Genomic DNA, 72,089 nt, shown 5'->3' with positions numbered 1-72,089 from the left:
TAAGTGATAAGGAAATGTACCAATATTGGCCTGTAAACAGCAAATAAAAGTATATTTTGTGACAGTCGTTATTTCTTTTAACTCAATCATTCAGGGGTTGTCATTGCCGTAAGTAAGAATAGATTATCATAGTATTATTGTTTTAGTTATTTGTTTCACCTGATTGTTGTTTTACAAGTCAACGCTCGTAAAACAACGATCATTAATTTGATGTAAATTAGGTTGTTTCTTAAAATTATAATTTCCCTTGTTTATTTAATGGATGTTAATGGGATCCTGATGTAAGGTTCGGGGTTAAAGGGCATAAATAATGGAAATTTAGTGGCATGTAAATTCACAACATTAAAAAACTATTTTACAGCCCCTAATGTTATTTTAATAGTCAAATTCCACATAATGTTCAAAATAAAGCTTGTTATTCCAAACAGTATCTGAGTCAATTTCACTTTAACTGATGCTTAACAGAGCAGCTGTTCCTAAAATGTAACCTGTCAAATGTAATCCCTTCATTTTAATCTGACGACAAAGTAGTGGTCAGTAACACAAACATACATTAAGCACGAGTCACATATTTTCCGTGTATTCTTACCCACACTCTTCTGGGGTAAAACACGAGCAGATGATGGTTATTGAAAGCAACAGGCTGAACATGTTTTGGTCGACCACAGTCATGAATATACAATATATATAAAGTTTTAATGCAGGAGACTCTGACCGGCTTCCATTTCCAGGCTTACTACTAGAGACACCCGACGACAAAGTAACGTCTCCGTTCACTGATAACAAAACGGGCTAAACTGATTATTCTCCATGAAGATATTAGACACTCGGGACTCATTCTGTTCAGGCTGTGAGGAAACCGGATCTCAAAACTAATCACCTCAACGGCCAATGAATAGCAGCTCTGCTCACGAATGGAGACATTTAATTTTCTCCAAAACCCTTCCGTGCATTGGATATCAACAGTGCTGAGTAAGATGGGGCTCATCCGAAGACACAAGGACACTAGAGAGAAAGTGTGTGCATGCAGTAGGTGCAGCAGGACCTGTTTTCTGAGTGCCATTGTTAGTATTTATGTGTGTGTGTGTGCGACTTCAGGAGTGTGTGCTCAGTGCCTGTTGAACAATAAATGCGTGGTGCAGTAGCCCTGCTTCTGGAGTCTTATCTCAATAAGCTGGGACAAGGGAATTCAGGGGGCGTAGAGCTGCTGCTAAAACACATTTCCATTGTCTGTCACTCCGAGCCGATGGGCAGCAGGACACAGACGCTGGTCACACAGACAGGACACGATTGGATTCTGCGAAGAAGGAGACGAACTAAGTGCCCGAACTAAGAGAAAGTCAGAGACGTGTTACACAAGATTTTTTAATGAGAATACAGGAAGTTACCAGCTCTTGGGGAAGAAGTATTCGGATCCTGTATTTAAATAGTTGAAGGCTGTGAAATACTCCTGCAAAACCTTATCTGTATACTAAGTAGGGAGATGTTATCAGAAAACAGTAAGTGATTCACAACCGTAACAACCACTAGACCTATTAGTTCTTTAACCGGTCGATAAACTCAATATAAATAGAAAGTGTTCAAGTAATTAATTCCGATCTGTTTGATAATGTCATGTAATTCAATGATTATGAGAATAATTGTCAATGGCATTTGATCAAATATCTCAATTCGGAGCCACTGACATTTGGGTTTGCCTAAACAATTTAATTCTACATCTGAATAAAAGTCACAACATATGTACACACAGACTTTTGTCTCCTGTCATTCTCACCTTGTTTCCACTCTATATAGTTTTAGGTAAAGGCGGCATGATAGATAATTTCTAAATCCCTAAAGCCCCCTGCCAAAATGCAGAGTGGAAAACAAACCACAAGAGGCTGAGTCGACACTGAGCAACACGCAGGTCAGTGTCGGGCAGCTGAAAATACTGCAGATATGATCAAAATGTAATATTTGTGTCATTGATATGAATAATTCTTCTTTGTGAATGGGGCGTAGGCTTATTTCTTTTTGGCTGTGCCTTTCCAATTCATGTTTCCCTTTGTTTTTGTATCCATGCTGAGAGAGGGGCTACGAGTTTCTCTTCTCTGGATCGTTGAGGATCTGCTGACCGCCCGCCTGCCCGCACCCCCCTGTCCAATCCGGATCCCTGAAAGCATGGGGGCTCTTTACACCTCCCTGCAAGCCCAGATGCCAGGGCCACCCTCCCTTTTGTCTCAGCTGCATTGCAGTCATCCTGAACACATCCATATTTCACTGGGGGAAAAGACCATAGATCGAAGAGGAGGAGGCAGCTGAGGACAGCGAGTAGAGGAAGGTGCTGTGCACAGTAGAGACACAACAACAGGTAGGGAAAACAGAAAAAGGAGTGCTGAAGAGTTTTAAATCCCTTGTCCAACATTGCATCATAAGTGGGACATCAAAAAATAGGGATTATGATTAGTCACAACATCAGGGTGTTGGTTATCTCCTCACAAATGAAACGATTCATGGACACAGGTTTCCGTGCCTCTCACTTATTCGATATCCCCTTTAATCAGATACCTCCCTCTCACTATACATGACTCTCGGAGCTGCACAAATTAGATTCCTGCAGTCTATCAGCGGAGCAGACAGCATGGCAGTAAGAGCTCAGAGAACCGAGCTGCAGCAGGTAAGTCATCCCCCCCCCTCCCACACCCCTTGACATCCTTTGGGAGGGAATTAAATAAGATGGACCTGCAATCGTCAGACAGTTGACCTATAAATTCACAAGTGATCCGCGGGTGGTGGTGGTGGTGGTGGAGGAAAGGGCCTAAAGAAAGAGCTGATGAAGGAAGAGGGAGACAGAGAGTGTCGGATCAAAGGAGAGGTCCGGAGAGAGGAGGGAAAGAGAAAATAGAAATGAAAGACGAGTAAAAAAGGGAGAGAGACACATTAAAAGGGAATCGTGTGCTTTCTACCTCTTCAGCTGTCGGGCAGGACTAAACACACCCAGAGAATGAGACATGGCACCAGGGTGTGTCCCTTTCGAGGACCTGCTGGTTCCTGGTTGGCCCTAATCCTCTCTCTGTGAGACTCACACCATCCCAATCCCCCCCCTTCTGCACTTCTACATGATAACAGGTTGAAGAAGATGATTTTTTCAATCTGTTGGCGATCACTGCGGAGAGAGATTTGCCGCAGCCGGGAGCCGAAGAGAGAGACACGAGGCAAAGTGAGTGAAGGAGGAACACAAAGTGGAGAGTGGCAGCGGCAAGGCGTGATGAAACAAGTGTTGCTTGTGAGGCCGAGATCCCAACAACGCTGAGCTTATCTGCGAATGTGATTAAAGCGCGAGTGTTGGGACACATTCTGTTTAACCTACATACCCTATCTCCAGTGATTTCCACCGAGAAAGTCCTTCTTATCTGTTAATAGACCTTAGTAATCCCTCAAACACGCATGTACTGCACCCTGGCAGCGTCTAATGAATACTGAATGAGAGGCGAGACCAGCGGATCGTTTCCTACCCTGGTACCTATATGTAGACGCTCCATCACTGGAGATAATGGTTTATCAAGGAGAATGGCCTAGTACTAGTACTTCTACTACTACAACTACTACTACTACAAATACAGGTCACAGGACACACTCATTGGTTTCTGTTAAACTTAAAGGGATGGTTCAACCAAAAACGAAAATTCTTGCCACTATGCCGATGGTGGGTGAAGTGTTTGAGTCCACAGTACACTTTTGGAGTTTCAGGGGTAAACAGCAGCCAAATCCAATACAATTGAAGTAAATTGCGACCGATTCTTCAGACGTGAACCTGTGATCCATGTGTGAATGCGGCTCCAGAGGAGGAAATCAGTAACATTCAGGTTAAAAACACGGTGTAAATAACCTTGGTTGAGTTGAATTTCAATGTCGGGGGTTACGGACACTTGGATGACACCACAGGAGCAGGATGGAGGCATTATAGTTTTTTTCTGTTGTTTTACACTATGTATTTCAATCGTATTGGATTTGCCTGCAAGTGTTTTGTGGACTCAAACGCTTCACCCACCCCTCCTTCGGCATAGTGGTGAGTACATAATAAGTGAATTTTCCTTTTTGGTCGAATTACCCCTATAGCGCAGAATTTTCAAAGTAAAATATACGATACAACCTCTAGTACTGCGTCCGTGTGTCACATTTTAAATTAATCAAATGAACTGGTAGCCCCCCCGACAAAGACAGCTGACTTGCGAAATGTTAATTTAATCACTAATAATCAGCAAACTGAACAACACCGGGCAAGGATGAATCATCCAGGGGGTTTATTCAGATTACGACCTGTGATTCATCGTCACTGTGACTGAAACACCGGGAGGCCTATAAAGGATAATATAAGGTAAGGATGTAATTTATCTGGGATTAAATGCCACGTTTAAAACCTGACATTAATGTGTGGTAGTTTGATTCTTTATAAACTCTCCCCGGATCAACTTATTGTCAATCAGCTACTTTTTCAAAGTGGGAAAGTGCAGCTCCGAGGAGATTTGGGCAGAAATCAAGAGTGCGGAGAGAGAGAGAGAGAGATTGTAGACGACCAGTGTGACCACATCCAGAAAATTAGATTAACTGAATTAGAGGGATTAGATTTGACTACAGCTGGATTGGTCCTCGTGCTTCTCAGAAAAAGGGGAAAGATAGTGCAAGAGAGGCAGGGAAGGAGGGAGGGAACGAAGGGAGGAGGATAGCCCGCAGAATAAGATATAAACAAGTTTCTTTTCCGAGTTGGGTGCAAAAGTCGTATTGCGGTAAAGAGAGAGAGAGAGAGGAGTAGGAGGGGAAGTGGAGTCAGCAGGTTTGGGAATCCTGGGTAACTTTTAAGGGGCTGGCACTGAGGCGAGCAGCTGACATGTTGCTCCTGGAGGTTCAGCCGGGTTCTGACGCTCCACAGGCCTTCTGCTTGAGCTGCAGTGCCTCCTAGTGGTGGAGCCCGGGCACGGACAGGGAGAGGAACCTCTGAGCAGGAGGAGATCAGTGCAGGAGATGGGAGGGCAGGGAAAGGACAAGACATGTTATACAACGGAGCTAAAAGAAAAGATTAGTGGAATCTAAATGGGGAAGCTTTGATGTGATTATTTCTCCCCGTAAAGACAAAAGCTTTTGATTCATATATTTGGATTGAATTGATAATAATGTATATGTTTGGGCAGTTTACTATTATTTCCTTCTCTATGTACATATACATCAATTTCATCAGCTCATTCATAATGCAGAGATACAGTTTACATCCTCGTGCAAACATCTTGTGCGACTGCGGTACATATACTTTGTGTTTTCTTGTCTACCTCAGTCTGACTATCTGGTGCATTTCCCCGGGGTCGATAAAATTTTGTTTTATCTTATCTTATCTTATCTTATCTTATCTTATCTTATCTTATCTTATCTTATCTTATCTGATCTTATCTTATCCAACTTGTTTTGACCTCCTCCTCCAGCGTAACAACATAATTGTACTTTAACCATTTGCTCCCGGACTGATGATTAAAAAGTCATTAACAGACCATTAATATGGACTTTATTGTCATGTATGAAAAACATGTGTGTGTGTGTGTGTGTGTGTGTGTGTGTGTGTGTGTGTGTGTGTGTCAGAGGAAGGCCGAGCTCTAACCAGGGCCATCGAATCCTAAATCAATGTGATTAATTCATGTTAATTGCTGCCCGCTGGTGTCAGTGCAGCAGTTGTCGTTACTTTGCTGATACACACGGTTTCGGGCGCCGCCTCAATGCTCACAAGATAAATCTCCCGAGTCGATAGAGAGACAGATACACACTCCTGCTGCTTCACACTGCAGATTCCTCCGGCCCAGAGACAGCAAAAAAAAAAAATGAAAACACACCACACTTACAATAACTCGTCTTGCAAGATCCGCAATCCTCTGGTTGAATTTGGAGAATATTAAGAAGACTACAGTGATGGATCACAGACGAGAAGGAAGTGACAGATTTAGTTATGGATTCTCCTTACTGCATATTCCACCGTGATTTAGAGGCTTCACACATCCTGCACTGCAAAACTGCAGGGCGTTGTCTGCATACTGATGTCCCGCTCGCTGTGAGCAGGGGACCCAGAGGCTTCAATCCTTTTTAATGAGACTATCCTTCACAGGCCCCAGAACTGGCCCTCGTGGAAACACCCTGCACGTAAACATCCTTCAGAAAACAGGAACTCTGCATTTGAAGGTGTGTCTGACAAACACAGACGAGCGAGACTGCAGGTTCACTTGAGAATAAGATGAAGGTTGACCACGTTGGAGTTGATTCTGTTGGAATCCCCGCTCAGAGATCAATGTTAACAGAGACGGAGTGCAGCTCATAAGGATGATTAATGGCCGGCAATCAGTCAAACACAGTGACTTGGCTCTAATGTGCATGTGGGTGCACATGGGGAAGGTGGTACTCTGCTCATCCTATTCTGAGGGTCCCTTAACATATAAGGTGCATGATTAGAGGGAACTGAACATCGAGGTTTGAAAGAGAGGATGTTGGTAGGTCATTATGATTCATTGTCTCGACACAGATTGGAGGTTAAAACAAACAATTTCAATTCTGTGTACTTTAAAACCAAATGCGTAAATTGTTCTAAGCGTTTACAGATTATCATTTTAAGATCCTCCGCCAAGATAAGGACTAACAAGTGCATCTGTGATCAGAAAAGCTCGAAGACCAATCAACCACATTTTTGAGAAAAAGAAAAAAACATCTTTATTTATCAACATTTTCTATTTATATATAAATGTTGATAAAAATAAATTATAAGATAATAAAACTTGGTTAAAACAGTGGTTTTTGCCTCATTTATAAGAATTCAACCCTCATGGCATATATGTACCAGGTCATTCTGAGCTCCAGTGAAGAACATCCTAGTGACCTTATCACACAAAAGGTACTAAACTGTGAAGGTCTGCACCTTTAATCCAGAAACAGCTGTATATATCTCCAGAGAAACCCCCTGTCTGATATAGTGTGTCCTGAGCGGGGGGGCTCCATCCCTGTGGCAGAGCCGGGGCTGTGAGTGCTCCCAGAAGAGGGAGAGATTGCGTGTCAGTGCTTGTTTAAAGCCAATCTGTTTCTTCAGTCAAGTCAATATTGTAAAACAGCTGGAAACACTGGAGGGGCCGGGCCTCTAGCTCAATAGCACGAGTCTTACAGGTTCTGTGTTTATATATGCACACACACACATGACAACGTATATAATGATTTCCTTCTTTCCTTCCTGTATGTTTTAAGATTTAAAGGGGGGAGAGACATGAAAAGACAACGTGTTACTGCAGAACCTGTCCTGAAATGTTTACACTGCAGTTGTTTTTTTTCTCCACAGATAACTGGGATTTCTATTGTTCTGTATCTTGTATAACAGCAATAATCCTGTGTATGTTATACTGCACTGTGGCATTAAAGCATAAGAACGTACACACGGAAGTGGGTCACTGCAGATGTCTTCCCTCCGCCCACATTTGTCTTCTAAAAGCCTTTGTCTTCCCATTTTCAGCATAAGTGCAAGGTGGTGGTTATATCCTTCAAGCAGAGAATTTATCAATCTATGCTTTTTTCCCTTTTCCCAAATAAACACTAGCAAACTCTATCAGGGGTCTTTTCCTGGTCCAATACCAGAATAACACACCACTCGACAGAAAGCTGAGCATGGATAAAGAACTCAAGAGTGCAGAAGGAGTCTGTGAAGTCAGAGCCACTTCCACATCAGAGGAAGCAACTCCAGATAAAGTGTGAGAGTGTGCTATGTGAGGCAGATCCGTATCAGGGTAACAAACGATGATTCCAGCACGGCTGACATTGCACTCCACGGGAACTCAAAGGCAGAGGGGAGAGCGGGGAGGATGGGCGTCCCGATTTAGAGCAAGCAGCTGTTGTGCACTTCGCCTCGCTACACATCTGCCAAGTCACTGTGGGCAGGGCGCCGAGGTGACTTCCCGAGCTCTACCAGTCAGCCGCTGCCTCTTCCTTACATGAACTACTGATTCACTGATATATTAGGATTTTCCTGCCCAGACCAACAACGAACATACTTTTAGAGTTTCTATAGATCGTTGTTAATACACATGTCTGGACGGCAGCAGGGAAAATCAACAGAATCTCCGTCCACATTCAACTCTGCAGGAAACTGCTGACTCTGTGGCTGCCTGGTGCCATGAGGTGACTTTACTCTGTGTAGGTGAGTGTAACATTACACAAGATCAGGCAGTTGTCAGGGTCTTCCTGTGTTTAACCTTTAGTCTGTTTTAACCCTTGTTTTGCTGATTGTGTTATTTTGATCAAGGATTAATCTATATTTTTATTGTAATATTGTTATTATTATTATTGTAGTATTATTATTAGTTATTTATTTTACTCAGAATTGTTTTTAGTAAGCAGTATATCAGAAAAGTCAAAACATTTGCCTCTTAATGAAACTTGTTAGTAAAACCAACACTCCAAAAGCAGATGATACTCATTTCAAAGTTTTAGCTGAAGTGAAGAGAAGATGCTTTAATACAAGAATTTCCAGGTCATGAAATAAATAAATAAAGTCCCTCTGTCCATCCATTCATCATGTATCAATAGAATTTACTCACCCTACTCATGTGGAATCTACGTGCGTATATTTGACTTGAACCTTTTTCCTCGTTCTTCACTCTAACCCTACACCAAAGCCAACGTAATAAAGATGGGGGACAAATGACTCATACAAAGTATTGTAAATCAAAAGCAAAGAATAAAAACATCAGGATGCAGCTGCCAAAAAGTCATTAAGGAAAAAAACACAGCCAGGATAAGAATTTCAGAATGAGTAAGGAACAAATAACATGACATCACCATGTAAACAGAAACAGAAGACCCAACAACATCAACCACAGCAATAGACACCAACTCCATGACATTCACTAATGAGATGTGTGTCTGCACAACTGAAACCAAGCAGTGAAGCGGCTCCAGCTGCACTGAGCAAAGAGAAACCTCAACATCTGGCCCCAGAAGACATGTGGAAAAACCAAAAGGTCAACACGTAGAATCATGGAACATACTGACATCAGATTCCCTCCACAGAGCCGCCCTGGAGCTTGGCTGAAGTTTCTGCAGGTGAACTAACTCGTGACATGTTTTACGAGCGGCACAGTAAAAGCGTTGGAAGCAGCGATTCAGCTGAGTTAGCAAACGAGTGGAGCCGAGCAAGCGAGTGGGCAGAGGGCTGACAGTTTAAACACCTTATTACAAAAGGTGCACTGGATTTAAGAGCGTGTCATGTGGGAGGTCTGTGGAGTTCGCCCCCCCACAGGACTGGCTCACAGGCTTCACCTCAGATTACAGCCGTTAATTAAGTTGGGCCACACACGCAGCTCCTTCTTCTTCTTGAGATCAATTAATTTCAAACGTAATTATCAGATGTCCAAGGTGTCCCATTCTGGATGGGACTCCCGTTACAGTGGAGATCTACTGTACATGTGCTTGTTGGAGGGGAAAGTGATGGGTTTGACGTTTTTATGCGACCAGTACAAGGCTACGTGGACGTGCGAGTAATTACTTGCTAAATGTTCTGTGCTTAATTTATCGCTCATTGGAATAGCCTGGCTATTAAAAAGGGGTTGGCCTCCCTTTGTCCATGCATCAGTGCAGAGAAGCAAAACATTATTCCACAGCACTCTCACATTTTGGTTAATAAATCCGTTTTTTTTTGTGGCTCACAAGGTCAGGCGGGTCGTCCACAAACCAGATAGTAAACAGTTGCTTCTATGTCTCTAAGCATTTCACGTGCCACTTTGAGTCAAAACTAGAATATCTGTCATATAAATACAGATATAGGGACATTTGCCATTTTATATTTTCCATTTCCCAAAAAGAACATACAAGCCACACTGAGGCAGAGCTGTTCGTTTACGGTGTTAAAAAGTTATGCAGTGGAATCAGTTTGTAAATGACTCCAGTCCAGACACATTACTCTGCATCCTAATTCCCAGAATACCTTGGGGGGCAAAGGAAATATCCTGCTGCAGTAATTCAACTTTGACTTTGAGGTAAAATCCGGTCCTGAATAATAGGAGTGCTCTGGAAATCCCTGCAGAGATTTGTACGCGATAATGAGAAATAGAGGTGCAGGCTCGACTCATTCGGGCTCCTCACCACTGGGTGTAACTTGTAATTACTCCTGTGGAGCTTTAGGGAGGCTGGCAGATTAAAAAAAGGAGCTGCCCCCAGGCGGGTTGTCCAGTTAGTTATTCAGGGAGCCACTGAGCCTCTGCTGATGTGACACCGACTCCCCGGCTGACAGGAATGTCAATGCACCTCTCAAGGTGAAACCTCACTGGACAGTCTGCAGTGCTAAGATCACTCAAGGTTTATGGTATCATCACATTGTGGCCAAGTTGTTGAATGAGTCTAAATTAAAAGTTGCTTGAGTTTTTCCATTTTTCTGTAAGTAGACACATTTATTTTGGACTTAACATTGGTGGTTACTTTGCAAACCAAGATTTTTACATAAAAAAATTGACATATACAGGTATAAACTATTATTTATCAAATATTTGACTACCTAAAGCATATAAAGCAAATACTATAGGCAAAACTATTGTCAGTCAATCAGTAGTAGTAATTAATTCAATATATGTCTATTATTAAAGAGGTTGGGCTCCTACATGAAGAACTTATTGCTTACATATTTTACTGAAACCACAATATTTTGAATGTGGGGCTTTTAAATGTGAAGGAGTACTTAGATACATTTCAGTTCCTCAATGTTATATTTACCTCGACTTTCATGTTGTGATATTTAGTTTTTCTCTACTGGATCATTATGTTTATCTTTGCTGTTGGTCCTTATTATTTAAAGTAATAACACAATTTACTCAATACCCAGCATATCTTACAGGATAAGCTCTGATTTACTCTTTCCTGAATTGATACATTCGCAAACGTATTGAACGTTTACCTCCAGACTCGAATTTGTTGTGCTCCGTCTGCAGGTTGGGAACGTGTTCGCTGCTCGCTCTGTGCCACTGTAACTCAGCTCCCTGTCAAAACGTTCACTGTACCAATTACTGGGATTGAGCGACTCTCAATCCGCCCTTAATTCACGCCTTCAACCTGCAATCAATGATAACATTACACCAAAAATTACTGATAACTGGTTCTGCTGATCAATGCACCACTACAGAGAGCTGATAGGTCTTTACACAAAGCTAGTGCTCCCTCCAGTGGTTTACTGAATCCAAACTGTAAGGATTCCTTGTACGCATTGAACGTGAAAAACAAATACACAAATAATCACTTGTTAAATAAATAGACAGATGTGGAGCCACCTTTCTGCCCGAGCAGGGACGGAAAGGGAGGGGGTGGCTGAGCGATTAGAGGTGGGTTTCAGAAGCGAGGGGTAATTCTCAGGAGCTGGCAGTGTGAGTAATGGCAGCAGAGTCCTGGACAGAGGCTTTTATGAGGTGCTTACCTCTCGCTCTTCAGCTCTAAATGCTATAGATCACATATATATCAGCACTGCTTTACGCTTAGTACCATTCTGCTCGCCAGATTGGTCCACATCATTAACCGGGAGAATAAAATACAATTAAGAGGTGGCAAGGGGAGGAGAGGATAACCCAGATGTTTGGATAAGGTTCATTTCTGGTCATTTGACTCTGATACATACATGCACCAGCTCAATTCCCTCCTTCCACAGGGACTGGTGCCAACGCTCGATGTCTTTTATGGAACTGAGTTCACAAAAATGTAATATCCGTTATCTCTTATTGGTTTTATGTTCCCAATTGTCTCTGTTTATGGTCTGTTGTTTATTGCGTATTGTTTATGTGCTGGTATGTTTAACAAAATGTGAATAAGCCTCTTTTAATCATAAATATAAATATGAATTCATGGTGGGTATAAATATGAAATAATACTTTCTTGTCTGCATGAAAGACAAATCTCGCTTGGTACTCCTCCAAAGCAAGTTTCCCCTTAGAAGGAAACTGGTTTTGAGCACAAAGGTCAGTTTACTCGTCACGGCGAGAACGGCTCAGTCTGTGCAAACACTTTCATACCGTCCTCCATGGCTGGAGATGAGCCGTGTGAAGTCGGAAAAGCCTCGAAACAACAACAGGGTTATCACAGCTTGGGTTTGAAAAGTATAAATATTTAATGGAAGCCTCCAGTGCGTTTGAAAGATCTGGGTCTTTACCATGTATGGAGGGTCTAAGAAAAAAAAAAGATAAAAAGATACTGCAGTGTTGATTTGGATTAAGGGAATTGGAGAATCCAGCAGTTTGGGGGGCTGCATATATATAAGGGAATAATATGACCTATATGGTAAAGTAATAGTTTAATCACTTTTGCTACACCATCAACGTTGTAAAATCAAATTATATAAATATAATTTGGGATCTTTCACAGACCAACAGCTCAAAGACATATTACAGAAAGGTGTCAAATGTAAAATGACAGTATTCTAGATCTTGTATGTATATTCTTTTGCATAATAAAACCGTTTTGACCACATAGGATTTATAATACTATGAACCTACAAGGTCATATAGACAATTAACAATCAGAGATCAGTGTTTTGTGGTAAACTCCCCCAGTGAAACCTCTTAATAGACTATTTATGCATTACTATTCAAATGAATAACAGTTTATATAATTAGTTATTCCATAAAGTCATATTTTATGAAAAATACCTTTTAATTGACATTAACCTAGAATAATTTGTTGTCTTGTGCAGGGTCGTCTGTTTTTCAGCACACCACATGAGGGCAGTATGTACCTGAACTACGAGAGAGAGTCTAAGATAGAGAGAGATAAGGAAAGAGAGGGAGAGAGATGAAGAAAGAGAGATTTGTGTTTCCATAACCTCTACATTGACTTCCTCATCTCATTCATTAACCTACTCTAACCCTCTGACACCCTTAACCTTTACCTACGCTTAACCTTATACCTTAATCTTAAAACATATCTTTACATTACCCAACAAGGCACAAGTCGTTTTAATTATGTAAAGTTAGGAAGTAAACAGCTAATCAATTGCATAAAAGTAGTCATTTGAAATGCAAATATTTGATTTTGGTTGAGGACAGAGACAAAGAAAATGTGACACATTAGTTTTTATCGGCTTATTTTTCAAAGGGAAACATATGTAGCAATATAGAAATATGATAATAATACAATACCCAACAAAGCAGACTTCTTATTTCATTGTTTGATGGAAGTGCTTAAGATGGTTTTCATTAAAAAAAAAGGACACTGCATATTAAATTCATATTTATATGTCTTTTTTATTAAAACAATAAACATCCAAATTGTTAGAGAGAGGAATAAAAGCACACAAAGAGTTAGGCAACTGGAACGTTTCATTATGAACTCAACAGTGCTCTGCAAGATAAAAGTTGTCAAGTGTGTAGTAACATCATGAATTATAAAATTCAAACTATAAAAAAAGAATCAAATACATTGTTGAGGGTGATATCTTGCCAGTGAGGAAGCCAAAGGTACAGGCAGTGTGAAGCCGGCACAGAAAAATAAACTATTAAGCACTGCTGCTGCTGCTATTTGGGATATTTAGTCCTTTATCTATCAGTACGAACATCATTATTATGAATATTATTCAATCCAAATTATACAAAAAGCACAAGAGATGACTAACAGATGTTTAAAGTGGAAATACAGCCAGGAGTAATTTCAGAACGCCCCATGTTCATGGGACGTATTAGCTCTACGGACACTGAGATAATAGTACGAGAAGAATCACATGTTTTGCTTTTTACAACGCAGAAGCTGGTTTACTGAAATCCCCTCATTCAACTTAAATGATCATAATGTAAAAAGCTTAATCAGAAAATGAGTTCTTCAAGTACACTTACAAAAATGTTGGCGATTGGTATTCCATGTTGTTTTGGTTGTTTTGGTTGTTTGGCAGACAAGTCTAACAGAGACCCACACATTTCAATCCTGTTCTATATTATGTCGTCAGAATCATCTGCAGTTTGTGAAAAGCTTGAAAACATTTTGACGAATACTGTTGTAATATAATTTGAAATCATTGACAGAAAAAAAAGACCAGAAGAGTGAAAAATCAAACTCTTTTGGATTTTTGTGACACAGACGGGCGTGTTGCTCCTCTGAATGTGTTAAATAATTATCTGGGTGCAAAGTAAACATTAGATCAGAAAATGCAGGCCATTGTCTGGTAGGTTGTGTTATATTTATTTGTGTGTTGATGGCAGCACACACTCCTGAATCCCACCTGTGGTTCCATGAGAGGCTCAGGCTCACAAAGCTACTGCTCAAACACGGCTGGGCTCATAAATAACTGTTAACATTGGATAATCTGCCAAGACAAGCTATTGTTCGTCGTGAAGCGATAATGACTTGGCAGCACGTGATCACAAATCAGTGTCTGAGCACATGAAAACAGGGGGGGGGGGGTTTGGACGACTGTAGTTATCAAATAAAGTTTGAACCTTTTTTTGGGGCAAAATAAAAGCATTAAGCGTTCTGTTGACAGTCTGAAGGAGCATTACACACGTCTTGTCCCGCCCTCCGATCGATGCATCGTCCCCAGAGGACACACCAGAGCACAATAACCCCCCAAAACATTAAAATGTTAACATTGTTAACAAATAGTAATAATATTAAAGATTTTTAAAAAGAATAAAATCTGGAATCCTTCTTCTGTACAGCGACTGGCGACATGTGAAACCCCAACCAGCCCAGTTGGATTTGGCAGTGGTCTAACACTTGTGCTTCATGGCAAGCTGTAGAAAGATTGGGGTGGGGGGGTTGGAGGATAATACCGTGAGTAATACAAGAAGACAGTGGAGTAAAAAAGGTTGAAATAATGAGCAGATACAGGCTGAACACTGTCGTCCACAGTGAAAACAAGAATATGAACGAATAAAATGAGGAAATGTGTTTTCAATTCAGAGTAGATGACTTTAGAGCTCATCCACAGAATAATTCAAAGCTGTTAGCAGAGGTTTAATACACATGTGCTGGAAAGCAGGCAGGGGTCCTGGTGTTTTTGTATTCAGGCAATGACGAGGCAGGTTCATTTATCTCATTAACAAGGGTTCTAATGGGTCCTGGCTGAAGGGTCATTAGAGAGATGACCGGGGACACCAAACTAATACAGAGCTACAGAAGACATTAAGGATGGAACACACACACATGTTCGTGTCTCCATGACTTCAGAGGACATTACATAGACTAACGTTGACCTTAAAAAGGTCCAGTGTGTAAGATGTAGGTGAAAGGGATATATTGACAGAAATTTAATATAAAATAATTATATTGATGTTTCATGAGTGTTTTTCTTCTAGATTATACAACTTGTTGTTTTATTTACCCTACAATGGTCCCTTCATATTGAAGTACTTTTTATTTACATCAGTGGGGGTCCTCTCTATGGAGGCTGCCATGTTTCTTGTAGTAGCTCAGATTGAACAAACTAAACACCCTTTGAGCTTTTATGAAAACCAAAGGTTACCACAGGTTCTCTATCATGTTTGGAAGGGGACGATGAGGTGAGGGGTATTCAGCTGCAACATGCAACTTCACCACTAGATGTCACTAAATTATACACACTGCAACTTTAACCTTAGTTACTACCTCCCTAACCTAAACCTCATCTTAAAACATTATCCCCTTAAAACGTACATTATTGGGGATTTTTTTCTCCATTAGGACGACAAGCTCCCGTAACGTGAGTGTCTTAACAGATTTAGGTCCTCACAAGCGTAGTAGCAGGGCCACACACATGGACACACACGTACACACACACACACATACACACACAGTATGGGGTATGCTGTAGTAGAATGAGGAGAATTGTATTCTACATAGTGAACAAGTGGGGGCAGCAGAGCAGCAGAAATGTTGATTAAACCTGAGCAGCTAAATCGCCTGCTGTCATGCAGTGAGGCGCAGTGAGGGAATTACAGGAGTGAACAAAGGAGAAGTAGCAAGGTGACCCCCTGTCACAGCCCTTCAGATGCACTGGGCATTGATTTAAAGTTACGGTATGTGAAGAGGTCCACTTTAAACACATGCAGATGACGCGAGTTGCAGAGAAACTCAAATCCTTCATAAAACATCCTGTCAAGCCAAAGTCATTCTCAAACAGAATCATAAGAAAGTGCAGGAGTTAGTTTGTTGATTCCCACAGGATTGACCTCTTTCCCTATTTCTACTGCCTTCAACAGAAGGTGTCAGACATGCAGCAGTATGAGTTTGATATTAATATGCAGGATACATGATAAGCTATAAAGAAAAAAAAGGAGAAGCTAATGGCAGCAAGTGAAATGAGAAACGCAGACAATGGAGTGATTCTTCGTGGGGGTCCTGCTGTCGTTTTCTCCAGAAACCTCCGCAGCCGAGACATATTTCTCTGCTTATCACAGCTTTTGTAATTCATCACAGTGGGGAAGCTCATCTGTGAACAGTAAGAGCCGCGCAAGGCTCCTCAAATGTCTTTCAATTATCCCTCCATTACTGGTGCGGTGTTATGCATCATTCAAAACAGTCATTTCAGTGGGTAGTGAATGGCTTTACTATTGAAGACACTGACACCACTTGAGTGGGCTCATGTCAGGCAGCAAAACCAGGGGTGGGTGTTATACTGTTATACTATTAGAGAGGCTGTTGTCATAATCAGGTGCTCTCATTACAAAGCAATAGATGTTTTTATTTTGTTTTGAAGTAGAATAATCATATTATCCTTATAACCTCATTAAACAGCTTGCTGGTGGTTTTCCTGACAAACAGGAGATACGGGACAGATGGAGCATAAGACGAGACGAGAAAAGAGAGTAAACGAGAGGAGAGGAAAACGGTTCTTCCCACAGCAGAGAGCTACACTGCTGAAGGTCGGAGTTTCAAAGAAGCAACTCTTTGTTTAACCCATAAAGACCGGGTGCGATGTCTTTGTGCTTCTAAGCCGCATGAGACGTCTGCGTCTTATTCACGATTTCATTATTTTCCAGACTGATGAAATATGTCGTGATTTGCTGAAATACTCAAGGGAAAGTTGAAATGTATGATGGGAGTTTGTTTCAGATGATGGCCGACGATCTTAGCGTCAGGAGCGATACTGAAGCAGAGCACACCAGTGTTTTATCGAAGAAAATAACAATGAAAACACCAAGGAAGATTTAGGAAAAACAATGTTTTAGGGGGAAGGAGGGGGGGATCTCTCTCTTTCTTTCTTTTTTTTGAAGTTCTTGAAGTTTATGGAAACATCACTGATTTACAATGCAAACCAAATGTTTAAGCTATCTTATCTTTATCTGCTTCAGAGGCTGAGATTCTTTCAGCTCTCCAGAAAACCTTCAGGTTTGAGGGGGTCGTTTTCAAACAACACTCAGGCTGTAGAGGGCAATTTAATCGCTAGCTTAGGTCTTAATGGGTTGAGTTAAATGTTCATCTTTTGGCTGAAATAGAATAAGTCTGGACTCGAAGTCAACATTTCAAAGCTTTGTGTTGAAACACCCTGAGGTGATGCATTGGAATGTATCTCTCCATACACGTGCACTCACCTTGTGTGCAGTGACAGAAAACTGTTCAGCACTGTTCATCATGTCCGCGGTCCTCTCCTCGGTCCGACCCAGTCGCTCACCGCGCTCATTCAGAGCCTGGCTGGCCTTCTGCACAGCACTGGTCACGGTGTCCGCGGCTGAGTGGAGTATACTGTTACCTGCAGATACCAGAGGGGACCAGGGAGAAGAGCAGAGGGGAAAAGAGAGTCAGGAAAGTGAAAGAGAAAGGACAAAAAGGAAGGAGATCATCAGTCTTTTGGTCACTACAGGGGAGCGCCTGTGAAAAATGAGTGTGTGACATTAGACGGGTGTCGTCCAATCAGTGACCCGGGGTATTACTGTTAATGGTGGAGGACTGAAACATGACAAAGTAAATGGCTTTCCATCAGGGCCAATGAAGGAAAGTGGCTAATGACTTTTCTTCAAAGCTGATTTACTTCAAGGAAAGAGCAAGTGAAATTAACCTTTTCAAACTCAAAGGAAGGCAACGGCGACACATGCAACGCCGGATTTAGAGTCTCTTTAAACGAGAGGATGTCCTTTCTGTTGACATTCAGCCAGCTCTGTGATTGTTCTTCTCCATTCTAACCTGAAGTGCAACACAGAGAGGACGTGTCGGCTCTGCCTCCCTGGCAGCCCCAGAGAGGAATCAGCAGAGGCTGTAAGACGGAACACATCTTCACAGAGCTGTGGCAGCCCCGTGGATGTGTCTTCTGACAAGCCATTAATCCACCGTGTGTCGGGGGTGCTGCTGTTATGCACTACTCCAACAACTCAACTAGGAACAGCAATCTTCCTGCTGCTTTGTCTTTGTTGGCGATACAGTTGCATTCTTCCAGTGGGGTATAATCTTTCGTTGACATAAATATATATAAATCAATTTACCCAATTTAAGGACGGGATGCCAGTGTGAGAAATTATCTGCATTGTTTTTAAACTTGTCACTTACTACTGATGGGATCTGCTATTTAATTTGCCGGAGAGAGACGTGTTGATTTAATTACAACAAAGTTCTCAATGATTAAAAATGAGAGCAACACACAATAATTCAACACTACTTTATTTGCCAATGGTTGTCGTTGGATGCAAGCTACAAATAAGGTACATTTACAAAAGTGAATAGAAAACTTGATTGTGAGACTAAATTACTCTAAGCATGTCTTAAAACATGTGTTCCCGAGTATGGCGATTTATCCGCTGCTGTAAAAACATCCCCCAGGTCAAGCTGGGTCAAAGGCCTTTCTACTTGATTTTCTACAGTGCACATGCCTGTAATCATGGAAAACATCAGACTAAGGTCTTATTGCTTTGGCCGGGTCTGAATTGTTAGCGAGAGTTTGCTGAAACGCCAAATTCATAACTATGTTGTCTTCTCCTACAGACAATTTCCAAAAAGGTTGAAAAGTTTTCAAAATAATAAAGAAACTCACAAACACCAGGTGATGCGATAAGCCAGAGGAAACGATATTCCCAGATAAACAGTAAATGAGTTTGAGGAGAAGAAACAGACAGAGCAACAGCTTGAAGGTACTGACTGTATTAGGACCCGACAATCTTTTCCCAGAGGAAACTACAATATAGTGAGTCTTTGTCCCGTAGCATCAGTGCAGGTAGTGAGTGACAGGTAATTGGGACAGTTCCACTGCAGTGGGTTATAACAAAGCCCCAAAAGCAGACGGCGGGGCCAGCTGCTTTCCTTTCACAAGAAAGTTAACTAGATAAAGTCAAAGCAATTTGGTGTAGACACACAAATGTGCCGCAGACACACACAGATGGACACACTGCTCTTCATACCCACGCACCAGAGGAAATGGAAACTCTTACATCAGCTAGTTTTCCAGAGATTACAATAAATGAGCCACAGGTGCAAGTACACATCTGGACCAATGGTGAACTAAGCCTCACCCGATTAATAAATTTAAAACTAAACACCATAGTTAACGGTAAAATGACACCGTACAACGTGGATGTAGTATTTAATCAATCTATCAATCCAATTGTATCTCTATAGCCCATATTTACAAATCACCATGTGTCTCATAGGGCTCAACAAGGCCTGTGCTTTCTTAGCTTTTGAACTATGACACCAAAGTTATGTAACCACAATACCTTGAAAACAAGGATTCCAGATCACACACAACACATTCCTGCTCTGCTTCTGTCTGAGGGGGGGGATGAAGAAATATTTTCTCACAGTGGCTTTAGGTCTTCACTAGAAAGGCGACCTTTCCACCTTCAGACAGTTTCCTCTTAATCCTCTCCTCCTGGAGAGTAACCCAGGGAGTAATACTCCCATCATCCCTCAATATCACCCCCCCACCCCCCTGCAGCCTCTCCACACCCTTCACCCACAGAACATGTCTGCGCACCACTTTCCTTCTCTCTTTAGATCAGTGGTGGGCGGCAGCGTGGGCTCCCCCAGTGGAGGATGTAATTATAGAAAAAAAAAGGTGTGTGGGAGTGGTTTATGTTACGCGGTGCCACCGCTGTGATCGGCTTTAGTGTGTCTCAACTTAAAATGGTAAAAGATCAGCAAGCATTGTTATTAGAGGGGAGAACAGCAGGTCTTTTGTTTCACTTTGGGGATTCGCTGGTATTAATTCAGTCTTAGTTTTAATGAGGCAGGAGTTTCACTGTTTGTCCCGTTATGACCCTTCTGCTGCACTGGTGAATCTAAAAGAGGAGTCTTTTCATCCACATACATTGTTGATCCGTGACACACCTCTCTCAGAAATGCACAAGGAATTTTGTTGCTATACCCCATGATGTCCTCATAATAAACCAGGGTTTCTTTAACAATGGAGAATCGAGAAAAGGGGGAAGTTGTTTTTCCATCAACAAAATACTGTAGAAACTACAACCATAACAAGGAAAAGGGAAAAATCATTCAACGTCAGCTTCTCTCCTTTTCCAGTTCAGCTGTAGGCACGAGATTACAGGCTGCACTGCTGATTGATATCAACGAAAATAAACACAATCCATATTCACTCCAGAGGCAAACAGGATGGTTAATTCCAAGAAGAAACACCTACACAAAACAGATTCATGCAGATGATACAAGATGATGAAGTGCCTTTCATGCTTTCACTCTGGCGGCGTACATGCTCGTATCACCCCAGTGCAGGGATACTGCTGTGGGGTGCAACGTGTGGGTGTTTGAAGAGAGAGAGTGTGTGTCTTAAAATCATTTCCTTACATACTTATCTGCACTCCGACAAGTTCCATCAAAACGTCTCCTTATTACCCAGAGATTACCAGAGGGCTTTGAGGCTGCTGTTATTCATTCACAAGAAACACGGAGCTCTCCGTCAAGGTCTTCTTTAAGTGATCGCAACTCCACTCAATCGCATCCAGGGTCCTTTGACTTTATGGTGTAAGTGTAAATGCTATTATTTTAAACCAGGACGTTCTCTTCCCCAGGTTTCTGCTCTTCTGAGATCACTTGTTTTACTGGAGGTTTGTGTAATTTCAGTTCACAGAGAGGACATACAGCATGATTACATTATCCTCATGTTAAGTTGATGATCTGACTAATACAGTTTGGTGCACACACCAAAATTATAATTCTAATCAGGTTAATGGTCACTTTTTAAACTCATATTTACATTTAGCTCAACTGTGTGTAGTCCATTAAATAACTAATTCAAGAAATCTCTGTCTGATGTTCATCTCACCGGCTTCACACTTGAAACCTGCATTGTTAAAGGCAGAAGGAAGTGCAGTGAAGGATTTGGTGCAACTGTGACACGTGATGCGTTCAATATTAACAAACTTTGATTAAACAGGCGAGCGGTGCTCTATAGCAGCAGCGGCCGGGACGCATCAACTTAATTGTGATGCTGTTGATAACGACAACAGCGCTTTCACATCAACAGCAACTGATTCCACAGGGTTCTGCAAACTGAGTCGAGCATCGCTGAACTTTGAATAAACAGGTGAAATTTGAGTGTTATTGTGATAAAAGCACATCTTTAAATATAGTTCGAGTGGATGAGTGAAGCTGAAATACAGTAAATACAGTTATCATGGATCCATCAAGGTTCTTTTAATGCTTTTGTAGACTGATATTTAACATGATTTCTTATCTGACGACATTAAAAATAGGCAAAATCTTAAGAAAACATCATTTCAATCTGATTTACCTATAGTCCTTTATTTATTATGTGAAAACTGTTTCTTATTTCATTAAGTACTACAAAGTCAAGTTCAAGTATCATATTTTCAGATGGAATATGTATAAAATAAGGAAAAAATAGAACATGCAATTGTAATGGTCACATGGGTCATGCTTCTCCCTCTACAAGAGAACCCCCTGCTCAATTGAATTCATGCAAATCCTGATATTACATTACCTGCAGCAGCATATAATAAAACTATAGCAGAGGTTCCAGGGAGGTCACCTCCCTCTGGCAATCCTGAGACACACCTAGTATTTCTCCCTAGTCTCTTATCCAATCACTTTCCTTCACATAATTCCTGTAGTTGTTCCCCATACAGTTAATTCACTCTTTCAATGGTCACCCCCTAAACACCTTTCAAAGAGGGCAGTTCTCTCTATATTTCCAATAACACCTTTCTTCCACCATGAAGTATATTATATCCGTAAGTGCAGCTTACTGTATATGTCTCATATACATTAAATCAGAGTCTAGGCAGCACAATGCTGCACGTTCTCATTCCCACCTCCCCAGGCGTAGGACCTCAACTAGTTGAACATTCGTCATCGGCATATAAACTGGGTTGTTAATATAGAATGTGTGAATCAATGTTGAGCTTCAGACAAATGATCCTATTATAACCATAATAAAGCTGTTAGCGTGGAGGCCCCATTACCTTTCTGGCCCCTCTGGCATGATCCACATTTGATTCACTTCTAGTACACTTGTTATTGCATTATTATTTTGGACGTGTAGCAACCGAATGACACCTTCAATCTCGTCAAACTGGGGAAAAAGGCAAAGATATCAATCTGTCCCAGACACTTTTATGTTAGACTGAAGGTTCGGCCTTTCTTCCTCGAGTCCTTTTGTTTAGTCATGCTGGTTAAAAGGCATCAGCCAGCTACTGATGGAACAAACATGGAACACTCTGTCTTTAATGCACCTCAGCACTGACAGAACAACAGCTACTAGTTATTAATGAAGAGAAAACTCTCACATAACATCTGCATCAAACAATACTACTATCCATCATTAGAGTCTTTACTGAGCTTCAACGTTATATATTTAAAATTATATCAGGAAGTATAGAGAAGTAAGAAATCATTCAATCAACCTTGTATCAAAGTGTGAATTACCTCTGCACATTCAGTGAGGAAGGAGGACAGTGAGCCCAACTCATACAGCCTTTTAATGGAAACTTAAATTCCCTTCCAGCGTGTACTGAACCCCCACAGTGCCCAGAATCTGTGTGTGTAAATTGTAACTACAGCACAGCTCTGTAAAATTAACAACACGGGTCGGTTAAGTCCCTGAGAGCCAGGTGCACAGCCTCCGTTCAGACGTTTGGAAAACAGGATTCATTTAAAACTTTTAGAATTCAAACTTTGCAGAATGAGCCAATTTATTATAATAAGACTTTCAAATGTTTTCTTATAGTACTACTTAATATATTGCTGCTGCTAATCTCAGATGGAAATCGGGTTCCCCTTTTATATATCTCCCATTTCCTCCACTAGCTCGCCATAGATCACAATAGTTAAAATCTCTTATCAAACTAAGGAACTCACCACTTGATATAGGGAGATATTATTTGTTTAATTTTAAGAACTCATCATGTTTTAGTAAGGAATCATTGAGTCCAAGTTGTTTTGCAAACCATTGTCTTACCTTGTCTTAGCAGATGCCCGTGGTGGGAAACAAATTCTTTCCTCTTTCTGTTCAAATAGACCTTGCAACGGAAAATGACTGAATCTACAGCTCGGCCTTCTGCGGTGAGAAAATATTAACAGTCATGGTCAGATTGGACGTTTACAACAGGATATGGTTTTGGAATTAGTCCAGACGGGTTATTTGTTTTGGGATATGAAACCACAGGTTAAAGGGTTCAGTTCTTTGTAATTGTCATGCAACTGTTAAACTGGAAAACTGTTATATAATGTATCTGTTGGGTAAAATGTTTACTGCAAAGTGAAACGTGTATTAATGGTTATTTTATGTTCAGGAAATATAACTAGAGAGTGACGTTGGTAAAAAATCCCCAACACACTGAAGTAGTCTTAAGCCAAACACTCTCCAAGAATGTCTATGACAAGTTTGCCTCAAGTTGCAGATTTACAAGCATCCACTTATCTTACTGAATTCAATTTCAACCTTGAATCTAACATGTTTTATTTAAATTGCTTTGCATAGTCACATCAAATCCTTAATTGTTCTAATAGATATATTCACATTTTGATAGTCAGAGAGCTGTTTTGATTTTGATGTTTGCATGAGATGCTAATAGAATAGTCTATTCATATTACCGTTTACATATTACAACACAAACTCTGATAATGACATCATTGTGTCATTAAATCCTCTTATGTCTAATTTAGCAAAAGCTGCAACTCCTCTCTATTTTTCCAACTTGTTTACACCAAGGTCATGCTACACTAAGCAGTTGACCATGTCAATGTCACAAAATGCTTTGAAAACTATAGGATGTTATACTGCGAACTAGACATATGTCTACATCCTACCGCTCAGGTCAGAATACTCAAAATATTGTAATTTGATAATTACTTATTCAGAGTACGACCTTATCTGGGTTAAGTTAATCAGAAAACACTGTTTACACAGCTATGTCGTGTTAATATCGGATTATTGGTGTCAAACTGTCCATGTAAACAATCAGTAATGAATCACATCGACTACATGGCCGTTGCTTGCAGTCTACTTTCATTTTCAACTAAGGATTGACAGGATCTCGTGGAGTCAGCCTGGGAAAACAGATTCGAGTTGAGGCGTGTGAAGAACCGAGCTGCTGGCACTGAGGACATTGTCAAGTTTTAACATCCCCAGTTCAGACATGTACGAACCAAAACCCGTCCTGAGAGATCTGTCACTTGGCAGTAACATCCGCTACATTAATCATGTGCTTCTAAACTTGAATGACAACACATGTTTGTCTTCAAGGGGCGTTAAACTTTGCACTGATTTGCACGTCTTAATTTCTCTCTCCTGAATTAACTGTGTATTTTTTGTATCTTTTCATGCGACTGCATCCTGGGAGGTTTCTTTTGCAGGTGGAGTCTCCCACAGTTATGGTCCCACACCTGAGCAGCGGCATGAGTTTTGTTTTGCACTGGTGTGAGACTTAAACTGGAGTAGACACAGATGGCTTCGGGCCGGGAATCCTCACTGTTCCTCTTGTCACAAAGTGCGGGGGGGGGACTGTCAACTTTTCATCCGTCTCACGCACAGCTTCCTCAACACACACACCAGGCAGGAGTTTATTATCAGAGCATCACCCTGAAGGATTTCCAGCATGGTGTCAATAAATAGGTGATTCTGCAGACCCTGGTTTCATGGCCCTTTAACGTGTATTTCAAAAAGGCCATTTTAGTTGGTAAATTCATTGATATATTACAAGGCTGTGCTATGTGCCTGATAATCATCTATGACTTGCTCCGTTAAAATAATAGTGTAAGTGTAATTTTCAGATCTACTGGAGGCGTTTGGATGATGTGGAACATTTACACTGAATAATCCCTCCCACTCTAAAGACCCCTGGGTTCTGTGCTCTCCCCGACCCTACTTCCTTCCCACCTACACATTAACAGGCCACATTATGCACCAGGGGTAGGTAGTCTCAGATGGTCGGGGTTTGTGGAGTAGGAGGGAGGTCAAGGCAACGTAACAGAATAAGAAGGAGAGGCAGGATCTCTATCATGAATGGTCAGATCCCACACAGGCTAAGGAAAAGAGCGAAAGCAAGTTTGACGGTAATTATAGTACCACACACAGTCTACTACTTTATCAACATTACAGTATATTTTCCACATTTACTCTATATTACAGGTTACTTTTTTCCACATTATTTTTTAGACCTATATCTATAACTGTTATACTGTATTAAACGTATTTAAAAAATTTTGTTTGCATTTGTTTCTAAATATATTGTAGTATATTTTTCACAGAGATATGTATATTTATTTTGTCTTCGTATCATAATTCTCTTGATCTATTCTGTATACATTTCCAGTCTATTATAACTAACAAAACACAACTTTCCAAGGAGATAAATAAAATATCTCGCATTCAGGATTTGAATGGTAAAAAATACTTTCCAAAGCTGAGGCATCACTCAGAAATCCCTAAAAATATTTTTTTTGGCTTAAGAGTGACAGCTTTAACAAAAGCACACATTTTCAATATCAATTATTATTAATTCTACTCCTTTCTCACAGTAAAATGTAATTTTTTTTGTGATACATTCCAAAGTTTTTTAAAACAGGTAAAGCAAACTTTTTTTTTTCTATTTCCAGTAATTGATTCCTGTATGTCGGGCAGATGGACAACCTGCAGGTGGTTATGGGGTTACCATAAATAATGCCATGAATAATACAACAGGTTGACTGGTGCTCACAGATGAGGCTTGGGGGGGGGTAAACAGATCAATATCTGATCAAGACACGCAGCAGGCTGCCGTCTCTACTGGGTTGCACTGCAGCAAATAACAAGACAACTCTTCACCTACCAGGTAAACAAATCCTTTGCAGCCAGGATATCACCAATTATGTGGTTTTACTTTCACACGTCCGACCAGTTTGGGAATCGGTTGTGTTTGGACATGTTTGCTCAGCGTGTCTGCACTTACTCGTCGGGGATGAAATCAATGTTGTTTTCATGGGGAGAGGTTAGCTTTGGACTGATGATTAAGGGACTGTTACAGCACTTCAATGTTATTCTAAAGGGTGGAAACCGATCAAAACGAATGAGTCTCACACTTCAGACACACACGCCGAAATATTAAAGTCACATAAATTAGAGAATAATTATTGCTCAGTATTTTCTCTGTGCTGTAAAACCAGTCGATCAACCTGTGCTTTGAGTCACGGCTGATGCATTATGTTGGACATCCTGGTCGACCTCCCTTCGACAGAGCGCTCAACAGATGCTGTGTACGAGCGAGTCAGCATTTTAATATGCATTTTCATACGCAGCAGCAGGTGCCGGTTGTCATCGTACATAATCAGATTCGGGCTGGCTTACAGCACAGTGTGACAGCAGCGAGTCTGTCACTGCAGAGCCACTGTGTTATCAACAGGGATATCAACCAGGGAGGGGGGGTTGGGTGTTTAAACGGTCTTACCCCCCAGCAGTTTGGACTGACAGTTGATGAACTCTGGTTTCCGTGCCGAGCAGTAGCGCTGGCAGGTGTGGTGGAGAATCTGGATGAAGGTGCACTTCTCTCCTGCTGAGCCGGCGACCCACTGGTCGAAAGCATTTTCAAACAGCATGTCAAACTCAGGACAGTCCTAGGAGAGAAAAACAGTGAAAGGGTGGGGAAAGTTATTTAGTCTCTACAGATCCTCAAGACTATATCAACCTAATAAATACCAGTGGCTGAGAGGGAGTCAAAGGGACGTACTTTGTTGGGGTCGATGCCGTTGATCTGCCGTAGCTGGTCGATTGTCCACTGTGACCTTTTTATGAAGGCAGAGGATCCTTGAAACTGCTTCACCTTAGTGATGGATAAGTGGGAAGGTTTCTTATTCGTCACTGTGGAAACAAAAGCAAGAAAACACACCAGATGAGAATGCTGAAGCAAGAAAACACACCTACATTGAATTCCAGAGAACGAGGTCTTTGTGTAACTTTTTCAGATAACATGCAGACGTTTAGATTTGGATGAATGTTATGGTTAAAGTCACGAGATGAGGAATGTTAAGAGTCACGCAAAAAGGAATAAGCTTCTTTTTGTGGGCGGCAGAAACAAAGGGATCTATTAACAATGGACAATTCACTTTTGGCGCCAATATCAACAGAGACCCGGTTACCATTTCTCATTAGAAGACAAAACCTTTACACATGGATTTGGCTTTTGTTGTAAAACTGCTATAATCGTATATATGTTGTATGATGAATGTCTGTTGTATTTCAGCTACAGAAAGCAAATATTTCTACACAACTGGTTTGAAGAACACAAACACTTGTATTGCTCCTGTCTAAGTACAAATAGCAGAGTGGTTTTATACAGTGCTGAGCACAACTCATTAATCTCCATACAAGTGATTTATTTCCTCCGCTGCACTGCTGACTGAATCTTTAGTGGTTAACAAATTACACATTCAAGCATTCAGGAACTGGCTTCAAACAGCTCACTAATGACAACAACAAACTGGGGTGAAACATTGTGTTCCCATTAAAAATATTAGGGATTGCAAAGGTTTTATCAACAAGTTGCACAAACACAAAGGTGAGTATTTTGTGCGGTACAGGAAGGAAAGAAAATGTTATGTACAGCTAAAAAGTTAATATTCTTGTTATGAAGGAATAACTTGCAGATAGATCAAAGAATATGTACGTTTATATCTACTAAACAATTTTGAGGGGAATCAAAGAAAGTAAATTGTTGTTCCTTGAGAAGCAGTCTAATGGAATTGCTTTTTCTGATATGATATAATATATTTTACTCCTTATTCATACATATCAGAAGGCAGAAAAGGGTTCAGAGAGGTCCCTGTGACCTTGACCTTTGACCATAGATCACCCAAATTTAATCAGTTCGTCTCTGAGTCCAAGTAAACATTTGTACCAAATATGAAGAAATACTATCAAGGTGTTCCTGGGATGTCACGTTCACAAAACCAAAAATAAATAGGCCAATAAAGTGTAATAATCATGAATAACTAACCAGGGTCTTTTTTAGCTGCGATTAACTTGCCTCGGATTTTTCACCGTCTGTCCACTGACCTCATCACTTTGTCCTCAACTTGACCACTTGTGTCCTGGCCCTGAATATCCATACTCGACTCTTCCTATATGGATATGACCCCCGACCACGTGTTTACAGATCATCGCGGCTCGCAGCTGGATGTGTGTGCATCTGGACACTGAACCCTTTTGTCTTGCTCAGGGGCAACGTGCTCCTGTGTTGCTTTTTTAACCCCGGCAGCGAACCTCTGCTTCCGCTCTCTCTCTCTCACTCTCTCTCTCCCATATTTGCCGTTGTGTCATCTCAGACAGAAAGGGAAGTGTCCGGGTCACTTTCACTGCTGCTGCCTTACACTCGGCTTCTCATATCTCCAAAAAAACACGGCCATCCTGCCAGCTGTCATGTTTTAATTCGGCCTTTTGTTCAGGGTCGCTTTGTGAAGGCTCCACCACACCCGTGATTGGATTTTGAAAAATATAGGTAGGGGGCTGAGTGTTACATCAGGTGATGCTTTCAGTAAGTGAACTCCCCTGAGAGGAGGAATGTTTGGATTTCTTTTGTGTATCCATTTAGACAGCTGCAGTTAATGCTCGAGGTGCAGCGCCGAGGTTGCAGGGTGGAACAGACAAAGGCAGACAGATACAGTACAGGCAGACTGACAGACACTTCTGTTTTGATTCCCTTCTTTGAGGATTTATTTTTATTCAAGCCGACAGCCACAGCCATGACAAACAAGTGAAGTGAGTGATCAGAGCTGTCTCGGGTCACACAGTAGGCTAATAGAAGAAAGACGATGACAGCTGCATGTAATGAACCGGTGTGTTGAAGGAAAGACGTCCGGAAACTGAGGTCAAGGAATTCGCAGCAAGAATAATTTGTCTTGAAGCCACATTCAAGGCAGATGATTGACTAATGCACATAACTACACAGTCTGAAACCATTTGGTAGAAAGTGGTTGGTAGCTGAGAGGTAAAAGACACGAGAGACTGGGAATTCAACAAGAAACCATCGTTCTCTTAGATGTGAGCCTCACCTCCAGCTTATCCTTCCAGAATAACCCTACTACAAATGTGTACAGGGCTGAGAATCTGGGAAAAATCAAACACAATTAATTTACGTTGGTCTCAAACAAAAACTGCTGCAGCCACGATTAAAACTAGTGAATATTCTGTATTTTTGTATAATAAATCTAACAATCGTTTCAGCCCAGCACAGTGTCAGCTATGTGATAATGATGTGATCTCCCATCCAAGCCAAATCTGCCAGGCTGCATGCAAGTGGGACACAGCAAACTGAAACTAGAATTACTGCCACCAACAAGTTACATTTTGAAGACACTCCCAAAGGCAGGTTTTGAATTATCATATTCAAGACAAAAACTGTTTTTGTGATATTCTAATCGCTTCATCCTCGCGTCAAATTGAAATTTTTTACAACAACTGGAAGGATTCCGAACTGAAATTCTGTACCAAATTTGAAGATTCTCTCTGGAAAACGTTGAACACCCCAGTGACGAGGCATGAATACAGAAACAGAGATTTTACGATAAGCTGTACTCATGGTTTATTGGTTGTAATCTTCTTTTCAGCCTGGAGCATATTGTACAACAAAACCCATGAAAAATAAATTCAGGATAATAAATGAGTGCAATAGAGAGAGGCTTTGAGAGAGACGTCGCTGCATTAGCATATTTATCACAGGCTCCGTGGTGAGCCTGCCTTTTGAAACAATCACAGCGACTCCAGGATTAGAACAGTGGAGAACTGGCATGAAACACGAGAAACTCATCACTGCTCACATGGGGAGAAACATTCACTGCACATTCAAACACAATCTACTGGCACCAAACCTTTAAACAAAACTTCAACATTTCTCTAAAACCTGACAACTAAACTCATCTGCTATATATGTGACTATATCTCAGTGGAAGTGACATGGCGGCTCGAGGACAGAGCTGAATTGTCAACACATCATCACTGAGGTCTTAATCAATGTGCCAGACGCCCTCCAGAGCCTCGGAAATCTATTTCATATTCAGCGGTTAACTCCCACCTTGTCTGAGTAGCTTCCTCGGCATGTTGATCAATTACTGAAAGTTAGGAGAGCTCGCCTTATTGAGACAGCAATCAGAGATGAGTCTGTGAGGAAAAAATGTTCCCTGAAATTAAGCCTCATGTTGCTTTCATAATAAATATAATCACTGAGTGACAGAGTGAGTGCAGAGGAAGAAAGCATAATATTTGGGCGCAAATCTAATCTAGATATAGTGGTACAGGTTTTTTTTATACTTTTTTCTGACCGTTACCAAGGGAATGATGCTTGGATTTAAAAAAAACAAAACAACGTATTCTTCCGCAATGGGGATTATAATTTGATGATTTGCTTTGTTTTACTATGAGTGGTCAAAATCCTAATATGAAAAAAATGTCATATTGAGATTGGGATTCACCGAACAAATTTTGAACTCTTCTACAAAATAAAGATACAAAGACGTATTTTCCCTTGTTGTTCATTAACTGAAATGGATAGACTATGATAACTTCTACACTCAGGATACAACTGAAACAATTTGACTTCACGATACCGACACATAATAAACTCGAGAATGATCAAACACGATTTATTACTACATCATGTATGAAACAAGCCAAAGACCAGGACCACTGAGAGGCTGCCAGGGCCATTGTTTCCATGAGGGCCGGCCGTCAGAGGAAGGCCATGCTGGGGTTCCTGTCCTGCTCCTTTCTCATGCTCCGATGGTGACATGCTCTCACTTCCTCCAGTGGATCGGTCGCTTGTTGTGCTTGGCTGTGAAAGAGCTCTGCTCCCTGAAGGAAAAACGCAAACTGTACCATTCACATACTGTGGCCGCCACACATGAAAAAACATTCTCAGGGTCAGCTTTGCCCCGAGGGAATTTTCTAATAGTTGTGGAAGTTATGAGAGAAATGTGAGCACCAGTGGGATTTCTGGCAAAAACAGTACTGACATAAATGATCATGTGAGAAGCGTGCAGGGTGTCGATTTTGAATGCATTCAAGAATTTGTGGAAATGTTGAATTAAACACTGTGAAAACATGGATCATCTGGATCAACTGTGGAATGTATGGAGAAGAATCTGAGCTTGCCAGAGACACTGTGAAAAGCTAATAAAATCTGAAGCAGGACCTCCCACACGGGCAAAACATTAATAACTTCCTTCCCTCGTATGATTCAACTTAATCCTCATTGTCAACACTGACGCTTATCAAAAATCAACTTACACAAGCTATAAATATGATATGCATCAACATTTTTGGGCCATCCGAGCGGAGATATGAAAATCCCCTACCAGGGCACAACAATAGATCACATCAGAGATGGAAGATGACGTGTCTGGTGGGGAAGTACAGTGTTGCTCTTGGAATCACTGGTTATTTCAAGTTTTACCGAATTAAAAACCTACCAGATCTTTTATTTGTATCACACGTTCTGATTAAAGTTTAAAAATACCCTTTTAACTTAAGCTTTAAAGACAAAAGTATGTTTACCCATCTGCCCTACTTCATTTTACAGCCTCCATCGCAAGCATGTGGGCTAATGATCTCTCGACAAATCAGACCTCTTCAGTCAATGGGCCCCTTTGCTCTGACTTTAAGTAGACACAGTTGCCATGGCAATCTTATTTGCATGGCACAAAAGACACCTGAGAAGCAGGGGCTGAAACCGAGTCACTCTCATACAGGGAGAGAGAGAGAGAGAGAGAGAGAGAGAGAGAGAGAGAGAGAGAGAGAGAGAGAGAGAGAGAGAGAGAGAGAGAGAGAGAGAGAGAGAGAGAGAGAGAGAGAGAGAGAGAGAGAGAGAGAGAGAGAGAGAGAGTTCACATGTGACTACGAGTCTCTGCCTGTTTACAATTAACAGGCTTTTGAAGCCATTTGGATATTGTTAAGATAGTAGGAAATGTTAAAGGACAAAGCGCTTGGCCACAAGATCTGTTGTACTGTAGTCTGTTTGGCTTGGCCGACGCTCTCCCCCCATTGTAAAATAGGAATGCTCTCGAGGGATAGATCATACGTGGTTGCACAAACTAAACAGATGAGGCCACATCACGAGCGGTGAGTTTAGTGCAGAGTTCACGTGAGGAAAAGAGTTCGCACAACGCTTTCATCTCAGGCAAAGAATGTGTTTCGCCCTTTGTGGAATCATTGAAGTCGTTATCAGTGGAGTTGAGGCTCTTAGGAAGATGCATTCTGCACATTTCATGTCCCCATCTCATGAGGGAACAGCCTGAAATGATCACCTGCATGTGGGCAACAGAAATGATACAAAGGACACTATTTTGCAAGGTAAACATCCAAACAGTTTCCCTTCCAGGTTGAGTTCTGCAGCTTGTTATTAGAGCTGTCGTGAAAGAGCATGTCTAACCCTTTTCCTCGGCTGGGCCTATGATTACAGGTCTATTTTAAAGCTGCCCCCACTCTGCTGGAGCAGGAACACACTGTTATCGTCAGAGAGAAGCTGTCACTGGGATGAACCACAGCACTGGCTAGACTAGCAACAAGAACAAAGGCCTCCACAGTCTATTCACTGGTTGGAGAACACAGTGGCTGCTGTGTACACGGCCTCGCGAGGCAGGATGGTGCAGAGGCAAGGCACCACAAGTCAAAAGGGAGTGAATATAGCATGGTGAATAATAGCCACAGACACCATTAGCTGAACACAACAGCAGAGTTACAATGGAGCAATGCACAGCTGCACAATACAACAATAAATTCTGTTCCAAGATAACACAATGCAATAAATCTGAGTTAGACAAGCACTATTGTGTGGTATATATATTTATTGATTTATCTTTATTAACTTTTAGTTGGACTGTCATAAAGTTCAAATAAATCCCAGATGCCTAAATATATTGTATCCATGAAATTGATTTTAGTCAGCGAGAAGCAGACGGTAAATATCTGACTTTCACTTTAATCAAGATCAAACTGCTTGTAGATTTGAAATGACAGGTTTTGAAACTCTCAACAGAAACAAAATAAAGTATTCTTTAAAATCTGAGCAAGACATCAAAAAGAAAGGTTCATGTTTTTTGGGGTTATGCCACCAATGAGTGTATTTGAACTTTTTAACTAAAAACAAAAATCATGCACCACTGAGGTTACTGCAAATGGTTATTAAAATGACTAGAAGACCAGGAGACTAGATATTATTGTTGAAATCTTAATCTTCAAATTAAACAAAACTTATCTTGTGGATTTATATTTGAATTAACCTTTTAATAAAGCAGCATTGATAATCTCATGTTTAAGCTGTACAAACTAGTTTTTGAGACTTTGAGGATCTAGTGAAAGTCAGTTCCTTCATCCGACCGCATTCAAACAGTCAGAATTCAAAACCCAAAATGATTTTGAGAGCATAGCTGCCTTTTGCCTCCGGTCACATCTGTTATCCATCCAATTATAACACTCACCCAAGGACAACACATTAAAAGGATTCTGGAGGCTTGACGCATCGTGGGCGTCAGACATCCAAAACGAAAACTCTCGTTTGAGACACCAGAGCTTTTTAAGTTGAGTTCAAACCAAAGGAAGTCAGATATCGTTAAATTAAAAACTGTGTCTGCAGTGAAATATTCATCAGAGTTCATGTTTTTGGTTTCAAACATGTCTTTTACAGTCTATACTATGGGAAATGAACAAAATGTAAGCAATCATGTTAAATAAATGGTAATTCTTTAATTCAATTCCCACTATATGCACAGTATCATATAAAATTTGTGGTAATGCATGTATTAAAAACGTTTTTTTCCGGTTTAATTATTAAACTAAACTCGGCCTGATTTGAATCATAAACCTTCTTCTCAGCAACTGAACTGTATCACTGTGAGACTATCTCAGCTACACTTCGGTTATGGGGGCGATAAGATGCTCTGTTGACAGTTTATGCAAATTACAAAAACAGCGACTGATCACTATCACATTTTTACATCCATGTCTGTCATAATATACTGTAAGTAGGGACTTTAGGAAGGAATTTAATAAAAAGGTATTGAGCCTGCAGCCACGGATGCTGGCTGCGTTGTGTAATAATCAGAACGGTAGTTTGTGAGAAGAAGAAAAAAGAGGAGGAGAAGGTTAAGAGGGAGAGGAGCCATTTAAATAGCTGTGGCACAGAGGAGAGATGGAGAGAATCTGTTGAACAAGTTTGCTAATTGAAGACTTCGACCTCCCCAGGAGTTGTGAATCATAACCCCCGCATCCCCCCAAAAGACAGAACAATGCTGCGAAACAGAGCAAAAAACTAATTCAACCAAATACAAAAATACAGGGTGGATTTAGTCTTATAGCAAGTGATAAACAAGTGCAGACCCACAAGCACAGAGTACATTTAATCACTATGAAAGATGAGCAATCAATCTTCTACGAAGAAAAGCAAAGGAAACACTTCATCACCAGACACGGAGGGAGAAAAACAATCCCACTGTTCACGGAGTAAAGTTTCTCCGTCTCATCTTGCCTCCTGCTCCTGTGCACAACCGAGGAGGAAACACAGGGTCTATTGTGACGCCTGTATTCCACATGATGACCCGCTGGGCTCGTCCATCAGCCGGTGCTGGGTGAACTATTCAGGCTGGGCCCATGTGCACATAGTAGACATTCCTCTGGAGCCGGAGCCCTTGGATACGGGGAAATATTTAATTTCACTGGGGCACTGACTTGAGGCCTCTCCACTACTGGGAAACTATGGGATGGAGTTAATACCTGACTGCCTGTCTAGGCTCCCAAGTGGCCAAGTACACTCTGAACTGATTGTGTTTTCTTCACGACTTCACCAATAACAAGTTTTTATGATTTAATTACATCTTTATTGCTCATTGATCGGCATGACTGAACTTCTATATTCAACTTTGCAAGGCAGAAGTGAGAAATAAAAAAAAATTGAAAGGTAAATATATGTATGTTAACTAACATCAGGTCATTAAATTCCACAGTACTAACTCAGCTTTGTGCGGAAAAAGATAAAACGCATACAAAGCTCGTTGTATATACGTGTGAGTACAAGAGGACCAGATAACAAGCTAATCTGGAAATCGTCACGCAACAGCTTGGGCCTGTATTTCAAACAAGGTGCATTCCACAACACTTACTTCTTCAGCATGATCTAAACTGATGAGGCCGGACCAGAAATCCTCCAACCGAAAACAACCTCTGTGTCAAACCCGGGTCACACAGAGTTTGACAGAACGTGTTAGTAATGTGCAGGTTTGGGTGGAGAGATGGATTTTGCATTCAGATGAAGCCAAATAACCGAGCGCTGTTCATCACAGAAGCACGCCCTCCCTGTTTTACCGTAATCCAGAGACATCTCTTTAGAAAGTACCTCAAAAACAACTCGTTCATTATGTCATTCTTCCGCTTGCCTCAAACCCAACTGGGTGTAATACATCCCAGCGCTCTATTATACATGGTCAGTTTAGAGACACAAGAGTACTCATCTATCGACTGGGTGGTCCGTGATGTTTGGTATTGAGGAAATGAAACCGACTCATCGACCGTGGCCCTAATTTATCCATTAGCCCTATACTTTAAATTGTTCATTGCAATTACTGAAACGTCTGGCAGAGTAGGAATGAATACCGGTGAGTCATCTGAGTTAATTCTACCTTAAGCTTTAAAAAGTGAAATCAAATGATGAATCAAAGCATTGCATCTCAGGCGTGTTTCCTGAGCCCATCTGTTCTGTTTTACACAAGGTTTAGTGAAGCGCTGTCTGTTTGCAATATCGAAGGCGAGAGACACGGATTAATATTGCACGGACCTCTCTGAGTGCTCAAGAATACATATCGCTCTTCGGTTAGAAACAAGCCTTAAGAAAGGAGACGTCGTGAGAGGTAAAGTCAGAGAACAATATATTTTCAGGGACGACGGCGGCAGAAGACAGTTTCTGAAGAGCAAAGAAAAGGATTCAATGTAGAACTCTGTTTTCTGGTGGTTTGTTCTTCCAGCTTGGATGCACTGTTTACTTTTTACAGGATAAAGGCAAAACAAAAACACTGCTATTGCTATTTTTTATTTATTGCTGCCATTTCAAGGGACGTGCAACAGTCAAGAGGAAAACTCCTATAAAGAAAGCACAGTAACATCTAATAGTTGCGTGTGTGTGTGTGTGTATGTGTGTGTGTGTGTGTGTGTATGTGTGTGTGTAGATGTTTGTGTCAGGGATTGAGCGAGGGTCACGTTCACAATTCTCATCACGTACCTTATAAACACACTTTCTCTGTATTGCAAGGAGATGTCAATATTTCATGTGGCGTTTATAGAAGTTTCGTTCAGTATAAAGGAATTAAGTCAAACTCCTGCAGTCTACAGCTCTAATCTGCCTGAGAACTAACCTTCAAGTCATACTTACAAAAACCACGCACTCAGAAAACATGAGAATTCGTCTTCAAGGTTGATTAAAGAGTGAACATTCACTGCTACACCAGCCGTTCTTCTAGCAACATTCATGAAAAAGCAGAAAATGCTTATGGATTACAACGTATACATAATGTCAGGATGCGTGGTAGATGTATCATGTGACCCATGAGGGACGGGAAGGAGCAGTTATCCGTCTTCTTCACTGCCAACAGGCTCCGTGAGGACTCCTCAACGAGACCCTCCTCCAGAAATTAGACCCCAGCTCTGATCCAGCTTTCTGCTTTAGTGTTCGTAGACTCCTTTCGTGGACTATATCGATTGAAATTACACGTTGTTCCCATAAAATGCTTTTTTCAATTCAGTTAAAGTGCATCAGGGAGGTTTTTCCTTTGCAGGGTGCACACTGTGATCAAGGTCTTGAAGCTCAATCAACTGAGCCACACATGACATTGAACATAAGATGCATTTGTGCGCAGGACTTTTCAACGAGGGTTTGGAGAAGCAAGTCAGTAAATTTGTTTTGCTGTGAACAAATTTGGTGGTACCTCTGGTGATGCCACTATTCTGTCGTGGATAAAATGAGCCTGCCCAGACTAAAGCCCAGTTTCATCCAGTTGTGATAAATAAACTGCTCTTTTCACTATCTGAGCCTCGTAGACTTGTGGAAAGCACTGGTACAGAACAGAAGGCTCAATTAAGTGTGCTTCTTACGGGACAACACCAAAGCCCAGGAGTTATTACAATTTCATTTTGAATTGGTTCCTCTACACCAATTACAATTATATAAATAAAAAAACAGTAATTATAATAATAGGTGCCCAGGGCCTAATTATTTTATGCCTCTGCTGGATATACTTTTCGCCCATCATAGAAGCCGGTTATGTACAAATGACATAACCTGATCTCAAAGATGACTCAGTGGTGACAGATGTGTGCAATTAGAGGCCTATTCAAGGCACATATGTAGTACATTAAACTAGAAGATGATGATTAACTAAGGGATAGTTCCGAAAAAATGATGTTTATAGTAGTGAAAGGTTATCCAAGACGTGAGGGTCACATTCATTTAATTTACACTGTTTAAATCCATTAGAGCTCAGGAACATTCGATCAAAGCAGGAGAAGGAGAGGAGCTGAAATAATTTATTACATTAAAAAGGAGTCATGGGAAAGAACATAGATATGGGGGTGGCCGGGCCACATAAGTGTATACATTTGTATGTAGAGAACATATTCATGCAGTTAAACAAATATTCTGCGCATCCTGGATTTCTCTAGTGAAGTTAAGGATTATTCCAAATGCCGTCTAGGCTTTGGGGGGTGCTACACTTTATCTGTGCGCTGATGAATGTGTGTTGGGTTAGGGAACTTAAGGAACGTGTAATGTTCTGAGAGGGTTTAGAATTTAGAAGTAAGCAGTGAGTGGTTGTGCCAAGTGCATTAAGGGGATAAAAGAGTGAAATATTGGAAAGGTTTGCCGATGTTAACATTAACAAACCTGAAATCCAGATCAATACTCTCTTCAAGTATTCAATTATAGTTCCAGGCTCACTCACTGGGTGTTTATATTGGTTCTTAGCCACTCTCTACATTTGGGACACCTGAGTGGTTTGTTTACCAAACTTACTCTTTATCTTTAGGAACTTTTGCAGAGGGAGAACAGAGATTTTTTTTAAATAACGTTGCATTCAAGCTGATCGAGGTCCCAGGCACAGCCCAAAAGATGACAATGCAAGAGTGAGGTACAGTTCAAACCTTGCTCACTGACAAAACACTACATGTAGGAAACTTTGCACAGAGAGTTAAGTCTATTTTATTTTTTTCTAATGAACACGCTAGACAGTTTGGGATACAAACGTTGCTGCCAAGACAAGTTGGCAAAGCTTAGCTCAAGGACTGGAAGAGTAGTGAGCTTAACGCCTTCTGCCAAAAACAAGAAAACCCATGTTACTCTTGGAAGTATTGGTAACTTACTTCATCTCTTATCTTGTTTTTCTAGCCTAAAGTCATATCATTTACAGTTTTGGAAAGTTTTCCAAAGTTTTGAAATGTCAGCTGTTTACCCCTGGTCAGACTCTTTCAAATAGTGTATTCTAAACACACCCCGGACCAGTCTCTGTAATCTCAGCAGATTTCAAACTTTGGATCTGAGTGAGGGTTTGTGGGTGAACAAGCAAACTTCCCCCAAAAAGTCAAAGTTTCCCTGCAAGTGCCACATCCTGAGCTGAAGGTTCATCTCAGCCGGATCGGAGGGAGTTAGAGTGCAACCAATGTGTGACCAGAGCACAGAGAGAGGAACGATAACGACCCCTTGGGATCTGTCAGAAAAACAAACACATACGCTGAAGGGGCACAGATTGCTATTCTGCCAGGATGGATCACCAACAGGCAGGAAAGGTTTCATCTGCTCCCTCAGTCAATGAGAGTCCATCTGGTCTTTCCATTAATCATCTAGCAGGAAGCAGGGGGGGTGGGAGAACAATATTAAACCGTGGTATCATTCTTCCTTTCCTTCCTTCTTTAGCAGGAAGTGTTCAGCGTCATTCTTTTGTCGTCCGTTCATCTTCAAAGTCGGAATTATTTTATCCAAACTAAAAAGCTAAATATTTAAATAATCCCTTATTTGTTCTGATATCATCTCCCACCGATGCAAAAATAGATTTTCATCAATGTGCATGCTTTGTGTGTTTGGCATCCCACTAGCACTCAGTGTGTATCGATATAGAGCTGTCAGGGAGCCGGCAGGAGAGCTAAGACGTGCCCTTCATGTGAAATACCAGAGCGGAGCCCACCAAGAGCCTGACAGTGGAGGTCTCAACGGTAGACCACTGGAGTTCCTGCAGTCGGCTGTCACCAGGCCGGCCTCATCCTCACGGCTGCCTGCAGAGACTGAGATGCCACGGTGCCAGTCCACATCCCGTCTGACCTTCAAATCCTAAATAACGCTTAACATCAAGTTGCCCGACACCTGCTAAGAACAAGACATGTATGGAAGATGTGATCTTTATCTATCAACTGCAAAGTTTTTTAAAACTTTACAACTCCACTCTAAACCCACTGCCTTAAAAAATATATCAATTATTATCGCAGTATGGTTTTCATCAGTAGCAATGACTTATTTTAATATACTGTATATCGATGCAATGATTATGTTTGCCTGTTTAAAATAATAATTTACTACCACAACAATCACTCAGGGTGGAAAGTCTTTAAACATAAAGAAATATAATAATTATTCACAATAATTATCGATATCGGCTAACATGAATTTTAATATCTTGATATCAGTTTCTACTCTATTCTGGAGCTAATGGTCTTGGAGTATACAGAGCAAGCCTACATATCACATTACTTATTAACAGTATTTCATTTGGTTACTTATTTTAGTACATGTACTATTACACTGAATTCTTAAGACAAAGTTAAGGTGATACATGTGCACTGAATTTGACCTCAAAACAATCTATGTGCTCAATTCAAGCAGCATTAGGGGATGAGCAGGAGTGAGTTCAGCCAAAAAATAGCGTTTTATGGCAAAGAAATTCTGTATTCCAAGCAACAATGCTGCTGTGATAAAAATGATCATTTAGAAAACATTTTCCCAGGCTGTTATCCTTTGGCCGTGTTCCCACACACCGCCGCAGAACACTTCTCCCCAGTAAATCCATGCATCGGAGACTTTCATGATTGTTGCATTTTCAGATAAGTAGAGGGATTTTATGTTCTGTCCAAATTCTAAAGCTCAAGAAGGTGATTCGCATTCCACCAGATGTTTTGCACTGCATTGTCACCTTGCTCGACTAAAGAAAATTGGAGTTAGGAAGACATGGTTTCATCTTTATAGAAACACAAGGGAACTGATGGAGGGATAATAGACGTACAACACGCCTGGCTGCAGCCGTGTGGTCTGAGAGGACACTCAGATTGACATAAAGGTCACATTGAAATGAGAAATAGCAAAACAAGGTGTTGACCTTCTGGTGATAACTGAGAGATGTTAAATTTACAAAAACAGATATTCTACGAACAACCAAATACAAAATGTGCCAAAATATTCACAAATGACAACAAGATGCTCAAGAGAAGCGTTCATTTTTTGGAACCCACAGTAGAAACATTTATTCGATTATGATGATTATGCAATTATGGCAAGAATGCAAAAAGGTCAGAGAAAATATTATTTTCTCATTTGCGACAGCTCAGTCTGTAATTTAATATGACATTATAAAAAAAATTACCTATAAGCACCACATGGATGTAAACAAGCTAGTTTCTGTAGTGGTGAATGCATGGCTACGGTTCGCTGTAAATTAAACTACAATAAAGTACTTCAGTAATCAGTAGGGTTACCATGTAACCAGTGTTAATAGAAATAACACCCATTAGATGTATTTTTGCATATTAGCAAACTATAAACTACTAGTTATCGATACTTAGTCTACACTACAGGTATTGACAAGTGACAGGAGCGGAGTTGACCGACAAAGTGGAATTGGTTAAACAGGAAAAAAGCAAAAGCTTGGCTGAAATTTCAGATTTAACCGTAATGCCAATAGGTGACTTCATTACATTAATGAGGCAATCTGCAAACTTTGATGAAGGTTGCAGTATTTAAACACTGTCACGTTCACCTGGAAGACAACTGGGCATCACAGGTGTTATGTCAAGGTCACATGTCTTTCCTTTAAAAATATATCCACTATAATTGATTACACTAGTTTTCCACACTGTAGCATCTCCAGTATTCAGTAATTGTGACAGTCATCAGGAGGCCATGAACTCCACTAGGATGTTTAGGTTGCTGTGTTTGCTTGATTGCAGTTAATCACTACAATTAGCCAGACCTGCTCAATAATAACCTGCTCAACTCAGGGTTCATTTAGCATATTTATATTTCCTGCTGCCTGACAATGCAGCTTCTTGAGTTCATTTCAGTCCAGAAAGTTCTGTCTGACTTGCACCAAGTTTCGATGGCGGACCTCATAGTATCTCACTTCTTGCAAGGCTCTGAGCTCTCCCATTGAATTTCTCAGTGGCAGTCCCTGAGAAAGGTGTGAGGCGGCGGGTGGGCAGCATATGGTGTTTCTTGGTGTCCTGGTGAGGTTCACGCCAGGCAGGAGCTACCCTGCAGGGAGTGTTGTCCAAACAGAGAGGGACTCCAGCTGCTCCTCTAGGTGACCTTCATTAGCACAATTAACATGCATGCCACTCACAGGCAAACAGAGCTGCACTGTAAGCATGGGCTGAGATGAGAGGATGGACGAGGGACATTTCACAAATGAGTTGGGAGAAAATTGAATAATATATGCAAATTAAAATAATCACAACAATAAAGAGTTCATCAAAAAACAAAAAGAGACAATGATTTGTTTTCGTTTACCAGGTCAACAACCTGTTTTAATCAAGGTAGGTCATGCAGGAATCACCTTCATTACAGAATAACAATTTATCATAGGATAATAGTGTATTATCCTCTAACTACGTTGGTTTCAAACCTGAAAGTTGGGTGCATGGTTTAAAACAATGTTAATGTCTTTCACATCTGGTTAGTTTTGGTTTTGCATTGTAATTTATGGAGCAGACTTACGTCTTTGGTCTGATATACATACGTCCTGTCATCATCATACACGTGGGCTGTGTCTACTTATACTTGAGATTGATTGGTTTGTAGACGGTCATGTGTCTGTCTGAAATCAGCCTTTGCCAATTTGGCTTTTATATATTCGTCAGCTTTTATTTGGTTAATTTAAGATGTCTCACGATCCCAAAAAGTGTTCTCACATTGCAAATGAACCGAACTCCTGCCAAGACCACTTCTTTTGGTCGGCCTTAGTTTAGGTTGGCAGCTATCACACATATTATTGTAGTTTGGACTGAACAAAAAGTCCCAAAGTCCAGTAAACAGGTCTTGAATGTTAAGTCCTGTGCTGAGAAGTTGAAATCTGAGGCACAACGCAATTTACTGCTTAGCACCACTTACTGTCTGCATCAGTCAGTACAATAAACGTATGTACACACTATGTACTTTGTCAATGCCAGACTTAAAGTTGGACAGTTGGTTTAGATTATCTAAAATATCCACAGTCTTACTTACAAACACTGTGCTCTGTGTCACCGAGAATAAAAACAACAATAAGGAGAACGGCTTTTTCTAGCTAATGGGCACTTTATTCAGGAACTTCTGTTTGTTATTCTCAAGTTAATCAATCAAGGACCACAGAGGCCAGACGAGGGGAACCCAGAGACCGTGACCTCCTTCCTCCCTCGGCTCCTCAACACAGACCCAATCATTTACATGCCTGCCCGGGTCCCTTGATACCGAGGCAGGCCAAACCAAAGCAATGCTTAATTGGTCAGTGAGCAGTTGTGATATGTGATGACAGAGGAGCAGAACAGTCCTTACCGATCGGGCTGTGTGATGGTTAAAGATTATCGAGGGAGCTAAAAACGGCGAGTTCATCTGTGGAAGTGCTTCAGTAACTTCAAGCCGATACATCCAAAAAAAATAGCCTATATTTGATGGTACATACGAAAAGACTAGAAAACAGCCATAAATTATCATAACTTACAACAAATACAAATAAAATCGACGTTTGAATAATAACTACTTCATTATTCATTGCAAATGTACATTTCAGGGTCACAGACAAAACATATGCACATGACAATAGATTTTTTAATGGACCACAATATGCAAATCTTGACCCAAGGTCATATGACACACTTTTTAAAGCCTACTGTGTATATTCTACTGTCCACTGAACTAAACCCACAGACATTTATTGACATGCTAATAGAAGCCGAGTCAATGTGAAACTGCAGAGGTGTTATTCGCTGACGAGAGCTTTGGCTTCCTGTCAACGAGACACCTCAAAGTCTAACGGCATGGCTCCTCCATGAAGCTGTAAGTGACTAGATGAACTAACACCTCAGGTCCAACCATTACAAAGGCAACGAGCATAAATCCTGCAGTTCTTCTTTGACTGATCAATAGAGCTCCATGAAATCAGTTGAAGACTTTTCTGTTAAATTAAATATAAATATGTCGATTTTTTTCAAAGGAAATTCAAAGTAACAATCCAGCAGAAAACATGCACAGATGTTTACGCTAGGTTAGTATTTGTCTTCGTGGATCTGGAGATAGCTCGTCATTATGATAGATGAGAAACAAGCTGAGGGAGTCTTGTTTAAAAGAGTAAGGAGATAGAGACCAAACAGATGTTGAATATAAGGTTAAAGTTCAAAGACGTTAAAGTGAAGAAATCAAGACAGGGAAAGATGAACAGATAAAAGTTATTGCAGGGATTCTTTTTTATATGTTTATCTCCCACGTGTTTGATTAGAATCATAGATTTCCTGGAAGGAAATACAGTAAACTTCAAATGAACTTTTTATCAATTTACTAAACTTATTGTAACAACAGCTGGGTCAAGGGTGAAGCTGAGGTAAACTCCATCTCAAGATCCCTTCAGGAAAAAGTTCCTCAAATTCAAATTAAAACCAGAAATTCAGCTCATGATGTCATCAGCCTGTTGATTAAAAGGCATTTGCGCGGAAGGGTTGTTTTTGTGAGTAGATGCATATCTGATACAGAACTGTGTTTTTGTCAGTTTCTCTAGGTTTATAATCAAACAGCCACATTTTTCGTTATCTGTAACTTCTTGTCAGAAAAGGCCAAATTCAATCTGGTGTGCTTTTTTTTTTTTTGGCACGACTTTCAGCCTGTTGGTTCATTTTATGTCCATCGTGAAATGCCTTGATTGAAAAACATGTTGAAAAAATATTTCGCATTCCAAATAATTGTGCAAGATGATGACTCACACAAATGTGATTATAGAAACTTTTCAAAGGGGGTATTCTGCTTTCAAGCTTTCAAAATGCATTAAACTACACCAATGAAAAACAGGGATCATGTTCCAAACTCTCTCCCCCTCCCCTTAGCAACTTACATTATTTGGTTAGAAGAAACAATAAGAGGCCAAGACTAGAATTTAGAGTCAATAGAAATGTCTCATCTGTGACAAATGGGTAAACAAATGGGTCAGAAACAGGGATTTTCATCATTAACCGTTTAATTGTTAACCGACAATAAGAAAATTGACCAATTTTTAACTCTAGGTTAATCTGTTAGAAAATCCTTGGGCATTAGAACCATCTGAGGAGGTATTCTCTGCCGTGGGTCTCACATCTGACCTCACTCCCTGTGAGCATGTTGCGATATCTGGATAATAACCAGGAGAAGAAGCTGTGTGCTGACGACTAAGTGAGCCTGGCCTGTGAATGCCCACTGAACTTGTATGCAGTTTATTTATATCCTCGAAGCTGTGTGTACTTAAGGTTCTCTTGCTCCGATTCAGAAATAATAACTCAAACAAAAACTTTAAATCCGTCCTGTGAGAGACCAACTTTACCTCGGGGCCCAAAAGAGTTACAGATGTCCTATTTTGAGCTATAAGTCAGTTTAAAGATTTTGTAACATCTGACATGTTCCTGTAAAATGTTTCACTGGGGTGAAAGTCAGCAGTTGCACACTCTCACCCCAGCCAGATGTTGTTTCCCCTTACTGTGAAAATAAAGCCCTCCCTAGTTGGACTGTGGCTCATCCGATCAATCTCTTTCTGACTACCTGACTTGACCCTGACGCCGCTCAAGATTTGTTACTGGCAAAGACTAAAATCTTTAGGCAGACAGCCATTTATTCTAATCTCACAATGGGCCGGCGTTCATCTGATAACTGTATCAAAGGGCGGTATTATGGGAAGCTGCATGAGGACGAGTGTGTGTTAGAGTGCAAGTGTTATCACGAGTGTGTGCATTTACCAGAAGTGAGTCTGACGTTCCCCACATGGTCCAATTACTCAAGCTCAGTAGATTCAGTGCTGATCCACATCTAATGGCCTGATGGACCGTACACACATTCATTAACAGGCAAACAAACACATTCATACCAGCCAAACAAAACGCTGACCAGTAACGGACCAGTACAGTCTGCACCCGTGGGTGAACTAAGGTGGTCAACCTGACAAACAAGAAAACAAAAGTACATTGGATAAGTATTCTACACTTCAAATAAGTGTCTTGTGTAGCACGACAAAAATTGGCTGATATAAGCCTTTACCCAGACGTATAGATATCTGTGTTTATGTTAGCAACCTACAGGGAGAACATGCAAACCCATGACTAAACTGGGATTCTAACCAGGAACCTCCTGGCTTTTAGAGGATAAACAATGAAGAAAACATGAGCATGAATGTTTTCCTTTTACATGAATAACTTTTTTCTGCATTCAAGCTCATTCTAATTCTACACATCTTAGGATTCATTGCCAAATGTTTTCTAATGTCTGTAATTTCAGGCCTCAAACATAAAAACAACACAAACATAGAAATATCAATATTTATATATAAACATATAAACATATATCATCTGGTATAATAGAAATATGACTGTATAATATTGGTATTGGCCCCCAGAAGCTCATATGTATGATGCTGCCTCACACAGCACTTTGTGATGCCTCAGGCAGCTCTTTGCCTTCACCACTGTAACTCTTCTATTAATTTCTCAGTTGTGTTCTATCAGTCACTAGTTTGTTAGTGGCCTCTGAGGGAAAAAGATTAGAAACAGACTAAGTCGGGGATGTGGGGGACTGTTTTGGACCCGGTCCCAATCACTAGCATAAGCACCACGAACTGTTAAGCACTAAATCTCTCTCATGTAGACTTAGCCTTGAGTGCGTGTTTCTCAGGGAGCACCAATCATTCACTGTGTTAACTTCCCCACTAAGGCAAGTGTTAAACTGAAGTTGTTATTGTTCTGTTGATTGAAGCAGTTGTTTCCTACTTCTCATTCCCAAGAACTGCAGCAGCACCTTGTCTTTAATAGCAGACAAATACCATGCTAAAAAGATAAAGTATAAAATCCGACTTGTCTTGTGAGACTGCGGCTCGACTCAGATCTGCTTGGAAGGCAGAATTCCTCTCGGTTTCGGAGCAGTAGATAAATCCACTCTCCCTTTAAAGCGTCTGTTGGAGTTAACTCCAGATGCACTGGCTCAGCAAATCCATGTGCCTCACTTCAAAATCAATACCACCGGCTTTAAAGTGATATAAGAATCATCAGGCTCAGTGAACATATGACCGAGGAATACGGCTCCGAATTCATTACATCTGATGGTATCAACCTGCTCTACCCTATTAGAAGCCTGCGTAGAGAAGCTTTTCTTACTTTACTTTCAAATCTTTCTTTCTCCCCCTCTTTGACAGCGGTAGTCTGACAGCCTCCTGAACAAAGATAAAGAACATTTCTGCAGAGTCTGAAAAAAAAACGAAAAACTTCCAGAACAATGAAAGCAGTTTCCTGCATTGTAGCTCCCTGCTTTGGAAAATCAAATCTATTAAATAATTTCTTTATGCCTTCAACTTCGATTTCACTGCCGACAAGAACAGAACAGACAAAATATATACTTTTATAACCCATGACCTCATAAAAAAGCGCTTGTGACATTGTCTAGTCTATAGCTGTGTTATTTCAATGTGCCAGATACACTCAATATTTATGTACTATAAATTAAGTGTGGGATCAAATTCTGAATCAGCCGATACCCGATATGTAATGGGTTCTTTCTTGGTCCGTACCACATCCTTCCACCAAGTTTCCTTGTAATCCATACGATAGTTTAATCCTTTAAACTAACAAACAGACGCTATCAATGAAAACAAACTCCTTGGTGGAGGTAATAAGTTTGATTGGGTCCAGAAGTCAGGTCACATGACTACATGTAAGCCCTAATATTAATAAATGACTAATAAATAACTGCATAGATGCAATAAATGAATGAGCACCTCGACTGAGTCTCTTTATCTATGAGTATATGGGCGGAGCACTTTAAGTTACACGTTTGCTTTTCCTACGTATAATTCCACATGTGCTGTTTGCATTTGTTCTCGAGCCTCCGGGCCAAACAAATATTTACTGTGTGAGCCGCAGGGGCTTTTTTCTGCAGTACACTCTTATCGATTCTTCTCAGTCTGTGCCTCGATCACCTGGAGGGAGTTCAATTCCAGTTCCACTCCCTGAGCAATGGACATGTTATAGCAGAGGATTATAGAAATTATAGAAAAAAAGATAATGTAACTATATCTATTTCTTAGCAGCAGGAACATAAACTTACCAGGTTTCCTGACAGGATACTGTGAAGCAGAGGTGGCAACTTACCCAGACTTTGATAGATTCCATCTTGAGATCATTTTAAGTATTAGATAAAAGCCTAAACACACTAAACTTAACCACTTGACAGTAATTGCTGTGTTTTGGGCCTAAAATGTTAAATATCCGCCTCCTCCACATCAACACAAAGGAGAACCCTGCACTGTATGACGAATGGGATGTTAAATCAGGCCAGGTTTTTAATTTTCACTTGGCAAAACTTAAATGTTAATGTGCCGTGGATAAGCCATGTTCATTTATGTTCCGAAATCCTGAACACAGCCAATATCTCTGCCAGAGGGGCAGTGACAGGATCATGAAATACACTCTCTCTCACTAACAACCGTACATTAAAGATATACAGACAAAATATAATTGGACAACGAGAGACAGAAAGGGGGGGGGGGGGGGCAGCTGGAGCAGAAAACAAAAGCATGTTTCTCCTTAAAGTTCTCCAACCAAGCAGATGAGTCCCCAAGGTTAATGCAAAGAGATTTCAGTTTTCTTTGTGTGTGTTTGGCCGTGGTGCATCCTCAGAGACAGTATGCTTTCAGCTTTATTAGCCCCACGATACAGGTGAAGGTTGAGCACATGGGAGACATCTTGATGCCGAAAAGAATAAAGAAAGTTGCTTAGAGAAAACGTATTAAAGTGCAGTACATCAAACTTCCTTTTAATGCTTTTGATAGAGTTTAAGAATAGGAAAAGAACGGCACTGAGAAACGTGCATATGTAAAAAAAATTGTGCAGATGCTGAGACTTTGTAAAAGGACATGCATAAATTGACCAGCTCCCACTGCCCAGGCAGATATTCTATTTAGGTATTATACACCTTTCAGGCCATCAAAGGAATTGTACATCAATGCAGGAGCATGCTGTAAAAGAAAATGTGTCTCTTAAACTTAACAAAGACAAGACTCGAGAGATATGTGGAGACAGCAGATAGAGAGCACTTTCATTGTGGTGCACTGCTCATAAATGTTAACCCCATAAAATTTCAATTTCGAAGCAGAGGAATAAAGAGACTAAGACATTAACTCATGCTGGAAGGATTGTGAAATACAGTACATCATCAAACTGGAATAAGTCGAGTGGATACCCCGGCAACGTAAATTCAATCAGGCTCCACCAAATTGCAGGCGCATAGAAATTAGTCCCCTTGACATCCCTGATTTATCTAATCAAGATCCATGAATTAGTCCAAAAAATCTATCTGGATCACAACAAAAATTCAAAGGGTTCTTCCCCTAACACGTACATTGCATCATTCCACCAAAATTCTTGGAAATCCATCCTGTAGTTTTTGCGTAATCTTGTATAAAAACAAACAAAAGGGCAGGGGTGAAAACGTAACCTCCTTGATGGAACTAATCCTACTGCATCATAGTTCCTCACTTCATACAAAGCCTGTTATGGTATTGCAAGTCATAAACAAATTATTAGTAATAAAATATTGTCACATACCTGAATATAATCCAGAAATGAGTATTTACATTATAATCGATGTTCAATTTAACACCCATTCTTTTGGAATATTTCAAAATATGTTTTGAAGAAACTATATGCAAAGTTGTGAAATATGACATCTGGCAGCAATTTGTCCATATGATTTCATAAAGCTAAATACTTTTTGCAGATGGACCAAACTTTTGTCAGCCAAGACGATGATAAATTGTACAGGAGGCATCAGGCCAGGATGATTATGACGTGTCAATACTCCAGCCAACAGACAGTTTGGTAAGTCCCTGTTTGCTGAGGCTTATCCAACAAAGAGCAGGTTGAGCGACTGTCAAAACAATGTGAACTTACCTTTAACAACAAAAACATTTTCAAACTTGTAGTTAGCCTGATAGCTTCTACTGTCTATCCAAACACTGCAGGACTTTACCACTTCGGTTCTTCCATCTCTAACCCATTTCCTCTTTCTCCAGAAGAAACCATGGACATGTTTAATAGAGTGACGTGGAGAAGCCCTAGACTCCAAAAAAGTTCTTCCTATCAATCTACTTACTCTTACTTGCAAACAAACAAATGACCCAATCAGGTCGACTGCTGTTGCAGGTATATTAAAGACTTCAACACCCACAGCACCAAGTTCCCCTTTTTAAGTGTTTTCATCAAGGAGTGTTGTAGCTTGTGAGATTAAATGTTCCCTCTGAACCTTGTTCAATAAATGTTTTGCAAAAGCAGTTGTTTACGCCTAAAATTGATTAAAAGTTAGATATCTCAGAGATCCTACTGCAACGCTAGAATTGTCCGATTTAAGCAAGTAACAAAATAAATGTGGCTAAGCTGAAGATTTTTTCAAACTCTATTCAATCTGTTCTCTGATGATTCCCCAAGTTGGCAGAATGCATATGAGAGAAAAACAAGTCCTGTTTGTTAAATTACTGCTTAAAGAGAAACACCACTGCCCAGAGATTACACAGAAAAACAAACTGTAGAAATGAGATTAGCTGATCGAGAAATATGTATCGGCAGGGAGGTGGCGTTTTGCGAGTGGACTGCAGAGAGCTGTTAGAAAGCAGGCCGTCCACAGCATTGACTCGGACTTCCTTGTTGTGAGAGCAACATAAAAAAGTTTTCCTCTCCAAGTCAAATGCACTTGTTGGCAGAGGGCCAGGTGCAGTAAAAAGGATCCAGACAACATCGAGGGCTTGAATTAATGGAGTTGAGTAAAAGTCTCAACCGTGTCCGGGACAAACACAGGAGAGCGACACTACATTTAAAAAACAGAACAAATCGACAGTCACGCCCTGATCCCCAAAGGATAAACAAATAATTTATCTCCACTTGACCCCGACAGGCTACATCATACTAATATGTTTTAGTTTAAACACTGTTCCATGGTTTTTTAATACCTTAAAACAGAAACTTTTGATGACACACCTATTTGGATCTTATCAGTCATGATTCAACCAACAGTGGTGACTGCAACACTTTTTCTGAGACCTACTATCAGTAACAGCTCCACATTGTTTTCGGCCCAAGTAAATAAATTGCAGGCCGGACTTTTCACCATTGCTGTTCCTGGTTCGTAGTATTTCAGCAGCCGAGTGCAGCGTAGCCAATCTGCTTCATGTTGACTACAGCACATTCATGACCAGTGTGTGTGACTGCTCATGGATGTGTGACATTTTCAGGTGCGTCAGCATGGACAGAGATTATTTCTGGTACAGAGCTAAAGCATTTGTTGTATAAGGGTGGAAAGACGCATTAGAACCAACAGTAAGAGGCAACGTTTTCCACTTCTCCGGCAACACCTCGATCTAAGGGGCAGCTGTGATTACGCTCAAATTCCTGTGCTGAGACATGATGGGAGAGACTAAGGAAACGTCTTTATAAAATGCCTAATTAAAATGCACTGGCAGAACATTTTGTATTAATCATCAATGAGAGAGAACATCTGCTGAAATAAAGTTGATTCCAGATAGGTCATAAACACATTTGTCATCAAATGAACCACTTGAATATTTTTTAACACAGACAAATGAAATGTGTTCGAAGATGAGCTGGATTGAGTAATTAGAGTTGATTATTAAATGCTCAGTCGTGAAGGCTTTGTTTGACAAAAGCGGAGCATCAGCTAATTTTATGGATCACTGACTTTGATGAGCCAGGGTCTTTGTTCTGTCATTTAGCTCCATCTTGTCTTTTCACCTCTCCTCTTTTTCTCTTCATTTCACACAGATGAGGAAGGATCCGGGGTCAAACTTTGTTTACACAGAAGAAACGCTGGAAACACATGAAGATGACTTTTCTTCCAGGTACACAGGGGATTGTTTAAGTGAGCTCTATCAGTGAGCTAATACATATGGTCAGAGTACACAGTATCAAAACCATGTGTGGTGTGGTCCTCTTTTTTGAATAATTATGTCCTCAGTGATTCTTATGTGGCCACATCACCTCGCGGCCCGGCGCCACTCCCTGCTGTTCCGTGCCATCAGCGCGTCCACGACAGTCGGCGTAAACAGGGTTCACCCGAGCAAGGAGGCCAGGGACCAAACCTCTCCACAGAAACAACTGGGAGAAGCCATGAAGTCTTTTAAGGTTGAGAACCGTACCTTGTTCTGTTGTCGTAACGACCAGCTGAGAATGTGTGAGGATGCCGAAGTGAAAGTCCAGTCTTTATGCATCAACTGTGACAAAGACGGTGAGAAGTCTTTCTCTACGTTCTTAAAATTTCTTTCGAAAGTAATGATTGGTACGTACTAGAGTGCTGATACCCGACCCCAGCCCATCAGGTCCCAACAGGTCGGGGCGGGTCTGGACATAAATCTTGAAATTATATTCAGATTCAGGTCGGTCACATTCACTTGATTTTCTAGACTGCACATGTCTGTAATCAGGGGAAACAATAACTGTGTGTCCGGGACAGGTTTACAAACTCAGTGCAGCTTACGTTAACTGCATCAGGACACAAAAGACAGAATGCCTGTTGGGGTCGGGTCAGGCACTGAGATTTTTCCCTCGGGCTTGGACTTTCTCGGAAAAAATGTGGTCTGAGCTGCACTTGAGTACAATTAACAACCAGACCACTGGATTTCCCTATAAACATCCTAACTGTAGGGATGTATACGCTTGAGAAATCCTTCTCTACACCACAACATCTATAAACTACTGTAAACAAACTGAAACGATCGGCTCCAAATCACAGCCAACCACAAATTATTCCCCCAAGTCAAATATATTCTCTAGGCACGCCAGGCACGAGAAAAGACGAGCCCCTGTCCCATCATTTCCATCTCTTCCAACTCCACAGCGTTTCCAGTGTAAGCATGAACCCCGCCGAGTCCTAAAGAAGGTGTGAGACCAACGGCAGCCGAGGAGTGAATGAAAAGTTACAGGGAGCTGAGCAGAGTGTTCCAGGCTAACGACTGTGCACTGCCTCCACAACACCAATTAACATATCTCTGCTACAGAAAAGCACCCCACAGATACTGCTGGGAAAAGAAAAGACACAAACACATCTACACACACACAGGACAAAAGCAGTGGCAGCAAAACAGCACACATGGCTGATTTGTGGAGGGAGTCATGAAGAGAAGAGGTGTTTGTTTTGACAGAGGGCGAGCAGACTGAGCTGGACAGTCAAGTACAGAGGAGGAGCTGTTGATAGACAGTTTGGCTTTGGGAGAGGAATGCACTGCGATGGGATCTGTCAGAACCACTGGGGCATGCACTGATTTCCCACCATACACTGTGGACTGGATGAAACACACTGGCCCACTCCGCAGAGGTTTCTACAAAAAGCACCGCACACACACATCAGTCCACCTGCAGAGCACCTCAGCCTTTCATCTCTCCAACTCCACCTGCTGTGAGCGTGTGAGCGTGTGTGTGTGTGTGTGTGTGTGTGTGTGTGTGTGTGTGTGAGTGTGTGTGTGTGTGCGTGTGGGCGCTGGGTGAGTGAGCGTGTGAAAGTGACATCGGAGACCGTGGATTCTTATTACGCAACTGCAAGCCGCCACTTCTTTTAATCCATTGGTCCGTTTCCACAAACGTTTTTTTATTTTAAAATTGGATCAACTGAATCAGTGACGAATAAAACATCTGACTAAAGAAGTAGGCCGATGGCGAACGTGCTACTAACCGCATTCAAAAGTTTATGAATGACATAAGACCTCACAAAAGAATAAAAAGGTCTGTCTGCTATCAGGACGAGACAAACAAACTATCATAAAAGGATGAGTGCACTGAATCCATAATTGTAGACCGAGTGCTACCCAACAATGACAGGAACCAGACATCTGCAGTCATTCAGGCGTCAAGGTCAGGCCTTCTGGACTAATCCAAAAATGTCAGCTGTTTTCTGTGAACTATGTTTCTCAAGAATGTCCAAGATGTTATTTTATTCCAAGCCTCTATCGAACATCAAAAAGATAACTTGTTGTGATTCAAGGGGTCCGTTTTCTTTAACATCTACATTTGAATTTCAGCTATTCGTTTACTTTGTATTGCAAAGTTAAACGTTGAGTAAAAAACTGTCTAAATCACATTTTTCTTTAGATTTGGATCAGTCACATGTTAGAACTCAGACACTAACCTGCTCTATTTACACATGGGTTCACATGAAGATTATCTGGGGTCTTTACTAGGGGGCTTGCAGAAAAAACTAAACATTTGCATTCTCACACACAGGTTCTTCTCTAATTTTGGGAAATTTGTTTCAATGTGTTTCTATATAGCTCAGCCAAAGTGACCAAACCCGACCTGAACCAGAAAATCATTTCAAGTTTTCTGTCCGAAACCCCGGCCTGAGTCAAGTATCCACTCTCTAGTATACCCCAGAGGTCTTTTGGCTTGCTATACCCAAACTTTCAAAAGATTGTCATTTCATCACTTTAATCTTTTCACTTTGCCATTTTCCATCACTTCTCTACCCTTTATCTTCCATCTCAGCCAACTCTTTGAGGCTCAGAATCTGAATCCATTCCCAACGCTTTCAAGGACTCTCATCGTGGAGGTTTGAGGCCGAGGGGAGGTAGACATGATAAGCCGGGGCAAGAGTGAAGACAGTTCATGTGTTGGAGGAGAGTAGTCTGGAAAGGAAATGAGCTGAGCGGCCGCAAGAACCCAATTTGTGGAGATAAAGGCTTCCCTAGCACACTGACACAAAGAGATTGGGTATGGATGGTATGCACATACTCACGCACCTCAACAGGAGATGTGGTATCAGTGTTGTGCAGATGTATCTGGTCCTGTGTGAGTGGGCTTCATGTCTTTGCTCTCAGTAAATACTGGGAGGCCAGCATCAGTCCCTGCAGCTACACTGGCCCTGTGAGAAATCCACAGAAGGCAACATTCTTCTCAGCAGAACGCCGACCACCCACACACCCCCGCCTGGCTAAACCTCGTTAGCAAACATTGGTCCAGACTCCCTGATATGGTTTTTAAAAAGTTCCATCTCGGTTCGATGCAGCAAAACAGTTAAACCAAACAAGAAAAATCCTGTTAAATGCACCAATCCAACACGGAGCTGAACTTCTTTATAATGGAGAAATGGTGGGTGGGTGATAATTGAAAACAAAAAGAATAAAAATATCACAAATGAATTCAAACTGATCATTACTGTATTATAACCTTGTTTTATTTTAAATATTTAATGGCACAATTTAAGTCTTTTGTTGTTTAGTTCACCTACACCTACAGTACACCTTCAGCTACTTTATAAAGATATTTTACATCTGCATCAAAGACAAAACGTCAAGTTCTCGTCTACTGTTGAAGTCTGTGATGATTTTGTTTGGAGTTGAGAAACCAAAGACATTTTTCCACATTTGGAGAAATGATATTTCAACTAATAAACAAAAGCATCAGACGTAAAACATTTTATATGAATAGCTGGGTTATATTTTTGGAATAGATTTTAATCGAAAAACAACTCTACATTAAACTACCTGAGCTGTGTGTGTTTACAGCTCCCAGATCGAAATAAATCTGACTACATGGTCTCCTATTTGTGTTCCTATCTGGACTTGTAAGATTGAACAAACTTTGGAAAACACACTTACAAGCTAAGATGTATGTATGCGAATGCATCAAGTGAGACTGGGATTGAGTAAACATGCCCTGACGATACGATCGGTCTAAAGCAGCTTAATATACCAGTGAGCTGCATCGTGTGCTCGCCCATCCATCTCACCAGCGAATCAATAGCTGCGAGGACACTGATGACAAATGGAGTGAAGTGGAAACCGGTGCCCTAAGTCTGGAATTTCTGTTGTAAAGAGCTTTGGAGAAAAGCAATGATGCTGGGCTATGTTACTGAGTCTAACATGTACAACTGCCATATGTTTAAGATATTAAAATCAAACAATCCTCGTGTATCATAAGATTGATTGCATCCATTCCTGCTTATGTGATTCATCAACCAATTTCATATATATCAGTATCTGCTTTTACATTTGCCAATGTGTTACCGGGAAAATCCATATGGGTTAGACTGTAGTTTAAATATCAACAAACAACAAAACACAATATAAATGCCAACGAATATAGCACATATGCAACACACTGCCTACACATTAAATCAAACATGTAAACCCGCCCACAAAATAACATGCCTGCATAAACACACGGTGCATGAATACACCCATGACCGTGGATACCCACCCGCTTCCCACAGGAAAATTCACGTATTACCATAATGCATTGGTGTACACAGAGAATGTGTTGGTGACAGAAACTGGGAGTAGGATGGTGATTCATGAGGCTTGTGCAAGGTTACATTGTGTAAAAGGATGGCATGTTTAAGAAACCAGCAGTTCGCTTCTCATTTCCTTCCTTAAACCTGCGAGAGCTGCCAACCTGTAGAAGCTAGTCACGCAGATGTAAACAACAAGGACAAAAGAAAAATCCTGTGATGAGCAGCGGGATGAGGAAGGAACGAAAATATGTTTTTTCCTCTCAAATCGGTAAAAATGAAATGAAAACTGTGTGGGCTAATGGGCTCTTCCACTGAACCTTCAGTGTCTTATCACGCTCAACGGGCCTCACATCTCTCCTGCCAAACATGCTGTGGGCGGTCCAGTGTTTCAAATCCGAGGTCCAGCCACACAGGCACCGCGTGAAGCCCAGTGATCAAAGAGAGAGCTCCCCACCCAACTAGGCCCGTGTTGATCTTCCAGCCCACTTCGCTGTCATCAGGAATCCCGATGTTGTTGTGAAAGCGTTAACATACGGTTCTCCTGGTGGTCGCGCAGAGCTCAGATCTCACTGTTTGATAATGCATATTATATTTGATATACAGAATTCATTTGCATTTAATGGGAGGCTAGAAAAAGAGGAAGGAAATATAGAAACAGTGATCATCAGCAGAGGAATTGGGAGAAACTGTTTAGCCTGGCTTTAAATGTGTGCCACATGCATTAAATAATGCTGTGAATGGTCTGTGTTCCAACCACAGCAGATGTCATTAGGAAGCACAAGAAGATCAAGAGCCAGACAGAAACCCAGCAAACTGTGGGAGCTAACTGCAGAGCCAAGCAGGCAAAATGATCCAGGTTGTTTAAACCACACCACACAATAACTTACAGATGCACCCAAAACATCCAAAAGCCTTTTTAAAGGAGATAAAGCTCATGTTCAGGTTCATAAGTTTAATTTGAGTTATTACTTGAAAAGCCTCTGTCTGAAACAACGTGACATCCCAATTACCCAGACATATCAGATGGACTACTCTGAGAGAGATGCTCACTTTACTGTGGACTTTGGCTTTTCAACCTTGCAGACCTTTTACAATACACAAAAACCAATGTGACACACTAGAGGAAGGAAACACTGATAAAGCAGAATATGTCTCCTTTAATATCACCTCACTGATTTAGGCCCCATGAACAGGAAACCTACTCTAAAGAAAATCTGTTTCTTGCTCCAGGTTGTGTTGCCTCTCAGGAAAAGCACTGTTCTGCTGTGGTGACGACCGTTTTCCAAGATTTCATCCTGAAGCCAAACAAGCCTTTGCTCACTGAGCTGAACCAGTCTGGTTTGCCTGAAGCCACACAGAATTCTGGAATAAGAATCCTTGCTCTCCAAGTGGCAGCCGTCCAGGCCTTTCTGTCTCGTTAGCAGATGTAGCAAACAGTAAAAATAGATAATTCAAACACTCACACTTTCACTCACCCACATGGAAAAGTCAGCTCAAACTGGGTATTGTGATTACAAGGGCAATTGCTTTAAATTCATACTACATGCCTGTAAGAGCTGTGATTAATTCCAAACAGAGAAGAAGCTTCAAAACAGTTCTTACTCTAAAACGTCCAGTTAGAGTGTGTGCGGTACAAGTCATTTGCATGAAAATTATCTTGTTTGTCTCCTGATAGTGTGAGGGCATGTGCTGCTGGACTCAGAGCAGCAGAGACGGTGTTCCATCGCAGCCGAGCGTCTTGAGCGGTGAGGAGCCCGTGGGCTGCAGCTCTGCTCCTCCTACTGAAACCACGACATGCCACAGATTACATAACCCTGCCACTGTACGGCCCTCAGGCCTCAACTTTCTGCTACTGTAGCCATGAGAGTGCCAGTGAACCCCCCCTCCCCCCTTCCCCCACCGCTGCATGCATATACAGAGCGTTCACATATTTACACACGTACACACACACAACCATTGAAGGCACACACCAGCCTTGTTTTCTCCAGTTTGTAGGGAGGCGGGCACAGGCTGGTTACACACTGGTGGTTTGACTATAAAGTACACACACACACACGTACACACACACACACAAATAAATGCCACATGACCAAGTGAATTACATGACAGTGCTTGCCTTCACTACTGTTCTTCCACGTGATACAAAACCGCAGCTTGGTCAGGAGACTGTTAATGAACAACAGACGGCAGGAACCTTTTAACAGGCAAACTGCAGCAGGAGACTAACTGGGAGGAATGGTGGTGATGGAAGTAGACTCTACAAATCTTCATCCTTCTCTGGAAACAGATGAAAGACAATGTCTTGCTCATAAGAACAGAAGATGCCTATTTATTTGGTTTATCTAAAAAGTAGGAGAAAAAAAACTGCGACAGCCCACAGTCACACAGTTCCACGTTAAATCTTATGATTCATAAAGTTGGGTTGGATTCACTGACTGTATCCGACTTATCTTGCTCCAGTCAGTTGATGCAATGATACAGGATATAAATCCTCCACTGATAGTAACTTTGAAGCACTTTAAATTGGCTCCACCTCGACGCGTCACCTGGGATTTAAGACTGCCTCAGTCTGTCAGACTCACTCAGACACACACACAAACACACACACAAACACACAAACACACACACAGGAAGAAACTGCCTGGTAGCGTTGCAGCCTTGTAGTGTAAACGAATGAGGGGCCCCAAAGAAACAATCGGAGGTGAAATATGCAAATTACCTAACACAGTGGGATTCATTCTAGAAAAATACAAGATTTTCCAAAATTATTTCTACTTTTGCTTTATACTTATTTCCCTCTGTGTTGGATGTGTCTTGTAACAGTGTCATAAACACAGGTCCTCTATGCTCACACATTGATGCTCTCAGTGTGTGAACGCTACCAGTCTATACGCAGCAGTGATCGGGGGGAATGGAACTGTGGTGGTGAGGTCTTGTTGATTTGCCTGCTCAACCAATCACAAGTCAATCTCGGCTGTCAACCGTGACTTTTTACCTTGTTCAAGTGATTGGAAAAACCACACCTCCTGGGAAAAACTGCACTTGAACATACATCAGTGTGATAAGAACACCTAAAATATACTTTGACAGAAACCACTGTTTGAGATAATTTTGCGGAGCAGTCATGTCGTAGATCTTTATTAACTATAGATGTATATATACACGTCTATAGGTGGGACCCTAGGGAAAGAAAAGGTTGGTTCCCATGTTTTCACACCTGCATTTGGATTCAAACCAGCAGCTTTCCACTCAAGACTCATCTGTAATCGAGTTACATCATGTCAGGGATTCTGTTGTAATCAGATAATGTATGTGTTTGTAAACAGGGAACAGAGGTGAAGGCTGCTGCAAACAAGGAATAATCAAATAATACTCATGTTCACCTCAGAGAAGAGATGACTCAACAGAAAAGCAGCGTCTGCTCCAACAAACCTGAGGTTAATCTGTGACTTGTGCTTGTTTTTCATGTGCTCTTACCTGAGAGAGCAAACATAGCAGATCTATGTTCAGCAGCTTCTGGAGGGTAACCTTCAATTTGACTCCTAAGCAGAGAAAGCTCAACTGGCCCTTGTGATGAACTGATTTAAATTCTGCCGATTCACCACAACTTTGAATGTTTTGTTATGGGATCAGATAATGCAGAAGCAGACATTAAAATGGCGAGATAAAGAGGTGTCATCGATCTCCGTAGGCAGTTCTGCTGGCACTGGAATTAATAGTCTCTTGTTATTCTCATGAATAACATGCGTGGCTGATTCAATTAACAAGCAATATCTCAGCTAATGCTCAAACAGACGAGAAAAAAAATCATTTAAAGCTCAATTTCTGCTGAAACCATTATTCAATTTCAGCGTAAATCTAATCTGTTTGAGAGCGATTGACGTAAAGGTCGGCAGCAAATCGATTTAGCGCGTCATTCTATTGGCATCGGAAACGTAAACATGCTCATCAGTGTGAACATTAGCAGCAGAATTAAGGGAGACGTGTGTAAATGTAGCTTTGGGTTACAACAGCACGGCAAACACGGAAGAAAACAATTTAAAGGAGAGTAGAAGAGAGAAGGAGGAGATTCATTTGATTTCTGACCTGAGAGGCAGATGAAGGTCATGTAGTCTCCCTGACCGCCAGTGGCCAGGAAGGGGATCTTCTTCTTGGTCCTGCGCTTCACCTGCACAGCCACGAGCATCCTCTCGTCGTGGGGTGTGAACACCTCCTTGTTGATGGCCGACTTAGCGCTCATCTCTCTCGTGAGGAGTGGAGCAGGTGGCGAGAAGGTCGAGTGGGGAGGAACGAGAGCCGCTCTTCACTGAGGAGAAGACGAGGGGAGAGAAAAACAACAAATGAAACCAAGGCAGAAATGGCTTTTCTCACTTTCACACAATCAAGAGAACATACCGTCTCACTTGACTCTATGTTATCTGCTCAACCAGTTATTTGGCCTTTTTTGTAAGATATAAAAGTTTCATCCGAAGAAATAGTCACTGTTAAAGCTGTTGACAGGGTGTTCGGAGGATTATCTAAAACCACAAGGACACCGATACTGAAGAGAGATAGTGTGAGCTGCACGGAGGACATCTTCACCTATACTGCACTGGGATGTAACCACACCTATCTGCATGGCCAGAGAGCATTAGATCAGTAGTTACCACAGAGCGAAGGACAAAACCACCTTCAAAGAACATCATAAAAGACATCACCCATCCCGAACACCATCTTCTTAAGCCCCTCAGATCTGTCCTCTGCACACAAACAGCTTCTTTCCCAAAGCTGTGATAACTTCTTTTTACATTTCATAATTTTAATATTTGTACATGTTTCCTTAGTAAATATGTATTACAGACACTGAGGATGACACTGTTCATGATTTTGTTTTGCTTGCAAAGTGACCATAACGTTCTTGAATCTTTTGCCTGGGACCTATAAAGCCATGGAACACTTACGACCCCCCCGTCACAGGCCTCAAGATAGTGTATTTTTCAAATAACTTCTGGTTTCTCACTTCCGTTATCATTTCACCGATGTTTGTTACTCTTTTGGGAGCCTCTGAACCACAGTGCAAGAGGGAAGTGTGTGTGCGTTCTTATTTAAGACACGTCAATTCTTAAGATAAGATAATAAAGACATTGGATATAAAATGACATTGAATGAACAGGAGAATTCATTGCGTTGGAATTGTAAAACTTACGTCTTTTGTGTACACACGACACATACACACACAGCCAATCTCCGACTGGTGCACTCTCTATTGCTCGCAGTGTATTGCACATTAAAGTAATGACAGAGGGAGTGAAGGGTCCCAAGTGGAGAAATGGCTGCATCTCTCTGTGTTACAGCCAGTCTCCATGCTCCATCTCTCTAAATGCTTTGCCAATGTTCTTCTTGGAAGCACTGCCACTTGCAGAAATGAAATGACTTCAGCAGAAACTGTCGAAGAGTACTGGTAAGTCTTACGGATAGGGAGCATCAATCATGTGCTCTACCCTTACAGCCGAAGCCTACTGGTGAAGTTATATTTCTCGGTGACCGCGAACGTGCTTTGAGAGACGCAGCAGAACGTCTGTCTGCGTCACGGAGAACTGGGATTGTGCTTGAGTGCAGGATTCAGTCGTAAAGAAATTGGGTAATTAGATTCCAAATGCTCTCACGAGGACGGGGGGAGCTAAATCATCTCCTCAGCCAAACATATTCGCTTGGGACGCACAAGCACTCGCAACCACACACCACAAAGGGCCGCCCAGATGATCCCGTCCGTCTGTGAGTCTCAGACACTCCACTGCCAGGCGAAGCCGGGGCCAGACTGCAAAACAAGGCCTTCGTCAGATGGGGCTTCATAATAAACAACACAAAAACCCACAAATCAAGTGCTCAGCAAGTAAACAGGGTCGAAGTTTCAGTCGTGATTGTCAAAACGAGCGAAACCTGCAACTTCTCCACACCCAAACTTAGTGGCTGAGCGGCTGTCATTGTTGACTGGTGCTCCTTGTTAGAGTCTGATTCCGTGGAGCCCGAGAGAACGCTTCACCAGCAGGGAACATGAAACCTCTGAAGACAAGAACACTGCTACAATAGAATGCAATCTATTAAACAGCCCTGCAGTCAGAAGTACTTCCATGAGGCAATTATTGTTCAGTTCTGGTGAGTGTATGAGCTCTATGGTAATTTCTAAAGACAGCATTTAGTGGTGGTTTCACACTGAATCGCATTACAGGAACAACGTGAGCTGAATCATTAACGCTCCGACACAGTCACCTGCAGAAATTGAACATTAAGAAAGAGACCGATTTGCCTGTAAAAGCAGAAAATTACAACCTACAGTTGCATTCTATAGTCACATTTAATAACCTAATAATAAGTGCTAATTTTAACCCAGGTTTTTTTTTTTGTCCCTTCTCTGAACAATGCAGAGCAAACCTGAAAGGGCCTTTAAAAGGTCTAGTGTCTAGAAGTTAGATTTTCATTTGGATTAGTGTATAATGGTCTGTACCTAAAACATCAAATGAGTGAATCTTTCATATTCCAACACAATCCACCACTTTGCACGACCATGTTTCTGAAGTAGATCAGAACAAACTGGCTGCAGAGATGGACTTCTATGGTTTTATGTTATTTGAAGGAAACCACAGGTCCTTCAACACACTTGCGAAAAAATGCAGCTTCATAGCTAGATACCATTTAATCCTTCACATTGAAGCTACTTGTTTATTATGGTTACCATGACAAACTCCGTGGATACGCACAACAAACAAAAGAGCCACAACGAAACTATGTGGCTCTTTAGGTTTGAGGACTTGTTGCATATCAATGGCTCAACGCGATTAGACTCAAATTCGAATTTTAAAACTATGTATCACTAGGTACTCACAATGAAGGTCATATATGACAAGGATTATTAGTAATTGTAAAACGTCCACATCTACAGCGTTTGTTTTTCTGCCCTTGTTTCTGTATTCTGTATAAGACGTTTACATCCTTCTTGAATCTGCTCCTTTTCAAACACTCTCCCTTCCTCTCTGCTATTTCAGCAATGCAAAGTTCCACAGTAAACAAAACTCCGGGCCAAAAGCTTGTGGAGAGTAATTAGAAGGGCTAATAAATATGTCTGTTTGGAATTCAAGGGATGTCCAACATCTCAACACGGAGCTAGAAAATAGAGCTTAATTTTCCTGACATTATTGATTTCAAACTAAAAAAAATATTGCACTCAAAAGCATGACAGCTCATTCATGCACATTTTTTAAAGGAGTCTCACGCAAAGTACGAACTGCAAAACTCAGCTTTATGTTTGCATGTCATACTGTGCCGGATCAACAAGCACAAACAGAACAGCACTGAAAAGTACTTGCATCGTGTTCTCTGAATATATAACAAGCTTTTTCAATATTCAGAGGTCAGCTCAGAATGTATTCAGCATTTCCATGTTCACCGGGGAAGGTCGTTTTTAAAGACGTTCTGTGTATCTGAGCTTTCAGACCTTCAACACACTTTGAAGACAACAGGAGCGACAAATATTTTCCCTGTTCAAGAGCAACAGATGACATTCTCCATCATATTATGCAATAACCATCCTACACATACATACATAATACTCATCTGTATTCCTACTCATTTACATGTGCACAGTAACAGTGAACTATACCCCCTCCCCTGGCAATCCATCCTTTAATGTCTCTTTCCCTTCTCCCTCACCCGGGATTGTAACAATGAAGAAACAGAACCAGAAAATCTAAATTAAATGCAGAAAAGTCACAGGTCTTGTTTGTCTCGGCGGAGTTCCTCTCTGTGGAAGCCCTGATCCCTCTCCCCCTCTTCTCCAGCTGAGACGGAAGGCTGCCCACATCTCCCTGCAAGCTGTCACCAGGCATACCCCCCCCTCAGGTGCTCCACCGAAGCATGATGAGAAAGAGGGTTAAGGAGGACGGGGGGATGCGAGGAGAAAACAAGGAGGAGGAGGAAGAGAAGGAAAGACAGGAGCCTGCAGGCACTGAAATGCAGCCAGCTTCCATACATAGCTCAGGGTTTGACTTAGAGCAGTCTTATGCAATGTTCACCATGAGCACTTGTATTGTTGGGAGCCAATGAGCTGCTGCGGCAGTGAGAGCGACGTGTGGATAGTTTACGGCTGCTTATCAGCCCATTTCCAAGCAGAGCCCCTTTCAAAGAACACTTCATTAACTGTGGCTGTGCGTTGCCAAGCAGTCACAAGCACCGGTCGTGCTCACTCGCTTGCGTCCTCCCTCTCGCCCGAGTGTGTTCGCTTGAAATCTGTTCGCTCTGCGCTCCCGGCTCTCCGGAGACCTCATCGGAGGGGGGGGGGGTCTTTGAGTTAGCTGTGCAGCCACTACTTTGAGCGCCAGCAAAGTCCTGAGTCTCCAGCCGGGCTCATGGGCTCACGAGAACCTGGCACCGGAGCTGAAGCAGCGGAGGAGGAGGAGGAGGTGAGGGGTTTAAAAGACAGGAGGAAGAAATGGGCCTTATCATATTGAACTGAGAGAGCTTCTTTGATTTCCTTTGGAGTGAAGTACAAACTCCAAACCAGACTGACACAAGCTAAGTATTCATCTAGGAGGAAATAATCAGGTATTAGAGAAGCTCCAATACCAGTTTTCTCTTCCATATCCCGATGCAGGTGCCGATTTGATTCCAGTGCATTTTAAAAAGGAACAACTTGTTTAATGCGTCTTAACAGCTGTATGCTGTGTGGAGGTGATGATTGCTGTCATTGTTGTTTTGGTCTGGCTCAAATTAAACTTTGAAAAACAACCATATAAGACAATGACTCTGATAGAATGTCTTTTGTTCTCTAGTTTTACAGAGAACTGAAAAAGCACACAAATAACTAAATACGAAACTGAAGTCTTGCCTACGGTGCACGTCAGAGTTTCACTTGGGGCGTTCCAACCTGAAATATCGCCACATCGCTGACATTTTCGTTAACTATGGCTAACGGTGCACAAGGGGAAATCAATAAATAAATTTGCACTTCTATCAAGGTGAAACTGATATACCGGCCGTGGTATTGGATCGTTACATAGATTTACGTACTCGCCGATGCCTGAGCCAGCATATTCAGCAGTATCAGAGGCATTTCCAATGCAGGTATCAGAATCAGAAATCTCAATTATGTATTCTGCTGCTCATGAAGTTGAAATACTGGGAACTGAAGTCACCTAAACATGAATCTGTGAGGAGTTGTGAGGATCAATGCTTTTGAATAATTAAGCTGTTTTCAGGCATGACCTCCGTGTTAAACAACAACAAATCCTTCGCATTATTCAGGCAAGAGGTGGAGCAGCCAGGTGCAGCAGACAGAGGCAGGAACTAACATATTAACTCCACTCAGGAGATCACATGATTTCGGTTACATCACCAGGAATAAGTCATATTATCCTTAACTTAGAATACCTGAGATATTTCATTTTAGAAGCTGCCAGCTTTAGCCTAACCTGCATGTTTCCAGCTCTTTGTTAAACTGTAAATGGGAAAGTGGACTCTGTTTACACATCCAGAATTGTAATACCAGCACAAGAAGGAAAAGTAGTGTCTTGGACTAATGCTAAGAAAACAGTCAAAAACTGTTGTTGGGTTTCATTCAGGAATTTACAATTTTTTTAATTAGCCATCTGAGAACAATCTATCACTTGTATGTTTAGAGAAACGCTCTGAACATTAACACTTTACTTTATTTCCACAGGCCATTATGCAGTACTTTGAGAGACAGACACCTAACATTGAGTAAACATGCACTCCTCTGGTGTGTCAACAAGTGTTATTGCTTAGGGGAAAGACAGTAATATGATAAGTAGTTAGAGTCCGTCTTCCAACAGCAGAGAACAAGAGTAAGAGCAGTGACAGAGCTTTCACTTCAGTTTTAAGGGTGTAGACAAAATCTCAAATACATGAATATGATTTACAAAAATATGGAACACCATGATTTCTGGCAAGATAACAAACTCAAACCGATAATAAAATCCTCCTCTTGAAGCAATTCCTCCTCCGCGTCTATTCCTCCCACTCACTTTTGAACGACTTTCAACTGCACTCTCACAGATATATGAAAGAAGTCAACATTACAGCTGCCTTGAACGCACGTCTTTTATGATGTTGACTCCTCGCCCTGCACAAGGTCCTGGTTTCACAGAATTGCCTCCCACCGTGAACACATCTCCATATATTACATCCCCACAGAGTGATGTCATACAACAGTTTCACTTCTATAGATGGTAGATGTTACCTCTCTTGAAATAATTAAAAGATTACAGCGTCAACCCTGCTGCGTCTGTGGTGTCGAAGTCAGTCTGTGGTCTATTAAAATCTAATCCTAACGTTAGTGCTGCATTTTAACAAGTCAGTGTTTCATTAACAGGTCACTTTAAAGTGTCATGTTTGTTGACAAGTGCCAGTAACACCAAGAAATATATCACACAAATGCAGTTCATGCTGTGGAGAAACTCTAATATTTCATAAGGAAAGCCAATGAAAAAGTGCCAATAATCACAATAGTATTTCTACAATGTACCACTCCAAAACTCCTCTTCTCTCACTGGTAGCTCTTCTTCCAAGCTGGATTGTGAAATACATTAAGACAAAGGGTGTTTTCTCTGAAATTACCTTGTGGAAATTGCGCAACCCAACTATTTTCTACGACAAAGTCAAACAAAACAAGAAGGACCATATGAAAGCTCGTTAGGGCTGAGTAAGACTTCAGACCAGATTTGGCTGTCCACATTTTGAGATGTAAGACCAAATCCCCCCATTGGAACTAACTCAATGTGCATGGCAGGCGGAAAAGCTCATTAGCACAGTTTTCTGCCATCTCTGACATCCAGGAATCTTTAAATATGCCGGACTTCAAATCTGCTCTGCTGTCACAGTACAGTGTTTACGAAGAGGCTACTGGGCAGAACAAGTGGAAACTGGAATTGCAAGGAGAGCATATTTAAATCAGGCCATTGTTAGATATCAGTCCCAGAAATATGACTGATTTTCATCAAGATCCGTGAATTACGCCCTGGGAAATTGGTGAAAATGTTTAAAATATAACCATCTCTTGTAATGTTAAAGGAAATGGTTTTAAAAATGTAATAGATTCTTTCTTGGTCCATGTTCCATCCTTCCACCAAGTTTTGTGGAAACCATTCGGTAGTTTTTGGGGAATCCTGCTGACAAACGGACCAACAGACATGGATGGTAAACAACCTCCTAGGTCACTACAAATAATATCGCCAGGTTTTTGAAATCATAGGAAATTTACAGCAGGTTCACAGCTGCTCTCAATTTCTCTAACTGGTTTTGTGATCGAGACAGGAGGGCATCTGGACCATTGAAGCACTCACAACTTGTTGAGGGTTAAAGACAGGGGATGTTGCACTTTGTTAAGCCTTGAGGAAAACTGTGATTTGTGAATATGGGCTATAAAAAAAGTTACATTTGATTGATCCTCATATCCAATTCAAAATAAAAAGTATTTCATGTGTGCGACTCGAAGCCAGCATCACACTGAAATTACAAGAAAGAAGGATGTCTCATAGAAGAGTACGATCACCATGTTAGTATCCATAACTGGCTTTTTTGCTTATTAAAGCAGTTTGTCTGTACCATGGACTGTTTGTCTGGAAAGTGATGCCAATGCAGAAGTTCCTGAAACTTGTTTTCTCTCCAAGGACCAGCAGACTCAACTTACGATACAGCATGATGTCTACTTTATGATCCAATTTAGAGTAAAACAGTCTAGTACCCTCCAATGGCTGCAGCTCAGTCAGATCCCCCCCCCCTTCACAATATGAAAAGCAACTAATATATATATAACATATTGCAGGGGGGGGGAACAACAATGCCCATGAGAACAAATACTGTCTCACTGAAGTCTATTTTATGTTGCAATCACAAAAGAGACAAAAGCACCATCACAGCACCAGGATAAATAGGACCTTGGTCTTTTCACCTCAAAAAAAATAAAGTATCTGGAACGACCCATCCATTTTCCTGGGTGACTCAGCTGCTACTGAGGATTATATAGTGCCACGGAGGCCCGGTCCATCCATGAATCAATGAACAACCCCAAATGAGCTCATTGTTTATGCCCACCTTATGGCAATAAAACATTTGGGAGGGGCCGAGCAGGAGTTGGTAAACAGAAGGAAAGCAAACGTGGAGCACTTCCCAATAGAGGCGTTCAGCACAAGAGCAGGGATCATTAACAGAGACTCAATAACAGAGCTAGGCCACGGCCCAGGGCATTAACGATACAAAAGTGAAAGTACAGTTCGTCTGCGTGAGGACAAAGGGCAAAGCTCAAAGCAACTGCAGTGCATCAGTGAACATAGACCACGTAATAGATTTAGATGAATGTACCCAGAGCAGAAACATAAACAGCCACGTGTCCGACTTTACAACACAGAGAACACAAGATGTCTGTGAGGCAGATTCCCTGCGGATTGCAAAGCTACGTGTCAGAAACAATGACAGGCAGGTTTTAGTTCCTCTTTTAATTATATGATTCACTGAAGAAACAAGGCTCTTTATGTCTTCATGTCTGCTGTGGCGACAGAAAGGAGCAGAAGTGGGGGTGGTGGTGGTGGTGGGGGACACACAGTGAGGGGGGACCATGCTTGACAGTTTACATTATGCACCTTGTAGTTGGGACACTGAAATATACAGGGAAAAGTATAAACTTATCTTTTAATGGTATTCCGGAGCAAATTAAACCCTGGACTGCTGCATAGGAAGCAGCAATATATTAAATGTAAATAAGAAAGTCAGGAGACGCGAGGGTAAGATTAGGAGACTCTCAAGCTAATCTGCACCAAACCTGCTTCCAGATCCCGGCCTGTCACAGAGATACACCAGAGACGCAGGGTAACAGCTACTCAGAGACACTCGCTTTCAAATACAAGCAGATCCCCCCTTTGAATAATGTCAAAAACTCAAATGGATGTCTCTCAAAATATTTCAGTTATGCAAGTTTTGGTATTGAAAACATCCATTTGACCCCACAGGGGGCTTCTGAGTTAATAGGTAAAAAAACCACAGTTTTAAAACTACGAATGTCAGTCCTACATTTGTAATTAACATTTTTAAGATATAATGTTAACATTCAGTGATCACGTGAGAGAAATATCTGCTGCTGGTTTAAGAGCAAACAGTGATGATACAGGAGAGCTCAACTATTCAAGACAACACCCGTAGATCATGGATCGTGGATCAGGGTGGCAGTTGATCGGGGATTATAATTCTAACTAAATTGCCTAGATATACATTATAATGTCCTCACCTATTCTGTAACACCTCTGTCATACAGCTGTCGTCGTGCTCCCTTCCCCTCTGTTGGACATTATCTCATGTACAAATACTTTAATCATTGATACACCTCCCTTTTTATGTCAGACACTCTATTATCTTATTTTGTCGCTGCATCTATTGCACTTCTGTCCGTCCTGAAGGAGGGATCCCTCATCTGTGGCTCTCTCTGAGATTTCAACCTTTTTATTGGTATAGTTTATCCTGACTCTTGCTGAGAGTCGAGGACGGAGGATTTTGCACCTTGTTAAGCCTTATGAGCCAATTTTTGATTTGTGAATATGGGCTATACAAATAAAATGTCCATATTCTCATGGCATTCCCTGTAATATTTGGACTTCCAAGTTATAAAGGTAGAGTGGTCCTACTCTAACCAGAAGGTTGTGGTTCAATCCCAGTCTTCCCCATCTATATGCTGAAGTGTCCTTGAGCAAGATACTGATCCCTTCTCATAGATGAACTGTATGAATGTGTGTAAATGGGTGAAAAACTATAAAGCGCTAAGTGGTAATCAACAATAGAAAGGCTCCATATAAATTCATACCTTTAAGACCATTTACACTTGTTCTGGTGAAATATTGAAGGATTTATTTTCGGTTTCATTGCTACACACTGTAAAAACGATAAGCTCTGTTTAAACAGGGGGACACGTTTCACCTGAGGGAACACTTCAAAACAAAACAGGTTTCCTAAGGTAAATGAATATCAAGAGTACTTTTTTTTAAAGAAAAGGTAAAAAAAAACGTCTTCATCATAATAGAAATATTTTTAAAAAACGAAAATAAGTCCATAAAGGCTAAATATATGAGGGTTTTATGCAATATTGTCATCAGAAAATAAGACGCCAAAGTTGCCAAAGTGGCTGAAACGTTTTTTGACACAATTTGCGTACAAAGTGAAAACACGCGAAAACAAGCGTCACAATAAAACGTTCCCTGAACTTAGAGTAAAATCCTCCGCATGTCATGTTCTCCTCAGCGGGAGAAGAACCGGAACCCACTCACCGAGGTGTCTCAGCCGCGGTGTCCACGTGTGGAGCTCGGATCCCGAGTTAGTCTCTCCAGCCGCTGTCCCAGTTGTCCCAGTTGTTCCGTGTTGTTGTCTCCGTCAGCGGGGACATGTCTCCCTCAACATCGCCTCCACTGCACTTTGTTTCCTCGACAGGAGCTGGTGTGTGTGTGAGAGCCGCGGGAGGAGAGCTGGTTTCCCCTGTCTCTGCCGAGGGAGACCGTGTGTGTGTGTGTGTGTGAGAGAGTGTGGGTGTGTGTCTGGGAACCTGCTACTGGTTTCTCACACACACACACATACTCACACACTCAGCCGCCAATCACGAGCAGTGTGACACCAGCACGTTGCTGCTGCTCACATCTGCAGCCTCTGTCTGAGTCTCAGTGAGGAGAGGACAGAGGACAGAGGAGAGAAGCTGTGGAAACCAAATGTGCTCATGGGTCAAAGTGAGGAGAAGTAAAAGTGCTTCTAGCTGCGTTTTCTATGGTTTAGAGAGGAATGGTGGCTCTGAAGTGCACGAAACACCGAGACATGTTACACAACTCAGTGGTCAATAAGAGAACACAACGACAAGTAGAAAACCCAATGACAAGTAAAAAAACACAATGACAAGTAAGGGAACAAAAAGTAAAGAAGGATAACCCAACGACAAGTACAAAACACAACAACAAGTACAAAACACAACGACAAGTAAGAAAACACAATGACAAGTAGAAAACACGATGACAACTAAGAAAACATAACGACAAGTAAGAAAACACAATGACAAGTAAGAAAACACAATGACAAGCAGAAAACACGATGACATGCAAGAAAACACAACGACAAGTATACAAAAATATGTACAATTTACAAAACACAACAGCAAATCACAAAACACACACATTTTTTTCTCATTTTCTTATATGCGGCTGTGTTTTTTGATTTGCCGTTGTTTTATATTCTTTGTCATTGTGATTTGCACTTCAGGGCCACCGTACCAAACTTGAAAATACTACGTGATTACTGACTATAACGTTAGTGACACAAGTTCGTATGGGAATACTAACTGCTGAATGAAAATGATGACAGAGTTTAATGATTTGGTCCCTTTAACTGAATATCTCTTTAATATCAACTCAGTGAACATGGTTATCAGAGATCATCATTTAAAGAAGCCTTCAAAATAGATCATTACATTAAAAAAAGCCTTGAATAAAGAAGCAGTTAACCTTACATGTCTCCTAATTAGATAATAACATAATTTAATGTCAAGTAAATACGATATTTCTTAAGCTCACGAGAGAAACAAAAAGCAGCTTCATGTTTTTATACTTGTTTAGACAATTTGTCTATATGCTAACATGCTGAAAAGTTACTTTCAGTACTCAGTGGTGTGTTACAGGACGTAAAGATGCCTGTCCCTGTCACTCAAACGTTGCATAACCTTGACTACAGTAGGCTAATCTCACAATTCTGCATGAACTGTACAATAACAATCATAAAATGACAGACAGACTTGATGAAACTTGCTCCAAGGTTTTGTACCAGTGAATTTCAAGTCCTGGTGGTGAGATCATAGGATTATCATGACGGAAAAATCTGCATCTTGTGGATTGTATTTTTAGTTTCTTTGGCTAAAGCGTAAAATACCTGATCACAGTTGGT

At 41.2% G+C, this 72,089-nt stretch overlaps 1 protein-coding gene across 1 annotated transcript; it reads right to left on the bottom strand.

Moving 5' to 3' along the window:
• Positions 1 to 13,245: 13,245 nt before the first annotated feature.
• On the bottom strand, positions 13,246 to 70,750 carry stxbp6 (syntaxin binding protein 6 (amisyn)). Its single transcript, XM_061082522.1, has 6 exons — positions 70,439 to 70,750; positions 60,225 to 60,444; positions 27,096 to 27,226; positions 26,817 to 26,982; positions 17,523 to 17,680; positions 13,246 to 14,744 (listed from the first exon to the last, which is right to left on the bottom strand). Exons 2-6 carry the CDS (start codon positions 60,376 to 60,378, stop codon positions 14,721 to 14,723), a joined length of 633 nt encoding a protein of 210 aa, XP_060938505.1. The 5' UTR covers positions 60,379 to 60,444; positions 70,439 to 70,750; the 3' UTR covers positions 13,246 to 14,720.
• Positions 70,751 to 72,089: the final 1,339 nt, after the last annotated feature.

The sequence above is a fragment of the Limanda limanda genome, chromosome 12 (assembly GCF_963576545.1).
Source record: "Limanda limanda chromosome 12, fLimLim1.1, whole genome shotgun sequence".
Lineage (NCBI taxonomy): Eukaryota > Metazoa > Chordata > Actinopteri > Pleuronectiformes > Pleuronectidae > Limanda > Limanda limanda.
This window is presented reverse-complemented; position numbering and strand designations above follow the sequence as displayed.

Bases quoted from the DNA above. Each gene is read 5' to 3' on its own strand.
- stxbp6 (XM_061082522.1), bottom strand. From the start codon at position 60,378: ATGAGCGCTAAGTCGGCCATCAACAAGGAGGTGTTCACACCCCACGAC. The intron at 27,227-60,224 runs GTCAGAAATCAA...TTGTTTCCACAG, and splicing joins GACCTTCATCTGCCTCTCAG to TGACGAATAAGAAACCTTCC. The intron at 14,745-17,522 runs GTGAGTGCACGT...ATCTTTCTACAG, and splicing joins TTTCTGTCACTGCACACAAG to CTTGCCATGAAGCACAAGTG.